Source organism: Eleutherodactylus coqui, chromosome 4 (genome assembly GCF_035609145.1).
Source record: "Eleutherodactylus coqui strain aEleCoq1 chromosome 4, aEleCoq1.hap1, whole genome shotgun sequence".
In the NCBI taxonomy this organism is placed as follows: Eukaryota; Metazoa; Chordata; class Amphibia; order Anura; family Eleutherodactylidae; genus Eleutherodactylus; species Eleutherodactylus coqui.
Window position 1 is genome coordinate 245,746,170 of NC_089840.1, and position 72,089 is coordinate 245,818,258.

The 72,089-nt window shown below is 45.0% G+C and overlaps 1 protein-coding gene across 2 annotated transcripts; it reads right to left on the reverse strand.

The window, feature by feature from the left end:
• Positions 1-11,002: 11,002 nt before the first annotated feature.
• CCNJ (cyclin J) lies at positions 11,003-28,067 on the reverse strand. Of its 2 annotated transcripts, none has more exons than XM_066601007.1 (6): positions 28,052-28,067; positions 25,318-25,428; positions 17,714-17,924; positions 15,053-15,352; positions 14,806-14,965; positions 11,003-13,945 (listed from the first exon to the last, which is right to left on the reverse strand). In XM_066601007.1, exons 2-6 carry the CDS (start codon positions 25,384-25,386, stop codon positions 13,534-13,536), a joined length of 1,152 nt encoding a protein of 383 aa, XP_066457104.1. In that variant the 5' UTR covers positions 25,387-25,428; positions 28,052-28,067; the 3' UTR covers positions 11,003-13,533. The 2 variants fall into 2 exon arrangements, with proteins under 2 accessions (XP_066457104.1, XP_066457103.1); XM_066601006.1 differs by lacking the exon at positions 28,052-28,067 and adding an exon at positions 27,834-28,013.
• Between the last annotated feature and the right edge of the window lie 44,022 nt (positions 28,068-72,089).

Sequence of the window (72,089 nt, forward strand, 5' to 3'; positions counted from 1 at the left end):
AAGGGTATAACCACCAAGAATATTTTGCTGTAGGGGAAATACATCTGCTTCATAGGTATAGACGGAACCTAGGAGAGGATTAGAGACAACACATCTTCCATTATAACGCACCTAGAGCATTATTGGGGTATGAGAGCACCTTTTAAGACTGTGTTTGGACCTAGTTTTTACACTGTGCTTTAAGTATATGTTTTTACGTATGGAAAATTCCAGTTACATGTGGATGGCATTTCCAAAATCCCAACCATATGTACAAGTCCTACTAAAAGTAATTGGACACCTGAGCAAGAATCAAAAGTAGTATTTATTTACATATGTTAATGCTTAGTTGGGCTGCTTTGGCCCCAGTGATATCGGATACTTTCCATGGCATGCTTTTTAGTAACGTCTGATACATTTCAGCTGGTATTTCCCTCCATTCATCCTGCAAACATCTGGCAAATGCTCTCAAAGAAGATCCATCGGCGTATCGACAATGGTACAAGGAGTATCGTCATTGGACAGTTGAGCAATGGAATAATGTTCTATGGAGTGACAAATAGTGCTACTACATCTTCAAATCAGATGGACGTACCAGGGTACGGAGGAGCCTAGGGAATACCTTTTGCCAGTGAACAACAGTTAAGTATGGCAGAGGTTCCATTATGGTCTGGGAATGTCTTACATGTCATGGTCTCGGTCCGCTGGTCATAGTGGCAAGAATTATTAACATGGAGGTGTACCTCAAAATTCTTGACAATAATGTGCTGCCGACAATGTGACAATACTCTGGGAATAGTCAGCCATACTTACAACAAGACAACGCGCCTTGACATAAATCCAACGCTGTTTTACGTTGGTTTGGCAATATGGATGTTACACAAATGGACTGGGCTGCACAATGTCCGGACCTGAACCCTACTGAACATCTTCGGGATGAGCTGGAACATCGATCCAGAAAACATAGGTCTTGTTTCCCCAGTCCTCCTCACAGTGGGTTCGCTGCACCTCCTGCAGTGAGGAGGAGATTGAGTGGAGCAGTGGTTGTTGCACATGTGCTGTGCTAATTCATTCATTTTCAATGGGTGTATTGTCTTACCGGCGCTGGGTAGGAGCCACGTGTAGTAGCCGCGCGGGACCGGAGAGTAGTCAGGAGAAAGCTGGAGTCATCACCAGGTAGCCATGTTTGCAGTACCAATGGATGAGGCAGGAAGCGATGTCAGATGGAAGCTAGGAGTTATTATCAGGTAGTCACATTTGCAGTAGAGGAGTCAGTTTAGAAGGTGCTGCTGGATCAAGGCAAAGAGCACAACAATCACACAATGCAGGAGTGTCAGGCTAGGATTTTTATAGGAAGTCCTAATCAGGACCAGGCAGAGCTACAACTAGGGCTGGATGGTAGGATCTGGAAAACAAGGTCAAAGTTTGCGGAGGGATTTGTCCAAAGGCCTGGATAGCTCAATAAGAAGGGCTACTGCTTGGAGTGCAGGAGGTTCCCAGTTTGAGTCCTGACAATGGGACTGCCAGATGGCTGAGTACAAAGCCCTATTGAAATGAAAGGAGTCTGAGATTCATTCTCAGGATCAGCGCAAGACACAGAAGTTGGATCCCCACCGAACTATCAGTGGATGGGTGAAAGCTTAAAAATATGTCCAGCCTCGGGAATACCACTTTAAAATAGTTGAAGTAGCGATCAGAATGCTAAAACCATAAGATCAGCTTGTAATTAAAAGGGTCTTGACCACTGTGGAGCTGTCAGTAAGCTACTCTATCACCGTGTATCATAGCAAACTTATGACAGTGTATCTGACATGCACAGTTTTTAAAAAATATTTCCTTCACAATGGCGCATATACATGCTGTGAATATGCAGTGTAATTGGGCGGCATTGATTATGGGTCAATAGGGAACAATGGACATTCTTGCACGTGATACCCCGCAAAATAGAACATGATGCCTAAGGGGCTATAAACAAATTTTCACATAGTCCAGGAAATGAGTCATGTTTGGAAAGCTTATGCAAAAGGGTCTAGACCAGGGGTGTCAAACTCATTTTCACGGAGGGCCACATCAGGCTTATGGTGACCTTCAAAGGGCCGATTGTAAGATAGTATAGTAAGGGCTTGTTCACACAAGCATATTTGCGTACATATTATGCAGTGAATAGAAGCCATTGATTTCAATGAGTGCACTCACATGATGTATATTATCACACAGCATGACCTATTTTGTTGCATACTACGCACCCCAATAGGCCATTGAAGTGAATGGGCCGCGCAAATACGTGGTGAATGTGCAGGAAACCCGTGTATTCACTGCATATTTGCACATCATTTCAGTGGGCCCATCTGTGTTTTTTGCATGCCCAAATATGCAGGCATAAGCAATTTTCGATTGCGCAAATGCGCAGAGTATTTGTGCGACCGAAATACGATTACGCCTGTGTGAACGAGCCCTAATAGTGACCCGTATAGCGGTCGCAGTAGTAATAGTGACCCTGATAGTGGTCACAGTAGTAATAGTGACCCCGATAGTGGCTCCAGTAAAAAATAGTGACACTCATGGTGGCCCCAGTAATAATAGTGACCCCCACAGTGGCCCCGGTAATAATATTGACCCCCACAGTGGCCCCAGTAATAATATTGACCCCCACAGTGGTCCCAGTAATAATATTGACCCCCACAGTGGCCCAATTAGTAATAGCAACCCCCCACAGTGGCCCCAGTAGTAACAGGGTACCCCACAGTGGCCCCAGTAGTAATAGCGACCCCCAGAGTAATAATATTACCCCCTCAGTAGTGAAAACCCCTCAGTAACATCAAACCCCCCCAGTAATATTAACCTCCACCCCTCAGTAACATTATGCCCCCCTCAGTAACATTAAGCCCCCCTCATTACCCCCTCCCCCATCAGTAACATTATCCCCCCCACCCTCAGTAACATTAACCCCCTCCCCCAGTAACATTCCCACCGCCCAGTAACAATAACCGCCTCCCCCAGTAACAATACCCCCCTCCGTAACATTAACCCCACCCCCCTCAGTAACATTAACCCCTCCCCAGTAACATTAACCCCCTCCCCCAGTAACATTACCACCCCCCCAGTAACAATAACCACCTCCCCCAGTAACAATACCCCCCCTCCATAACATTAACCCCCCCCTCTCCTCAGTAACATTAACCCCCCCCACCATCAGTAATATTACTCTCCCTCCTCCCTCAGTAACATTACCCCTCTTGGTAACATTAAGCCCCCCCCCCCATTACACCCCTTCCCCCTCAGTAACATTAACACCCCGCCTCAGGAGCATTAACACTCCCCATAACATTAACACCCCCCCCCCTCAGTAACATTAATGCTCCCCCCCTCAGTAACATTAACACCCCCGCCCCTCAGTATTAATAGTTCCCCCCCAAACCCATATACTTACCTCCTCCTTGCTGTCAGCGCCGCTCCCACTCTGCTCGCGCTGAGCCCAAGTGCACACTGATATCAGTGTGTGCGCCCGGAATGCTTCCTCCCCAAATCCTCTCCTGCGGAACTGAGGAGCAGGTGACTCAGGGTAGGAGGACCCTGGCTGCACACTGACGTCAGAGTGTGTGCTGGGATCAGCGCTTACAGCGTGATTACCAGTGGGGAGCTGCGGCACCCCAGCTGGTAATCACTACAGGGGTGAGCAGCCGTCAGCACGCCGCGGGCCACATAAAATGAGGCAGCGGGCAAGATTTGGCCCGCGGGCTTTGTGTTTGACACCTGTGGTCTAGACCATGCATTCGTTTTACAGCTGCACATTTTAGGTATGGGTACGGGGCAGGGTGGGCCTGAGCGGAATTTTTGCACCTGGACAGGGGCGTAACTAAAGGCTCAGGGGCCCTGATGCAAAAGGTGAGCTGGGCCCCCCCCTCTATCTGTATCTGTACCCGTAGCCATACCTAAACCATGCTGCACAGAGGCATAACTTGAAGCTTCTGGGCCCCAATGCAAAACCTGTAACAGGGCCCCCAACTATAATGCTTTATTCATAGTACTGGGTTCCCTATATGGAGAAGAGAGGCATTATGGGCCCCCTAAGGCTCCTGGGCCCGGGTGCAACCGCATCCCCTGCATCCTCTATAGTTACGACCCTGCCCCTGGCCTTGACCCCTTCTTTAGACAGATAACCACCCATTTAGACATGCCTCTGTACCGTATAACTACAATTTCAACTTCGTCACAATACCTATACCACAAAAGGTTGAATTGCTGAATTGTACGGTGTGTACAGTCACCCAAACAGAACTTTTTTCGCATGTAATCCCCATTACAGCCCATCTCCTTCAAAACTAACCCAGACTGTAGTACCAATATGACCTAGTGATACCAATGATCTGAAATTTGTTGCAATTAGTTTGGCTCACGGCAGGCTTTCTCTGTGTATCGCTAATGCGCTCAACAGTCGTCCTGTATATAGGTACCTTTAGACTATTAGATGTGTGTAATTACTCTTGGTTGGTTATTATACAGTGCCATGTAAGATATTTCCAGGCTATTTGTAACCCTGTTACCTACATTCCTTAAGTCAAATGGATAATATACAGTAAAGGAAGAGAAGGCCGGTGACGGACTGTATATCCTATAGGATTTCCTGTGATTGCATGGCTATGACCTCAGCTGCAAACCATTCAGGGACACAACTATGACACCAAAGCTTGGTCATTCTGTTGTCCCAGGTGGCAGGATTTCCTACAGAGTATACAATCAATAACCAGAGGTGTATACATTGCTCTACCCTACTCACCGCGGAGATCCTTGCATTGGATTACCTAGTTATCAATATCTTGGGGCACCTAAAAAGGTGACCATGTGCAGTTTGTGCAAAGTGAATGTTGCTGCTTATATTATGTCCTATATATTCTTGCAAGGATGGAAAACTTGTGGAATTGCAATCACATACATACTCTTCCATCACCATTATAGGAACACCACCAGATGTTGTGTAACCCTGTAGTACCATGTATACCTGGAGCCAGGAAGTAAGGGCCCTTCTCACTATATGCATTTAGAGTTAGAAATTATTGCCCTTGTCGGTGAGGATAGCAGCAAGTCCCATTTTCGTGATCATTTTTATGTATAAACTCAAAGTGACCCTCCGGTTTCAGGACAAAGTTCTGTCCCAGGATCGGATGAGGAGGGAAGTATACGTAGTTGTCATTTTCTTCCATCCCTTCGATCCACCAATTTTGGGATCTTTTTCCAGCCATCCAAGTTCACTGATGGAGTCTTCAGACTACCGAATCCCCACAGTGCATTGGTACTGTTAGACTACCAATGCACTATATCTGCTCTCTGATTGGCCATAGCTGTTTACTTGATCAGCACTGCCCAATCACAAGGCAGTGCACAGAAAATTGCTGTAGCTATTTTGGACAGCCAAAACAGGGCCTGGAAGCGGCGGATTGGAGGGGTTACAGAGAAGAGCATCTGCAGGTATATACCCCACCCCTTCCTGTCCTGGGATAGAATTTTGTCCTGAAACCAGAGAATTGCTTAAAGCCAAAGGTAAGGAGAAATGTTAACGATGCAACCATAAATGACAGTCATTAAATGAGTCATCTATTCAATTAGGGAATATTGACATTTTAGAAGAGAGGAAATTCCCGTTCAGGTCTGCCCTTGGGGAAGGTACAACACGTATCAAGGCTTTTCCTACTTGAACATGCTATAGGCGCTTTTGTAACCAAATTTTATTTTAATACTTTATGGCCGGTTTCAGACAAGCGAATTTTAGTTCTGTATTTGGGCCGTGTTTTGGTGGTTGCAATACGGCGCTAACAAAAATCTATGTATCTATTCACATGGCGGTAATTTTCATGGCTGTTTTTTAAAAACGCAAGAGGACCAATTGTTTGCCTTTCCATATTGCTATTATTTTCTATTGGGCAAATACAGATCAGTATTTGCTCCATAGAAAATAAAAACTAATGTGGAGGTAAATACTGATGACATATGTCTGTAAGATATTATGGGCGTATTTAAATACGCGTCACATGACCGTATGTACAAATACGCTTGTGAAACTTGGTTTGATATCGCACTCGCCAAAATGCAAGGCGTTTTGGTGATCCTGAAAGCCGCTCCGGAGAATGGGGAAGTGTTTCCCATTGTTTTTAATGGTAAACCTTGTGTGCACTTTGCACGCCATGTAATGCGTTTTGAAAGCAATGGTCTGCGATTATATACCGCACTGCGATGCGGGGGAAAAAAAAAAAAAAAAAAAAAAAAATCGCTCATGTATATGACCGCATTCAAAAGAATGGGTCCATATTAGTGTAGAATTTATGCATCTCGGAATGAACAAATCTTGCACGATTTTCTCGGCGCCCTGCGGCACATCTTATGTTCGTATGTCTGGTTCTGTAGTAAGTAAAAGGTGACCGATGAAGGAGTATGACTGCAGAATCAGACTATTCAGGGTTTGTTTCCTGCCTGGTAGGCCTCGTTCACACCAGTAATGGAGGCTCCTTTCTGAGTCCCATGGAATAGCATTGCATGCTAATGTCACAGTTCATAACGGCACCAAACAGAATTCGTTACAGTCAATGGGTTCTGTTCAGCCCCTTTTTAGATCCGTTACTTCCACTTTTTCCATTGTTCGACCCTCAGGACAAAGCCAAACAAAGCAAGGCTGACACGCAAGTGTGAACGATCTCTTACTATGAAGATACAGGAGTCTCCATAGGAGCTGTAGACATAAAACAGTGGGAACGGTTACTATTTTCTAAATAGCTTTACCTTTTTTTGTTAGATGCCTAGACATGTTGGGGCCGCCAGAGTGGTAAATGCCTGTCGTAGCCACTCTCCACTTTAACACACACCGCTTTTTACCGTGATTAGCGCGACATCCCAAGCGCCGCTCTAACCGTGGTACAACGCTCCCATTGATTTTAATGAGGCTTCTCAGACCTTTTGTAACGCCGTGATTTCCAAGCGCTGTCTGTTCTCTTTTTTAGCATTCACATTTTGCAACGCATCCCATCACCCATCACAATGATTGGGTGCGTTAAAAAATGCTTTCAAGCGGATAAATTCAATGGAGAAAACCCACAACAAAGCAGAGTATGTTCACAAAGCGGGATTCACAGTGGAAAAAATTCCATCTCTAAAATCTAGGTCAAAATCCGTGCCTTTTTGACATGGATTTTTGTACTGATCCGCATGCAAAATCCGCACATGGAATTTTGATGTGAAAAATCTTGTTTGTGTTTTTCTGCATCAAGAAGTGATGCATGATGATTTCCTACTTTGATTTTTTTTGCACTGTACGTGAATGGGGTTTGTAAACCCCCATTCACTTACATAATACTGTACATCGCTGTGGAATTTCGGCTCACATTCTGCAGCTGAATGTTACCATGCGGCCGCTGTTGGTCATCCCGGGGCGGCGGCAGTGTGCGTGGTCCCGCGGTCAGGACGTGCCCCCCCCGGATTGTTGTCCGGGGGCACGGGTGCCTGGCCGGCGTGGTGCTGGTGACTCGCGGTGCCGTGCGCCCACACCTGTGAGTGCAGCTGCCGTGCACAAGCTCCCTTTTGTTGTGTTCTGCTGGGAGTGGGCTGTTTCCCTTTCTCTACCCCTGGGCGGAGGCTTTTGTTTAAAGGTCGGGCAGAGACTTGCAATCACTGCCAGTTATTGGTTTCCCTCTGTGCTAGCTAGTCTGCCTCTGTTGGTCTCCTGCTTCTGTCTTCTTGTCTGCTATACTTTGCTATTATCCGCCAGGTTTTTCCATCTGCCTCAGTTCTGCTTAGTATTGTTCGTGTTGGTTATTTACACCTGCCTTATCTGTCAGTATTCTACCCTTTCCTTCCAGGTACGCCAGCGTCCCTTTTTCGGTCCCTAGTGAGAGTAGGGATCGCCGCCCAGTTGCCCGCCTGGGGTCAGCCAGGAGTGGAGGCAAGTAGGCAGGGACAGGGGTTGTGGGTGAGATTAGGGCACCCGGGCTGGCGTACCAAGGGTAGTATACTGTAACACTGAAATTTCGCAGCGTGTGAAGTCACCCTTCTATTTGAAAATGTGTTTTCTAAACCAGACAAGCCCTTTAAATTCTGCATTCAATGCCATCCAAATGTGCCACATTTATTTTGCTCACAAGGAACAATCGCCCTAAATATATAAAACATATATAAGTGGGTTACGCCAGAATAGAGCTGAATTGGGTTTTTTCATGTCCACGACCAACACCCGCTTCCACATGAAACAGGTTTGCAGCAGGGAGTCCCTCTTCTCATGATAATTATATATCTACTGTAACTTCACACATTCATAGTTTTATGGACTGTAATTATAAAACTTTCTCATCTAAATTTGCATTGCCAGCATTACATTACCATGTACTACTTGTAATTATCAACCTTTACACTTGTTATACTTTGCAATGTGAAAATGTTTGTTATTAAAGGACAGTAATATAAATAAAACTATTTTATGTTACAATTCTCTTCTGTGATGCTACATTCATATTCATCAGTAACATCCCGGGATTGTATCTCAAGTTGGATGCAACAAACCAGAACTTTCTATCATTAATGACCTGAAACTGGAGCAAGTTCAGAGAAGAGTTACCAAGATGGTGAGCGGTCTGCAAATCATGTCCTATGAGGAACAGTTAAGGGATTTGGGAATGTTTAGCTTGCAAAAAAGAAGGCTGGAAGCAGACTTAATAGCTGTCTACAAATATCTGAAGGGCTGTCACAGTGCAGAGGGATCAACCCTATTCTCATTTGTACAAGGAAGGACTAGAAGCAATGGGATGAAACTGAAAGGTAGGAGACACAGATTAGATATTAGACAGTGTGGGTGATCAATGAGTGGAACAGGTTGCCATTGGAGGTGGCGAGTTCTCCTTCAATGGAAGTCTTCAAACAAAGGCTGGACAAATATTTGTCTGGCATGATTTAGTGATCCTGTACTGAGCAGGGGGTTGGACCAGATGACCCTGGAGGTCCCTTCCAACACTACCATTCTATGAAATTCAAGTTCCCAGGCCTTCTATCACATGGAGGGTCCATTTAGACAAGCCGATTATCATTTACATCAGTGAGTGAAATAACCGCCAGCTTGTTTGCTTTCGTGCAGCCCGTTTATACAGCAGATACATTGTTGCTTCATTCAAACAAGAATCTTCAGCCTTTCACTTTTGCTGTACAAGCGAATGAGATAGAGCAAACGATATATGAACGAGCCAACGGTGGTTTTTATATTTGCCTAAAATGAATGACCAACAAAAAGTCAAAGATTCTTGTCCCTCATTTAGTCGCTGGTTCGTATTTAGACTGAACAATATCCTTCAATTCCCTTGGACTGGTGTGGGCATTGGCCATCGCACAAGGCTCCCTTGGACTGGTGTGGGCATTGGTCATCGCACAAGGCTCCCTTGGACTGGTGTGGGCTTTGGCCATCGCACAAGGCTCCCTTGGACTGGTGTGGGCTTTGGCCATCGCACAAGGCTCCCTTGGACTGGTGTGGGCATTGGCCATCGCACAAGGCTCCCTTGGACTGGTGTGGGCATTGGCCATCGCACAAGGCTCCCTTGGACTGGTGTGGGCATTGGCCATCGCACAAGGCTCCCTTGGACTGGTGTGGGCATTGGCCATCGCACAAGGCTCCCTTGGACTGGTGTGCGCATTGGCCATCGCACAAGGCTCCCTTGGACTGGTGTGCGCATTGGCCATCGCACAAGGCTCCCTTGGACTGGTGTGCGCATTGGCCATCGCACAAGGCTCCCTTGGACTGGTGTGGGCATTGGCCATCGCACAAGGCTCCCTTGGACTGGTGTGGGCATTGGCCATCGCACAAGGCTCCCTTGGACTGGTGTGGGCATTGGCCATCGCACAAGGCTCCCTTGGACTGGTGTGCGCATTGGCCATCGCACAAGGCTCCCTTGGACTGGTGTGCGCATTGGCCATCGCACAAGGCTCCCTTGGACTGGTGTGCGCATTGGCCATCGCACAAGGCTCCCTTGGACTGGTGTGCGCATTGGCCATCGCACAAGGCTCCCTTGGACTGGTGTGGGCATTGGCCATCGCACAAGGCTCCCTTGGACTGGTGTGGGCATTGGCCATCGCACAAGGCTCCCTTGGACTGGTGTGGGCATTGGCCATCGCACAAGGCTCCCTTGGACTGGTGTGGGCATTGGCCATCGCACAAGGCTCCCTTGGACTGGTGTGGGCATTGGCCATCGCACAAGGCTCCCTTGGACTGGTGTGGGCATTGGCCATCGCACAAGGCTCCCTTGGACTGGTGTGGGCATTGGCCATCGCACAAGGCTCCCTTGAACTGGTGGTGTAGACTCCTGTCATCCAATGGGTGTTCCACACCAGGTGAGCCCCCCTTGTAAGTATCCGCTTATGCACCAACTTATTTAGGGTTCCTTCTGGTTCACAGTTGCAATAAAAACCGCACCAAAAAGTGCATTGGTGAAACCATGTGTGTTTTCACTATGTTTGTAGCAGATTGTAACAAAAAAAACGCCCAGATTTTTCCAAATAAACTTTTTGATGCGTTTTTTTATTGCGACCGAACTGCCCCATTTGTATGAAGCCTAAGGCTTACTGCAGCAAACCAGTGAGAAGTGCAACATCCCTTTGATTGCTCAGGAAGAGTATAGTTTCTCTTTAGGGAGAGCACCTAGAAAGTATGAGAAGGATTATAAGGCCATCATGCTCCGCTGGGATATATGCAAATGTGAAGATGGAACAATAACTCTACAGCACCACCTATTGGAAAGCAGCATTCCTGCAAGCCAGTCCTTTCAAAAGCATATTGAAGGCCATCAGCATGCCATAAGACAAAGAAAAAAAAAGGGGGGGGGGGCAATTCGACAATACCTTCTAGTAATTCAGTGAGGTGACAAATAGAGGACGGGTGTCTTTCAATAGGAATGATTGATGTCAGCACCAGGGAACAGAAAGGGGGAGCAGGGGGCAATCAGGTCTTTCTCTATGCTTGGGCACATTAGCTAAACAGTGTAAGGATGAAACACAAGAAACATTTAGGCAAAGAAAAAGGTTTATTAAAAAATCCAAAGTGCATAGCACTCACCCAGAATTCTTTGTTGTAGTTTAAATATTCCAACATTTTCTACTCATCCCACCGGCCCTCCCCAACCACAACAATTTGGCTTCTGCATTCAAAAACATGTAACATCTGGTCAAGTCCCTTCTCGATGAACAGCTCTTCGTGAACATAGCTTTGGCTGTTTTCTTAAAGATTAATGTCTTTGCACAACAAACTTATGCTACATAATAAATTACAAATAATAATAAAAAAATTGTAGTGATTATGTCAACTCGCTGCCTTCTAAAATAATAAGTCAAAACGCCCTATGTACAGACACCATATAAATTGGATATCAATTCTATTTCTTCTAAATTGTTCCCTTTCTTATCAAAAGAACAGCTCCAGTGTTAGTAATTTCCTAGTGTGTTCTATAGTAAATGGTGAAAAAAAAAAAAAAAAAAAGTTACAAAAATCATACACAAAAACTTCCTAAAAGTTGGGCTCACAAGTTAGCTGTTATTCAAGTTAGGGCAGAGCTCTGTAATAATGAGGTAGTTAAATAAAGACACTTATGAAGTCCTCAAGTTGGAATGCTAGATCCATAAAATGAGGATTCCTTTGTATTTGGGCACTTCTCAATTCAACACAATTTTGGGCCTTGTGCATAAAAATGAGCGAAAAACTGGCCTAGATGCACACAAGTAATGAGATAAACCACACTTAAAAAACAGAGGTTGGAACCCGTTTGGCTTCTATAGACAGGACCTCATTTTTGTCTCCACAACCTTATATACACACAAGACCCAAGGTTTTTAAGCAAACCGTGTAAACACTACTTTAACTATGATTAACGAAGCTGAATGGGATTTCCTAACTAAACTAAGAAAATAATAATCGTAATAAAATAGAAGTATCACACAGCTCTACAATATTTGGACAGGAAAGACGTTGCTTGATGCAGCAAACCCTAAGCCTTATTTGTAACAGATTTCTGCTTAAAAGGGGTTGTCAACTATTGACGGCCTATTCTTAGGAAAGGCCATCAATATTAGATCAGTGGGGGATGACAGCTGATCAGCTATTCACTGAGCTGATCTCTGCAGGAAGAAGACAGCTCCATTCCCACTACAGTGGCCAGGCTTAGTATTACAGGCAACGTTCCCATTGGAGTGAATGGGAACTTTGCCTGCAATACCAAGCCTGGCCACTGCAGTGGGAACAGAGATGTCTGCTTCCTGCTGAAATCAGCTTGAAATCAGCTCCGTGCATGAGCACACTGACCAGGCAAACAGCTAATCCTAGTTGGTGAAACCCTGCCAATCCATTATTGATGGCCTATCCGAATAATTGGCCATCAATAGTTTATAACTAGACCTCCTCTTTAATTTTTTTACGGCACAGTGGAGATTTTTAACATGACGTTAAAGGGGCTCTTCAATCATATGTCAAATGTGTCATTAGAGCCACATTGGTCGGGGCGTACAAACTGGGACCGGTATGGATGTCAAGACTGGATGGATACTGAATCAAGATACAGTGGCTGTTCTTGTGTGGTCACCTCTGTTGGGGGTTATGAAAACCTCTACCGATGTAACTTTTCTAACTGGTCTACTTGACAAATCTTAATTTTTTTGGACAAAACCCCCTTATAAAAAACAAAAACAAACAAAAAAAAAAAACACCTAGTTTTCCTATAATGGAACCAGTTTTGGTCATCTTCATTTGGCTTGTAAGTATATAACTAAGTCTAGATCTATTGTGTCAAACCCTCATCTAAAAGTAACCGTCGGGGGGAATTCGCTACCAAATTTCACATCAGTTTTTGCAAGAGCACACAGTATATATTTGGATATAAGTTACAGTACACTGCTGCCACACGGGGAGTCGGCCGAAGAGCAGCTTAAAAAAAAATGCCTTTTTTTTTTGCTGGACAGACGCAAAACCATATAGATAAAGATCTAACCTTAAAGTTAAATAAAACACCAGCAGCATGAAGAAAAGTTAATATATATTATTTCCCTGAGTTAGTGTGAAAGATTGCCTTAAAAAAATACATTATTGAGGTATAATGGAGTTATTAGAGCAACGTGTCCACATTTACCAGTAGAGTAACCCTTCATACGGTCAACGAGCACCAGTTTGCAGCAGGCAGGATGCGGACGATGAGTGAAGAAGGCAAGAATGCTGCATCTTCACGGATAGGCAATGATTCTACAAATTAATACTGTACATCCCCTTCATAACATATTAGTGACGTCATCAGGAGAAAAACAAAAACAAAAAAAAAGTCCAATTCCCTGAAGATTGTGCCGTGTCCCCTAGACAGTCAGTTCTTTAGCACCGTTGAATGGTTGGGCCAAGGAGTCTCACATTAATCTTAAGACTTTTTTTGCTTTTGTAAGACGCTTCCCCTGGTCTTCCATCACTGAGGGAAGGGGTACAACCCCAAAATAAAAGTATGCACTGTAGACTTCACAGTATGTATCACTTGAGTAGGGCAGGAAGGGTATGAAAGGCCTTCATCACCTTTCAAAGCACTGAGCGATATAAGAGTAGTGTCCATTGACCGGAAAGTTTTTGTTATAAGAAACCCCTAAGCAGGGTTTTACTTCTAGGGGTACAGTGGCTAGAGAGACACTGGCAGCAGTCTGTATGTGTGCCCGGGGCTGGACGCTGGAGGCCAAGCTAGAGGAGCAGGTCTGAAGAGGGAATGCCGACGTATGGCCGGAAGACACAATCTGCTGACAGCTGGGCTGTTGAGGAGCCGGTGGATGATGGAACTGCAACTGGTGTTGAGAATGCAGAAAGTGGGGCACGTGCTGCTGGACATGGGCTTGTGGTGGGGCCGGGGACTGTGGGAATAGACATGGCGTCGCTGCATGGCTCAGCTGAGATTTGTGCTTGTTCGCTTCTTTCACGTCGTTGTCGTGTGCTCTAGATGGAACAGAAATCGAAGGTTAGGAAATTGCAGAAGTGTAGCAGGCAGATATAGCCATTGGGTGGTACTGGAACCCATCATCACCTTTGAGGCCCATAAACTATGCTACAGGGCTCAAAAGGTTGAGGGAACGTGGAGTCTGGGGGTCAGAGTTTCATTCTCACCTGGATTATTACATATTTATATTTTAGTCCATAACTTTTTTTTTAAACTTTTTGGTCTTGGAAAACCCCTTTAAGACCTTTTCACATCAGTGCTAAGGATTTAGTTTTCCTGCTCTGTTATGGGAGCAGAAAAAAAACAGCACCCACCGGCCAAACGGATTTATCTTGCGACAGAACCGAATGGACCCCACTGTTCATGGGGCCTGTTCGGTTTCGAACTGCTCACACAGCATTTCATAGGATGAAGTAACGCTGATGTGAAATGGCCCTAAAAGGTACTTTTACACCGCCCGACTATGGCTCTGATCGCAGTAAGTAGGAGTAGCTCATGAGAAAACTGAGCTCTATCTTTAACAAATCAGTCCACAACTATTAATACACACTGAGTCATCTGGAAACCAGGCAACTTCCTGGCCCCAAAAAACCCATATTGTACAGAAAAAGACATATGCAATAAGAAGGAAGTGGTACATTTACAATAATACATAGTTTTACTAAGTAACGTCTTGCACATTATCCAACATACACAATCGGACATAGTCTCAATATAAAGAGTGGCCCATAGACTTCATTTACTTTAAAGACCGTATTAGAGAATTCTGGGATAGACTATAGCCTGCAGCTTACTGTATAGGAATGGGCTAAAGCAATCTTGCTTTTGTAGAGCTTTTCTTCCCTCCCAAAGTACTTACATCAGTAATCTCTCAATGCAAGGCACAAGGATGTCCCAGGAGTACACAGTGAGCCGGTGAAGCCTCGTAGGCCAGGAGGGTGTAAGCCGCAAGATAATGCGAGAGGCTGCAACACATGCGGCAGCCACAAGTGATGGAATATAGTTTAAAAACATGTGATCTGTAAGGAAGAACAATAATGTTAAAGTCTCATTTCTAAGATCTCATCTTCTCCTTGGCTATGTAGGCATACAATAGAAGGTCTCACCTTGCAGAGATACTTCTAGGAAATAGTCGGCATATTTGGCCATGTAGATTTTGGTCTTCTCAAGGCAGATCATGGGCCAACCATCATGGAGGTCAGTGTCGTGGACAGCAATGGACAAGTAGTAATCTATAAAATGGGCAGGAGTTGGGAGGCACAAGTTCCACTGAAAGGTTTCCAGCAGCAGAAGCTCCATGTGGAGCAGGTTCTGTTTGGTTAGCACCAGGTTCATGTTGGTCATACATCCGAGACTATTCAGTTGGTCCAGCTTCGGCACTCTGTCTTCCTTATCTTCAAATTTACCTGGTTAAAAAGCAAGAAACCATGCATCAAATTATGTATAGTAGTTCTGCAGGATACTTGTCGTCTTGGTGTACGATAAGCTAACAAGTCATTCATTCCCATACAGATCATCCGTGAACAATATGAAGGTGTGCTAACCAACATGCTCATTTGCATGGGCAAATGTAATGTAAAATAGACTCTTAAGACCCCCCCAAAACAGAGTTTGGTCATCTGAACTGGCTAAGCTAGACAACTCTCTAATGTGTATGGAGCAAAGATAGTTTGAACAGAACCCAATACACAATGGTATTGGAGGTCAGTATAAAGGCCCATTTACACGCAACAATTATCGCTCAAAATTTGTTTAAACGATGGAATAGGAGCAATAATCGCTGCGTGTAAATGCTGCCATCGCTCACTCTTCGGCTGAACAAGGATTTTAAGGTGAGCTTAAAATCCATTGTTCAGTTGGAGAGAGATAACAGGGATCGAACGCTGTCACGGCAGTCGGAGATTACATTGTATTCTGCCAACAGCCCATGAGAGAACCAATGAGCTGCCTGCAGAGCTCAGACCACAAGCTGTGCTCTGTAAACAGCTCCCGGTAGGCATGCAAATGAAGCTGATAAAGTGTTAATGGACATTAGTGCCCATTAACACTTTATGCAAAACAATTGCTAAAACTGTCAATCTTTCAATCGTTTGAAAGACTGTCTGTGTGTAAATGGGCCTTTGGATTGCAAGATTTATACCCTACAATTCTGCTTGGCTCTGTTGACATCTGTGCTACAACTCCCAATCATACTGCAAGCAACAGTGGTGTATTAGAGCCATCGCACTGACCTATGATAAAAAGGTCCAGTGTTTGATCAAGGTTTCTGTAGTTTTAATGGCACGAATAGTGCTGCATGCTTTGCGGTTCTTGACATCAAATGTGGCAGGCAACATTCTACATGGAAATCTGAACATACACTGAACCCCATAGATTGCTATACCAAAGCTTGCCGGCTGATGGAGGAGTACGATTGATGAATGCTTGAAATACCAATGTGACAAAAGTGACCTTATATGACAAAATAGTAATGAGAAGCAATGACGCCGAATTCCAGAGCCAAGTGCGGTACACCATCATTTATACAGATCGGCGGGGAATACAATGCATTCACTTTATATACTAAATCACATTAGCCAGCAACAACATGCATCCCATTTACAGGCATTACCCAAAGACCTCCTCTACATGACGCTACTCCATTCACTGCAAACAGTAACTTCACTGTTACCAAAATCATGTAAATGAATGCAGGAAGACTTCCCTTGGGCCGGGCATTTACAGCATGTCAGGCTCCCATAACATAATAAATGAAGGAGATTCATCAAAACTTTCTAAGAAGAAGGAGCAGTCAAATTGTAGCCATCATTTGGCAAATGTTTGGGAAAATGAATCATTTTTCTCTCTTCGTCACAGTCAAGGAAAGTTGGGCAACTAGTAAGTGAAACGTTGGACTACACGGTGTCATCTATGAGAGGTCACTAATAGTTTGGAACGTCCCATGGCCTTAATGGGTTGTACACATTGCCTTCAGGCGAATTATGGGTTTGAAGGACAAAAATGGGTGGGGGTGATTGGTACTAATCACTAGATGCCAAAAACATTACACAAGATCTGCCATTTTGGAGATGCTCTTACCCAGTCATCTAGCCATCACAATATCAGGAAGCAAACAGGGTGGGGCAGTAAGGAGGTGCAGGGGTAGAGGTCGTATGCAATAAGCAGGGTGGAAGGTCTAAGGAGCCATAGGGAGGGGCAGTGGGACTAGAGCAGGAGATTTGGCATGTCTCCCTGAAGAGGCAAGTTTTTAATACGTGCGTTGGGAATTGCCCGGATGCCCTGGGGTAGAGCATTCCAGAGGATGGGTGCTGCTCTGGTGAAGTCCTGTAGACGAGCACGTGAAGTTCATATTAGAGGGGTGCTTAGTTGAAGTGCGTTAGCGGATCAGAGTGTGTGGGCATACATGCATAAAACAGCATGGGGATGGAACCCGGGACAGAACAGAGATTTCAGTCTTACATATTCACTCCCATAGCGTCGTCCAGTTCCCATTCTCATAGTTGTGTGCATAGATGACAGAACCCAGATAGTGGAAAAGGGTAAAGTGAAAGGTGCCTCTCCGAGTTTAACGACCCTTACATGAAACACGGAGATCTTTGTGTTGTGCGCCATAGCCTTAATCTACAGCCAGCCATTGGAATGCATTCACATGGGCTTGTTAACAAAACTTCTCGGGTCACCCAATTTACCGGCAGCACATGCATCGGCAGAGAAGGACACAGACAAAAGTAACATCCGTACGAATATCTATAAATAAGAGGTCTTACTTGCTAATAGCAGACAGGACAGCGCCACGATATGTAGCTGTTGGACGGAGATATCGTATCGGTCCATGAAGAGGTCCAGCAGGTAGACGGCCAGGTGACGGGCGGTAGGACACAGCTTGAATCGATTACTGACAATAGCTATCAAGTCTGCAAAGTAGCGTCTTAAGTTCAGCTGGGGAGACTGGCCTTTGTAGGACGGAAGCTTCAATTCCTAAATAAACAGAGTGGAAATGTAATCCTACAGACGAATGCAGAGGATATTAGATGCCAACACACCAGTGGAAACCGTTATCTGCAAAAGCTACATTTTAATTGTTCTACTTTATGCCTATACATCACTGGTTTATTCCCACATCGCTGTCATCTTGTGGGTTTTGACACAATTTTCCAAAAGCGTGGTGTATAGAAAAAAAAAAAAAAAAAAAAAAAAAGGTTCTCCCACAATTAACATAGGTGATAGGTTTCTGATCACTGGGGGCCCCGCTGATCACGAAATACAGCCTGAATGGAACAGTGGTAAAAGGGGTTTTCCCAGGAAATATCGTTGATGAACCGTCCTCAGGATAGGTCTATAATAGTTGATCAGGTGGGGTCCGCCCCGATTGATCAGCTGATCGGGTGATCATTGTCAGCGTCAACACACATGGGTATAGAGTGGAAGCGGATGCCCTTGACTCCTGTGTAGTGGCCGATGCTCGTGACTGCATCATCGGCAAGGGTCCTGGGAGTCGGGTATTCCAGAAAGGCCATCAATATTTAAGTTCCATTAAAGTTCCTTGAAGCTAGACAACCCCTTTAAATTTTAAACTACTCATGGTCTATCCTCATTGTAGACCATTAGTGGGATTCCACCACCCAGGACCCCCGCTGATCAGCTCCTCGCTGGGCATGGGTGCTTCTGCACAGAGCTGATGTGTCCAAAAAGCAGACAGCTCCATTTCTACTACAGTAGCCCAGCTTGGCGTTATAGGTAAACTTCTTGTTTACTTTCCCTGCAATACAAAGCCTGGCCACTGACATAGGAACAGAGCTGTCAGCTTTGTGCAGAAATCAGCTCAGTGCACAAAGCAAAACAGCCCGGCAAACTGCAAATTAAAAATTGGGGATCCAGGGCAGCGAACCTTCAGCAAACTACTATTGATTGCCTATCCTGATAGCAGTATTGTCTTGCTTCCAACCATTAAAGGGGTTGTCTCGTGGCAGCAAGTGGGGTCATACACTTCTGTATGGCCATATTAATGCACTTTGTAATGTACATCGTGCATTAATTATGAGCCATACAGAAGTTATTCACTTACCTGCTCCGTTGCTAACGTCCCCGTCGCCATGGATCCGTCTAAATTCGCTGTCTTCTGGCGTTTTTAGACGCGCCTGTGCAGTCCGGTCTTCTGCCTGGTGAATGGGGCCGCTCGTGCCAGAGAGCTGGTCCCGCGTCATCATCGTAGCTCTGCCCCGTCACGTGTGCCGATTCCAGCCAATCAGGAGGCTGGAATCGGCAATGGACCGCACAGAGCCCAAGGTGCACCATGGGAGAAGACCCGCGGTGCATCGTGGGTGAAGATCCCAGCGGTCATCTTGGAGAAGGAAGAAAGAAGTCGTCGCCGAGCGGGGATTCGGGTAAGTAATATATTTTTTTTAACCCATCCCTTGGGTTTGTCTCGCGCCGAACGGGGGGGCCTATTGAAAAAAAAAAAAAACCCGTTTCGGCGCGAGACAACCCCTTTAATTGCCTGATTTAGATGGGTATGTCATATTTATGCATCTATACTTCTGTTAGACTTGAGGGGAAGCGGACAGAGAAAAACAAAAATAAAAATGTCAAGGTTAAAATGTATGAACCCCCTGGCAACGCAACAATGGTAGGACTAGCATGCATTCGGATGGACAGTGGCGGAGAGGTAGGAGCCAATGAGTAAGGAAGATACCCTCATCTACAGGAGTCAGAAGCAAGAAAATCCAACCAGGCTTTCCATATAATGACACATCTATCTTGGGTGGAGGGGTTGTGGCTAGAAGATCCTCCACATTATTGAGGGCAGAGATTGCTGTGAACCATTCCTCCAAGGAGAGGAAGGGGGTCTCTGAGCTCTTCCAATGCCGTGGCACATCCGCCGAGCCGAAGCAAGAGAGATCCGGCCGCGAGGAAGAGAAGACCCTCCCGGCCCGCTGCGGGTGAGTATATTCTGATTTTGGTCTCCCGCGGATCCGGACAGCTTCCATAGGCTTTAATAGAAGCCCGCGGGAGACCCGCACGAAAATGGAGCATGGTCCAGATTTTTTCATGCTCCATTTAAAAAAAAAAAAAAAAAAAAAAAAAAAAAAAAAAAATCACTTTTATTGACCATCCGTGGGTATTTATCTACCCGTGGGTGGTCAATGCATCCCTATGGGGTGCAGATCCGCGGGCAGGAGAAGAGTTAAAATACGCTGCAGATTTTAATTCTTCTTTTGCCCGTGGACATGAGACCTTAAAGTTAGGGAGGCCAGTGGGCATCATAGTAGTCTTTTTTTACCATCCTGGTATTAATCCATTATTAAAATATTTAAAAAAATTAATTAAGACCGAACACTTTAAAAAAAACAAAAAAAAAACAAAAAACAAAAAAAAAACCCTCTTTAGTGTTCCGGAGGCCTTACTAATCAACTCTACAAAAAACAGGCGAAAGCCTATGTGGGAGCTGTAACAGCAGATACTGAACATCACCAAGTTGTCACAGAAATTATATACACATTTCTGTGTAAACTGGGTGACATGCTAACATGTTATATACACACACATAGGGTGGGCCACGAAAAATTAGCCTGACACCACCACAGCTGTCTAACAGATAATCTCTCGGTTGTCCATAACAACCAATCACAGTGCAGCTTTCATATTACCTCACCAGTATAAGAAATGATAACTGCTCTGCAATTGGTTGCTACTAGCAACAAAGACAAATTTCCTTTTAGACAGCTTTCCTAACAGTGTGTGTGTAATTTGTGGCCACTATTGAGTGTAAAGACAGAGGAAGACTAAAAAGCCTTTATTTACTGGTGCCGTTGGGCTCCGTTCACGACTACCATCTATGGACCCCACTGACTCGGATAGGGTCCATCAGGTTTCTGGTATTAGCAGCGTGAATAGCGACACAAACTGCTAGTCTGCTCATCAAAAATAAATCTTGATCAAAGTGCACCTGATACAATGCTTTCCAAGCCCACTGAGGACACTCTGATAAGCTAGGACATTACCTACGCACTGGGTGCTCACTTGCTCAATAGTCAAAGAGTATATTCAAAGTACCTGCTAGGGAGTTCTTTTGCCAATTGAAATACTATAGGAGTTACACAATCTATGTGCTACTGTTCTAAAAACGCTGGAACAGATACAACTCTATACAGATGGTACTAACCAATAAGATCTCCTGATGATCCGTTCTACGAGCAGTGAAACGCGTTGAGACCGAGATTATACATAGTACTATTAGTTGAATAACGAATATACCTATATCGAATTTTGGGGAATAAACTGAAAGTGTTATATACTAGATAGGTGATTAAATCAAGTGGAAGCACTATCAGCAAACGAAAAGTGGTCGCCCCAAAATCAATCTCTTTAAAAGAGGGCTACCATCTGTTCCTTTCTCTCCTTGTACTATGAGAGCATAGAGGTTAGCAATATTGAGACAATTGGATGTTGTTTAATACCAATACTACATACCAATCGTCCATATTATGCTATCCCCTATGTAGCTCCACAATCCCAAAATAAAGGGATGATAAACCTATCCCCATACTAGATCTTTCTGGAACAAGAAATAGAAGAGATACTGGGGTAATAATGATGATACTCAATTCATCCCAGTGAAATAACTTCATACTACGTGAATACGTCCAAAAGAAAGATATAAGGACGGGGAAGGCTAACCAAGAAAGGAATCTTCTATCTATATACTAGTTCCTGCGTTTCTTTCTTTTTTCTACCACTCTACCAATGCCCGTACCCAGATTAGGGACCATCTGGTATTGATAAGAAGTGGTGGTAGTCTCCTCTGATAGAGGTTTTTGTGTAGTGCCCTATTTGTGTTATATGGTTTTAAACATATTTAATAAAGGTTACTGATTTTATTTACATTTTGGCTAAACTGTGAAGGGCCAAAATGGTAATAATAACTACAGCTGACTCCACAAAAAAAAAAAAAGACAAAACACGAGCTTTCAATAGCCCAAATGATGGAAAAAAAAAAAAAAAAAGTTACAGGTCCGAGAATATGGCGATGTAGAGACATTAAGAAAAAAGGGGGGGGGGGGGGGAAGTTACATTTACTTTTTAAAATAGAACATTTAAAGGGCTACGTCAGTGATTTTTCTTTTATTCATTCATTCATGGTGTAGCCATCCCTCAGTATACCTCATATAGAAGTGAGCTAGTGTTGTCTAAGGTCAGTTATTGCTTTCTACCTGAATCTCTTAGCCCCTTTTTTCTCAAATTCTCATGCGATCTCAGATCTACTTGGGGTTATGAATTCATTTTCTAGTCAATTTCTCAGTTTGTATGATGCCGTTACATGGACCTACCACAGTAACTGTGTTGAGGGGCACACAGGCACCCCTACTAATGACAAAACACAGCTCCTGTCACACACTTATAGTAGAGGAGAGCACAGCTCATCCTCACTACTGTATAATAATGGTCTGTAGCTTATTTGGCAAGTATAGAAAAGTAATCATAATTAAACTGTTCCCCCTGCAGACAAAAATGGTATAGCCTTAACAGATGTTGGGTTGATGCATCATGGGATTATTTAAAAGTTAAAAGATGGTGCCTGATAGGGGGTTGCATTGCAGGGAAGTGACTGAAATACACAGAGGAGACCTCCAGAGTGTGGCAGGGGCAGGCATGGAAGAGTGCGTTTTTCAATGCAGTGACCCATTAAAAAAAAGAAGAAACTTTGTGTTTTGTGGACTGCAATAAGGAGCTGATGAAGATCTATAGGACTACTCACATGTAAATTTTTTTTCACGGCCATGATTAGTTTTTTTTTTTTTGCCTAGTAGAAAATAAAACCAATGGAAGCAAATCCTGATGCACTCTATCCATATTCTGGTCATATACAAATGCTCTAGTCCACAAGAGGCTTGAGGGTGGCCATACAAGGGGCAGATGTTTCAATGACACCAGTAGATAAACATTATTAATGGCCGACCAATGCATCCTCTGCCTTAACTCCAGTGGCCTGTCCTGACAATCACACTACTTCTCCATTGTTAGGCCGGGTTCATACCCGGAGTGAAGTCAAGATAACGCATTTATAATTAGCTTAGTGAAATTCCTTTCCAGAAGGGTCTAAGGAGGCAGAAGATAAAACACATTGAGGACTGCAGGCAGAAACCTCGTGCACAGCAAACTATTGTTTTAGGGGTTTTAAATACCTAATGACTAATTGAGTTGTGCAGATTTTAGACATGTAGGGGAGCAATTCATCAAATTAATTAATGTGGGTATCCATAGCAACCTAATCCACTCAACTGAGAAAGCAGAAGAAAACGAGGGTAGAGGCCCAAAAATAAGGGGAAAAAAAGTTTTAGTCAATATTCTAAGTAGATTATTGTAAAAAAAAAAAAAAAAAATTGGAACAAGAATCTGCATATCCTAGACTCTGGACAGAAGAACAAAAGACCCGGGGGAGGATAAAGCTTCTACCACCTTGAAGGAGGACACTTGCAGCAACAAAAGAAGGCTTTGCAATAGCCGGCCAGTTTGTGGTTTGGAGGGACGACACCCGGCATGCTGGTGAATAACAAAAGACTCAAACCATGAAAATCTACTTGTGGCTGAAGCCCAGAGCCGTTCACTAACTCCAAGACACATGCCCTAAAGGAAACTGAAGGCACCCTGCTACTTAACACCGGAGTGCGAACCAAGACGTCGGGAAGTAACCAGCTGGCCTCAACTCAGACACAGCAAGGAGACTCACAAGACAATGGAACACCAAGGATCTTCCCATCAGAAACATTATTTACTGAAGACAGAGGTCGGGGCCGGGCTCCTACCACTGACCTGCTGTACGACTGGGGAAAAGCTGTATATACACTCACTAACATATATACAGACACACAAAAAAAAATATTTGTATTTATCCTTTTTTTTTTAATAAATAAAAGCCAGTTTAAGGGCGCCTACCCACTTGCGTTGCCGATTTTTGCACGTGAAAAACGCGGCGTTTTTTGCAGCCCTCCAATGACAATCATGGGTGCATTAAGAGAAAAATAAGGAGACATATGCAACTGACAGTTCCTATGTGAAAAAACCCCACGAAACTGAAAAAAACCCCAAATGGACAAGAATACATTCTATACTAATTGCTCTTGAGAAAAAACGCAAAACATCACAGAAAAAACAAAAAACAAAAAACAAAAAAAAAAAAAAAAACAATCGCAAGTGGGTAGGCACCATAAGAATGTAATAAAATCGACAAACATATAAGGGTTAATTCACGCTGAGAATTTTCTTATGAGAGTTCCGTCTGGCTGATACGGATGGAACTTGCACGGGAAGATATACCGTTGGTTAATTTATAAGTAATGCTTCGCTTGCACCAATATTGCAAGATTGTAAATCATTAAGGCCTCCTGTCCACGGGTGATTTTTCACTGTGTTTCCCACAGTGATAATCCAGCCGCGGGAAATGCAGTAAGCGCTTTCTATAGACTTACAATGGAAAGTGCAGCCCCGCTATCCACGAGCGGAGACTCCTAACGATTCACTGCCCGCGGGATTTAAATCGCAGCATGCTGCAATGCTCCTCGGTGAGCCCATCTGTCAGATAGGCTCAGCGCCGAGAGAGACGAAAATGCTCCCTGGCGGGGGCAATCTGTCGAGGGATGTCGCTATGCTTGTGGACAGGAGGCCTGAATGTCTTATTTTTGGGCATTTCTATCCAAACCGCCCTATATTTCCTGTGGCATTAGTTAAAAAAATAAACAAATAAATACAAATATCACATCATAATTATATATATATATATTCTCAGTTTTGGGTTTTAAGGCTATTTTCAAAATTTCCAGGTCTTTTTTTTTTTATGAACAGGTTAATCATTAGCAGAATGAGTTGAATATAAAGATACAGGTGTTTTAGTGCGTGCGGTGCATTTATATTGGGTTATGCAAATTGCATTTTTATGGTGGAAGTAGTGTTTATTTGGAAGCCTCACATCCACAGAAATGACCGATAACGATATGCAATACAGGAACTGAAGAGTTACACGACCCTCAATACAACCAATAATAAACGTCACTTTAAGAGAATTTAAGTATTAAGTAGTGAAATAGTGTTACATGTGAACAAAACAACGCAAACTAGCAAGAGCCTAGAAAGGCAAGAGAAGAATATATATATATATATATCATAAAGATCAAAGAGAGAGAAGAGGTGCAAAACCTCTGCTGGTGTCCCGCCCGCTGCCATTGTGTAGCCCATGGTGGAAGGGAACAGAAGGTTGTGGAACTTATTAAAAGTTTGTAAAGCAAATGGAAACGTTCTACAAGTTTCATGATCCATCTCCCCCCAACAACAAGATAACAACAAACAAGCAGCCCAGCACACAGGACATGGCACTTACTTTACAGCGGAGAGCCTGATGGATGTCTGCGGCGAGCTGACCCTTCCACCACAGCCCTTCAAGCTCCATTTCATAGGAAGTCAACAGAGCAAAAAGGCAGAATAACCCGAACTGCAAGGGAAGGCAGAAAGAAGAGCAGGTTATTTACCCATCAACTACTTGGCTATTGCTGAACTCTACAGCCAATCAGCCCCAATTTACATACAAAGAGCTCCCTGAATTGGGAGCTGCTAAAAGTAGAGAAAAAACCTCCCCACTTAATTAAAATCCCACCAAGAGAGGTTTAACCCTTCACACTCTTAAAAACTATTCCCAGCTACTCACACCTGCAAATCTACTTAGCTTAGAAAGAAAAAAAAAAAAGTTCTCTAGTCTTTGCTTTACTTAGCAGTGAAGTTTTGGGGCGCTCATGCTTCGCATTTTTTTTGTACTGCATTAGAAAAGTTGCATCAAAAACTGCATGCACCAAAAACGAGTGCGAGAGCAGCCTAAGGGGGCCTAAACACTGGCGATCACAATATCGCGTTTTTTTAAAACACGAATGTCCATAGGACTTGCTAATGTTAAAAACGCATCGCAAAAACAAACAAAAAACCGCAAAGCACGAACTTGTGATTTTTGAGCAGTGCGTTTTGAACCTTAGAAAGTCCTACTGACAATTGTGTTAAAAAAAAAAAAAAGCAGCGATATCTTGCTCAGGTGAGCGGATTTCAGCTCCGTATTTGGTCCACGTTTTGCAGGTTGTAATACAGAGCCAAAGTAAATTTGGGAAAAATTTACCACGTTTGGCATTTCCAACACTGGCGCACAGCACACCTGAGCAATGAGGTGGCGCAGGTGTATATTAGGCGCATCCCTGACGACTTCGTCGAAACATATGCCATGTCGGACCTCTGGGGTACATTTCTGGGATGCTTTACACCACTTTATGCCTAGAGCAGTTGGTCTGATGGCCACACCCCTTCCCAGTAAGCCCCACCCACTCTTTGGAAAAGGGGTGGTGCAGCACAAGAAGAAAAGTTGCAATTTTTTTTCCCATTAGTACCAGCTTGCGCAAATTGTATTGTGCAAATACAGATGAGCAGAAAACAGGACAGCAAATATGGAGGCAAATAGTGATGCCGTGAGGTTGTAGCGGCATCTCTTAATACATCCGGATTACGGACAGGTTACAATTCGCTCACTTGAAGACGGCCTGAGGGTCTGTGCCGACTTCCTGGTATTTCCCACAAATAAACCAACCAATGACCTTGTTATCATTTCCGTGCGGATTCCACTCAGTCTATGCAATGGATGAGATACAGAATGCGCTAAAAAATGTGTCACTTTTTTGCAACACTGTATGCTGCGGATTTCAGAATCTGCAACATCAACATAAGATTCCGCTGCGGATTCCTCCCACTGGTTCCATCTGCATTCACTAACACTCTACCCGATTTTGTCGTACATTCCACAGCCGGAACTGCGCAACAAATCTCGGAACAGAGAAAGTAGTGACAAAAGCTACGGAAAAGTTGGGGCTCATTCACACAAGCGGATTAGTCTGTTAGCATTATGCACATGTTTTTCATGCAAGTACTACGGATCGCACAAACCCCCTTGATTTGCATTGGGGGGGGGGGGGAGGCAGTCAGAAGTGCGTTGCATAGATAATAAAAAAAAAAAACAAACACAAAAAAACACCGTCGGGCCCCATCATAAATGGAAATTGCGCATTTTAAATCTTATGGAATTGCATAAAAATGCACGTATCATCTGGGCCTTCTTGCATATTTTTTTTTTGGGGGGGGGGGGGGGGGGGGGAGGAGTGCATGAGGGTTAAAAAGCAACTAATACAGATGTAAAAAAAACGCATGCACAAAAAAAAATATTTTTTTTAAAGCAGCATGTTGCGCATTTCCTGTACTGGAATTGCATGCGCCTGTGTGAGTGAACCCTTAATACGCAAGCGTAAAGAGTGCGAAGGACGTTGCGGTGGGATACAACTGAGAGTTTAGGGTGCATATAAAACTGTATGAGAAGTAACAAGTAATTGTATCGTTAGAAGTAAAAGCTGCAAAAAGAAATAAAAAGGGGACAATTTTTTTTAAAGTCAACTAAATAAAAAGCAGCTGAACTTATTAAATAGGTAAATTTGAATTGAGTATTCTGACATCCAGGAAGAGCGCGGGGTTTAAATTATAAAAAATTAAACCCCAATAATAATAATAAAAAAAAAAAAAAAAAAAAAGGACAAAAAAATAAAATCTTTCTCTCTCCCTTTAAGTAAGTGAACCCCAGGCTGCGGCTCACCCGGCTGTTTCTAGAACTAAAACTTATCAATATCTCTAACCTGCATGAAGAGATCTTCAGAGAGTAATCCTCTAACCCATTATACAGATCGGGCGATGTATAATACACTGCAGTCACCCGGCTGCAGCGCTCCATGGACATTCCGGCCAACAAAGCCCCCGCACCCCCCAGCAGACTCCCTACAAGTTGCCCCCAAACTCCCTGCACGCCCCCCGTGCACCCACCTCACTCAGCGCTCAGCTCCCGGACTCCTCTCACACTCCAAGCGCATCTCCCGTATAACCGAGGCTCCCCGTTCTGCTGCCGCCCGGCCCCGTCCATTAACAGTCGGCCCGGATCTCCCCATCCATTGTTAAAGGGCCGAGTGCTATGGAGTGTATACAAAGCCCTAGCCCGGACACATGCCGCTGGGGGGAGCTCCACCAATCACAGATAGTCTTACAGAAGGAGCTCCTGCTTCCGCCCAATCACGGCTCGGCTCTGATTCCAGAATTTGGAAGCTGAGAAGCTCGTTGTCGCGCTGCGAAACAGTTTTGAGTCTCCCGGCTTTCCGTACGCTCATTGAGTTAAAAGATTTGGCTACGTCGGGATGGGCGTGTTTCTACGTTGGTGGGCGGGGTGAAGTGGATTAGCTGACTCCTTCACACTGCGAATGTGTTGGTGGGCGGAGTTAAACCGAGTTTCGGTAACGCCCCGGGGGCGGTGTATTAACTTTTTCCACCCCACTTCTACCCTAATCAGCAATTCCAGCAACCTGTGTATATGAGTGTGTGGACATGTGTGTATGCTGGTAAGTGTGTTAGGCTACTGCGTGGTGGTGTGCTAGCATGTGCTCATGCGTGTATGTGTGTGGTACATATTAGCGTGTGTATGCGGTACACTAGCATGTGCTTGTGTGTATTCAGTACGTTGAAGCATGTATAGGCTGTGTATGTGTTGTGCAAGTGCGTGGTCCTGTTTATGCAGTATGTGTGGTGTAAATATGGCACGTGTGTGCGCACGCGGTGCAAATTAGCGCATGTTTTTTGAGCATGTGCACTGCATATTAGCACGTGTGGTACATATCAGCTCATGTGCATGCAATGCACTTTAGTGTGTACATTAGCATGCACGTTTGTCCGCATGGCACATATTAATGCATGGGATGCATATTAGGGTGTGGTTGTGTGTGCGCGCTTGTTAGGGTATGGTCGTGTGTTGGGGGTAATAGACACACCACACAACTACACGCTAACAGGTACGACACACACAATCACACACCAGTTTGCACTCCACGTGCGCACACACCCTAATATGCACCGTGCGCACGCAAACACACACGCTAATATGCATCGCACACACGCGCTAATATGTACCAAACGTGCTAATATGCAGTGCGTCTGCTCAAACACACACGCTAATATGCATCGCACACACGCGCTAATATGTACCAAATATGTGCCATATTCACACACCACACGTACTGCATAAACAGGGCCACACACTTGCAAACCACATACACAGCCTACAGATGCGTCAACATACTGAATACACACAAGCACATGCTAGTAGACCACACATACCGCATACCACCACACATACACAGAGAACCACACACTTACATGCTCTGGCTACACCACACAGCCTACACACGCTAATATGTACCACATACACACGACCACAGCACACTAACAAAACACATACACGCAAACTACATCCACCATGACCACATGCTAGCACACCACCACGCAGTAGCCTAACACACATACATGCATACACATCCACACACTAATATGTACTGCATATACATGAGCCCCGAGCTTCCATCACTGACGGCTTGGCACATGCTTCACGGGCACATCTCTAACTCTATCCTCCTGCACATCCAGCCGACTCAAACAACCAATCAGGTTGCTGGAATTGCTGATTAGGGCAGAAGTGGGGTGGAAAAAGTTAATATGCCCCCGGGCAAGAATAAATGGGCGGAGCATTTGTAGTCGCCATGCAGGTCACCCTGGGACAATATAACCAGTGTGTCATGTCTGCCTTACTGGAAATGTGCTGACCATGTGACTGGCCCATCACTGCCCTCCAGAATAATAAAAGCATTATTACATGACCTACTCACTGGCGATGGAGGATATTAGTGACATACTACTGGGATCTGACCGCAACGGGGACGGTGCAGTGAGTCACGTGTCGCTTCTGGGCAGATTTTTTAATTAGGTTTTTAAAAGCGTGACCAGCTGCGGGGTTGGGTGGGACGCAGTAGTACCACATTGGTGGCGCCCGCTGGTAATATGTCACCAGCCACTTCGATGAAGGCTGGTCTCACATGACTGCATTTGAATTCTAGATCCCGCGATCTCCGTCCTCACAGATGCAAAATGCGGGCATTGAAAGGCATGGAGTTTGGAATCTTCTTTCACACCCGCCGGTACAGATTGTGTATTCCGCACGCAAAAGAAAAAAAAACGCAGCATGCTGCTCTATTTCACCGCGGATTATGCGCAGACGGCCTCCATTGATGTCAACGGACCAATTAACACTGCGTATGGGCTGCAGGTATCCGGGTCATTGCTAAGCGACGGAGCGGGAAATACACCCCCCCCCTAAAAAGTAAAGACAACCCGTACTGCACATGAGCGCCTGCGAGCCTCCGCGGTCATACGCAATACAGTTACTTGCCGTACGCAGGGCCACCAGACAGAATCTGCTGCAGGCCTGCCGCATGCGGAATCCGACATGGTCATGCGAGCCTGACCTTAGACGGTTGCCAGGCGCAGGACTCATGGCGCATGGGATGGATCTATCATGATGCGGAATGTCCCCACGGCAATTTCACCAGCGGCTCCTAGTCCCTGGATTAGCCAGCAAAGTGGACGAGATGTTGCAAAAATCTCGTCTATGCGCTGCGGCCAGGTCGCGTGGAAACGGACATGCGGCGCAGAAAACAAAAGGTGCAGCATATCAATTCTTTTTTCGTTTCCACAGCGGCCTCTCTCCTCTCTATGGGGAGAGACTGACACAGCGAAAAGTGCAGGCGGCGAAGCTGCGCTTATCTGGCGGAAATCTTATGGTTTTCAGTGCGGTCATTCCGTGAGATATTGCCCCGTGTGACCCCAGCCTTATAGTCAGACTCCACATGGATGAAAGGAAGCCGCCAGTGTGCCGGGCGACCCACAGAACTCCGATATTATCAGTGAATGCAGATTCATCGCGTTTCTCCAGCAAAAAAGCTTCAAAATCCGCAACTAAAGTGTATTTGCGTCTTTTAGTGCGGTTTTTAAGTTCTTCATTGATCTCTATGGTGAAAGTCCACTGCATTTCCACGCAGTTTCCGTAACATAAATGCGCTGTGGATTCGTAATTTGTAGCTTTTTTTCCCCATATTTCTGGCGTAAGATTCAGCTGCGTGTGAAATTCAGCTGGGCGGGAGGGGGGGGGGGGGGGTTTGACGGGAAGAGACCTTAGTGCTGCTAAAGTCTCTCCCTCTCCCCCTGCCGACTGATAGCGGCAGTAGAAGCCGTGTAAAAGGGCCATTATTCGCTTAAATAGGGACTGAACGGTTCTTATATGAACGAGCCAGTGATGCATCTGCCTGTCTAAACAGACTACAGGAGTGCGAAGGAGCCGGCGGGGACGTCACTTACTTGTTCAACAGGAGCGTTACAAATTTTCATGTTTTCAAACAAAAACAATGTTTACTATTTTCCACTTGAAACAGATAACAAAAAACAAAGTCAGCATGTCTGGACACAGGCCGGCACCAGTCTGTGAGATGTACACAGGCTGGATCAGCTAGGTTGGGGCAATGTCTAATTTGCATATTTTTAACCTAGATGTGGATGGCAGAAAAATAGACTTAAACTCATTGAGGCATTTCAGTCCTGCAATATACCTTCAGAACATTACGTACTCAATAGGCCATATTTTCTATCAGCCACGATGAGGTTGATAAGAAGTTAAAGATGCTTCATGTTCAACTTTACAGAGAAGACGAATCATTGGGTAAATCGAAAGAAAGGGGTTTGAATACAAACTATTATGGCAGTTCTTGAATTCTATAAACAGATTTGGCAAACATTGGTTCTCTCAGGGCTCATGCCCATGGCTTGGTCGGATTCCGCCTGGGAAATAGTGCAGCAGAATCAGACCCGGCGCCCCCCACAGACCCTATACTCTCCTCTCCGGATCCGGCGTGTCTCGCCCAGGGAGCCGGTGCGCATGCGCAGTGCAGCGCATGACGCATTGGCGGTGACGCTGATTCTTGCAATACTTCCACCATCCTCACAGCTGAAGTATTGCGGGACGGATGGCTTCCATTGACTGCGATTTTCCACACAGAAGAGAACATGCTGCGATTTCCATTCGTGGGAATGGGAGAATTGTTTAACATAGCAGGTCTATGAACAGACATTGCTGCGGAATTCGCGGCGGGCGGCTGACCGCGAATTCCACAGCAATAATCCGTCTGTGGGCATTAGCCCTCAAATGTGTTTCTGGTGTTTGGAAACAGATTGAAAGTGATTTATTTTGTTTGGAAACAGTTTGCAAAAAGTTTCCAGAAACTTTAGGCTTTACAAATACACTTGGAAAAAAGTTACACAAAACACAGATCATGGGCAATTGTTGCACAATTTCTAGCAGAAAGGAGATAAGTTTCTAATCTTGTGCAACCCCTTTAGGAACTCCTTCACACAGGCAGAATTTAATCTGCCAGGACGCAGTATGTGCATATACTCTAAAGGCATGTTCACACAGAGCAGTAATGCTGCGGAATGTCCACTGCAGAAAATCCCACAGCATTTCCACCTTGTGTGAACATATCCTAAGGGGCCTTTCACACGGCATGGAATACTCCATCCCTGAATTCTGCACAGCTATCTGTGGATCTTGATCCGGAGTTGCCAGCAGGGTTCTGCCATTTTCAATTCCACACCAAAATCTGAACTTTAGCGGTACGGATTACGGGGCTGAATATTCCATAGGAGGGCATATCCTACAGCACGGTTATGGGATATTCCGTCCAGTGTGAAAGGTCCCCAATACTAGAAAAAAATGCTACAAGGCATCACTGCCTAAGGCCTCCTTCCCACGAGCGTGACGGGCTCCGCAGCGTAATATTACGCAGTGAAGCCCGTCACGGCGCCCCCCAGAGCCCCTATACTTACCTGCGGGACATAGCGTGAAATCGCTTCCCCGCCCACCGCCGCCGCGTCACCGCTCGTCACCGCCCACCGCCGCGCGTCACCAGCCGTGTCACGTGCACGGCCGGCCGTGTCACGTGACGCGGCCGGACCGCGTCATTTGGCGTCATATGACGCTCGGCGGTGGGCGGGAAAGCGTTTTTTCACGCTATCTCCCGCTGGTTACAGCGGGAGATAGCGTGAATGGACGGCTTCCATTGACTGCAATGGAAGCCGTCAGTGCGTACAGCCCGTCCTCACCCGCAGAAAATAGAGCATGCTGCGGGTGAGGACGGGAGAAATCGCGGTGCGTAATTCCGCGGTGGAATTACGCATCGTGAGCATTGAGCTATTAGGTTCAATAGAACCTAATAGCTGCGTGCAACGCAGCGGATTTTCGCCGCGAATTACGCGGCGGAAATCCGTTCGTGGGAAGGAGGCCTTAAGCTACTTTCACACATAGCAGAGCATTCCTATAGCAAAATCTGCTATTTAGGCCTTGTTCACAAACGCAACAAAGTCGCACGATTTTAGCGTTGCTACAAAATCACATGTATGTGAAGCCCATGCTTTCCTATGGGTTCCTTCACACTTGCGATGTTTTGTAGCATGTGACATCCCAACACAAAAACCTCACGGGTCCGGTGATATGCTCTCGTGAGATTTAGTAGCCCATGTTTTCCTATGGAGCCTTTCTCTCTGTTGCATCGCATCACATGAAAACACGATTTTCGTGCAGTGTGATGGAACTTTGACAGTAGGAAATCCTACTGCCAAAGCCATGACCTAAGCTCTAACTGCAGGAAAAAAAAAAAAAAAGGATACATCACCTTAGAAGCACTGTCATCTCCGGCGCGTCTTCTCCCCGACACGATTCTCCTTCATCTCTTCTGGCCAGGGATTGAAAAATCCCCGCCTCCTGGAAGTGCTGCCTCTGATTGGCTGACGCTTAGCCAGTCACAGCCAGTGCTCAATGAACCAATCACAGCCATTCATCCAGCGCTGGCTATGATTGGCTAAGCGACAGCCAGTCACAGCCAGTGCTTCCAGGAGGCAAGGATTTTTCACTCCCCAGCCAAAAGATATGAAAAACAGTGTCGGTGACCAGGGAGAAGATGCAGCAGAGCCCTGGACAGAGTTTCTAAGGTGATGTATACTTTTTTTCTTCTGCAGCTGGGGCTTATTTTCTGGACAGAGCTTATATTTCAAGTCTCCCCTCCGAAAATCATCGCATGTGGTATCACAGCGAGGAGCTGCTGCAATATCACACGGACCAGCTATGCAATATCGCGGCGATGCTGTGTCGCCCATCTGAGCATGATTTTGTTGCAGATTTAGCCATGGGATGTCACTCATTATACTAAAATGAATGAAGTCTATGGTGACATTTCCACAACAAGTAGATCATGCTGTGAATTTGAAGTTACGTGACCCAAATCCACAGCAGAATTTTTCCGCTGTGAGAATGAATTGGGTTGCTCATTTTACTATACACAGCAATACTTCAATATTGTCAGGTATTTTACAAGTCTATTGGACCATGCCTCTAGCAAGTCATTGGAACCCACAATTACATTGTGAGGGTACGATGGGTGACAGAAAGATCCCCCTCTCTCCGCTTCTTTAGATGCTGAGGTCGCACTGAGCATGGCATCTAAATGGTTAAATTGCTAGGCTCAAAGCTAGATCTGATCCCATTAGTTAGCGAAGGAGCCCAGCTGATTTTTAACAACCGAGCTCTTGATGTGTCAGTGTCAGACTTTTGATGCAGTGCCATAAAAAGGCGGATGTATTGGAAGAAAGCCCATCATTTGTCACTGTAAAAGCACCGCCATAATAATAATAAAAAAAACCAAACACATCAGTGTACTCCAACTGTATAATAGCCATCATCAAACTGGTTGCACTCTGTTTGCGGGAAAAAAAAACAAAACAAAACAAAAAAAAAACAAAAAACACATTTTCTATACAAGGTAAATTCTTCACACTTTTCTTAGTAGTGAACTCTACTCCTGTAACTTTTACTTAAGCGATCACCAACTTTTCAAATAGCTTGTGCCAATGTGGTAACTAGCAGAAGTGCAGTTCACTTTAGTGCGATTTCTTAGCACAAAATAAGTAATATGAGGTAAAGAACATGCTGGCCATAAGTGGTCTCTGTTCTAATTTGCTGTCCACTGCCTGTTGTCAAGTGGTGTCAGTCTCAACAGAGATAAGATGGAGAACAGAAAGTGGTGGAGGGTGATGACTCCTCCTGCTTACAGAAGTCTACAGAGAGGAGAGGAGGAGAGAAGCAGATACACAGATATGCTGCTGAAGCTAATGGGGAGTTATGCATCTCTACTGCGTGCTGATAGATACTGGATACGAGTCATGTAATAAAAAAAATAATCTATCTTGTTATTTGTATTCTCTTCAGCCAATTTATTTATTACTCCCCACCAACTCAGCCTTCCATCCTCGGAAGGATGGAGGGCTGAGTTGACCTTGAGCCGGCTACCTGAACCAAGTAGGGATTCAACTTGAAACCTTCAGGTTGTGAGCGAGAGCTTAGGGCTGCATTTCTGCTCTACGGGTCAGATATAGATTTATTCCTCATGTGCACACATGGCAGCTTATTCTGAAAAGCACCTGAAAAGTCAGGAACAGTTATACATTTTTTTATCCAATAGTTAATGTGCGATAACGTAAGAAAAATGGCCATTCTATGAGATGGGCCAGGGGATTTGGGACCATCAGGCTGGGCTCTGTACACAGGCCCTGATCCCCATTATCCTCTTTTGTGGGCAGGGGAGTAAATAAGCGCTTGTTTCTGGCTAGACCGGTTCTGATGAGGGTCATATAGGGAAGTGGGCCCAGGATCCATGGGTGGGAGACAAAACCTGAAGGCACAGCCATCTCACAGTAGATGTTCTATTGGAACAGCAACAACCAACCTGCGTTTGAGTCTTTCTGCCCGTTTAGGAGAGGAACTGGTTCAATTAGCTGAGCTTTCTGCTAGAGTCTGATTACACGGGAGGATTAGCAATACCATTCACAGTCTGAATGCACAAACTCAGCCCCAGGAAGGTCACAGTCTATTGGACTATTGTAGATCACAGGCACCACACTTCCCGGAGACACTCCTGCTATCATACCTGCCAGCTGCTCTCCTTGTACTCTCACTTCTGCTCCCTTTCCCACTGCCACTTGTTCCTCTGGGCTACCACAGTAAGGCTGGAGTCACATGGGACAGAATTCTCGGAATGGCCATACCTAAAAACCGCACAATTTCTGCGAGAAAAGCTCATCTTCAAAACCTGCGGCCTTTTTTGGAGCAGTTTCGCCATCGATATTCCACTGCGGCTTTCCCTCCCCATAGAGAGGAGAAAGGCCACTGTGGTGACGAGAAAAAAAATAAATAAAAAATTGACATGCTGCGGAATTGAATTCTGCACCGCATGTCAGTTTTCGTGCAGCTTGGCCGCAGTGTGTGGACCAGATTTTTGCAAAATCCTATCCCCTTTGCTGGCTGATACCGGGATTAGGTGCCAGCAAAATTTGTGGCAATTCCACCCCGTGTGAACCCAGCCTAAAAGAACAGTAAAATATTTTAAAAGCAATAGCCTTCACCCTCCTTACATATGCGTGGGTAGATGAATTGCCCAGAATGAGTGCCAATAAAAGATATAGTAAATAGATTAATGCTAGAAGAGAAGCGTCAAGGCTATTCAATAATCAGGACGTTTTCGTACAAGCGTTCGTTCCGCCCATTTATATGATTGTTGGCATCACATTCCCTTTTACATGAGGGAATATGCTGGGGGGGAGCAAAGGGGTGGTTATGAAGAACAGAGCGGTCTATACCCTGCTTGGAGCGCTCGGCTGTATAGCAGTTGGGCGCTCGGAGTGGGGAACATCTGGATGCAGAAGACAAGCGGGGCTGCACCGCTTGTCTTCTGTATCCCCAGCTCGGAGGGCTTGGCTGTATAAAAGCCGGGCGCTCCGAGTGGGGAACAGCTGGATGCAAAAGACAAGCATCCCCGCTTGTCTTCTGCATCCCCCACTCGGAGCGCAAGGCGATTGCTCAATGTTTGAGCGATCACCTTGCACTGTAAAGAACACAACGATTATCGCTCAACAATAGCTCAAAAGATTTTTTGAGCAATGATCGTTGTGTCTAAACCCGGCTTTAGGGTCTGTTCACACTTCTGTTCAGAGTTTCTGTCATATATGTCTTCTGGTAAACGGATGGAAACGAAAACCTGATGGAACCCATTATAGTCAATGGGGTTCCATCAACGCCATTGGTGTCCATCATATCACAGCTTTATGACTCTGTTCTTTTAGTTTTTCGGTTCCTGTGATGTAACAGAGATGGAAATTTTAACAAAGATGCAAATAGAGCATTAGGCTTTAAATTGTAGGATGTGTTGTATGCTCTACTGGGCCGGCTTGTGTCCTTGTTTCATGTAGTAGATAGTAGATGATGCATATAATTGTGCAACTAAAGTCATCAAGTTCTACAACAAATACTTCAGCTTTACTTCATATACAAGAAGATGGTCACCGGGGTGTAGACTATTACAGTAACTTTCAAACTGTGATACACAACGTCTCCCCCCACCCTCATGTCTTCCTAAGAGCCCCAGGGCTGGAGAGATTGATAATTATCTGCAGAGATGGGTCGACTCTGTAGCGAATTTTTAAGCTTCAGCGGTCAAACAACATGACAGACTACTGTTTGCTGTTGGCTATTTTATGTATGGAATGTGTATACTGCGTTCTGCCCATAGAAGTAGTTATAGGGTCAGACTGTACATTGACTTGTTAGGTGATAGAGGAATAAACGCCGTGAGGGAGATTTAGGAGAGCTCATGTGCCTAGATTTGGTCTATTATGCAACTTTTTTAACTTTTTTTGGTGTAAGTGACATGTGCCAGATTTAGGAAAGCTGTGCAAATATATATATTATTTATATATATATTTTTTTAAATTTACACCTGGTCACATCATTTTACTTTTAGTAAAGAAGGTATTTGCACCTAATTTAGCATACAGTGTGCAGCTTTTTGATGAATTTGTCTCATAATAGATCGGTCCTTAGAACAAAAAAGTTGCACTGTCCCCTATTATCATATTTTTGTAGTGCGTCTAATGGATAAGCTCAGTAATAAGGCTTGATTATGGCCACGGGTTTTAATACTATGGTTTGAAACTATGAGACAGACCCTCACATGTTCAGAGACACACAGGGGCACAGCCCATAGCTAGTGATGAATGAACTTTTGAAAAGTTTGGTACTGCTGGTTCAACAAACTTATGCAAAAAGTTTGGTTCGAAAAGTTTGAACCAAACCAAAAGTTCACCAAAACCCTTAAGACTGGTGTTAAAGATGAGCGAACGTGCTCGTTTAGAGCAATTACTCGATCAAGCATTGCTTTTTTCGAGTAACTGCCTAATCAGGTGAAAAGATTCAGGGGGCGCCGGGGTGGAGCAGGGGGGGGGGGGGGGGGAAGAGAGCGCTCCACCCTGCTGCCTCCCACCCCTCCGAATCTTTTTGCCCAAGTAGGCAGTTACTCGAAAAAAAGTGATGCTCGTTCGAATAATTGCCCTAAACGAGCACGGTCGCTCATCTCCAAGTGGTGTAGAACACTGTTTAAGAGCCATGGGAGAGTTACCCAGGGTTTTTATTGCTCTTAGGACTGGTGTATAATACTGTCTAAGGGCTTATTCAGACGTCCGTATATCAGCCAGGTTTTCACGCCTGGCCGATATACGCTGTCCCTCTCTGCAGGGGGAGGAGGCGGGATGGGAGCAGTGCATGGAGCTCCCACTCCTATTTGCAATGGGAGGAGCAGAACTTAGCTCCACCCCTGTCCCACTCCTCCCATTGCAAACAGAGCACTGCTCCCGTCCCATCCCGCTTCCTCCCCTTGCAGAGAGGGACAGCGTATATCGTCCGGACGTGAAAACCTGGCCAATATACGCACGTCTGAATAAGCCCTAAGGACTAGTATGCAGCAAACTAAAACCAGTAGAACGCTCTTTTGGGTAAAACTTTGCTAAAAAGGTTCGAATTCATGCCAAACCAAACTTTAAGCAAAGCTCAAGATGAAAAAAGGATTTTACTATGCTCAACTATGGAGACCATATTACAGATCTATACCATCAGTGTGTATGGGTCCTAAAGACAAATGTGCTTATGGGCAGTTTCCTACAAATGTGTTTTTTGAGTTAAAGTCAGAAGTGGATTCAGCAGGAAGAGATAGAAGTCCTTCCTTTATATTTCCTATATCTTTCGATTCCATTTCTGGCTTGGGCTCAAAAAGCACATAAAAACCGGCTATGTGAAACCACCTTGCATACAGAAACATTAGAAGTCACTGGTCTAAAGGTGTTGCTATATTAGAAGAGCATTGTGCCATTTCAGGCCATTACCTGAGGTCAGCCCTGCTTGGCTTCAGTCAATGGCCTGGGCATTTCTATGGAACTTCTGGACAGGGTCTAAAGGAGGGTTCACGCATTAAGATCTTGTTGTAGGGTGACTACTTTCTATTGCACCAGACAATGGCCATATATAAATGAAGGATACTGGAAGGGTATTTTTACATATGAAGACAGTCTGCCCGTGTAAGAATGGGAACTGATGCGCAAAAAAATAACATAACATTTTGAATGCCTCTGTGAGGCTGCTTACACAGGGGCAAGAAAATTGTGGGAGGGTAGTGTGCACAAATATGCACCCCATTCTTTTGAATGGGGTCAAGCACATGAGCGATGTGAAACCGGTCTAACTTGTCCTAAGTGTCTTGAGTATTACTGGCATTGAGACTGTCCCCAAAGGGTCTTGGACTCCTCCCTGTGTTGGCTGATGTATGTTGTCTTTTGAGTTCCATCTGTAAAGAAAGCTGTTCCCCTGTGAGACTTTACAGGCAGTCCCTCTCCAAATGGGTGGGATTTTGTGTTGTGTTATGTATAGGGATATTCTTATCTTGGTTTCAAAAGTTTTTATTTGATTTTTACACAACTTTACACAATAAAGAGCTGAAGAATCCCCTCGTAGGGGCGACTTTAGTAAAAACAGTCTTAACTAACATATTCCAGACCATGGTTGCTACGTCTTAAGGAAGCCCTCCATAGAATCATCCCTCCTAGCAGGCAGTTTTTTACAGATCATCATTTTGGAGATTCTAGCTATGATGGGGTTCAGATTAAGGAATGGTTTCGGCCACTGGGATGCTATGTAGATCCTTGCCGCCATACATATAAAAGGGATATTCTTATCTTAAGGGTCTGTTCATATTTTGTTTTACATTCGGCATATGTGCAGGGAAAGCTCCCGCTGGGCACTCAATGTATCCACAGACCCCCCCCCCCCACCATGCCCCTGATATGTGCCTAGAGATTGTTCTTTTGTCATACGTTGGCTATTAGAGATGAGCGAGTGTACTCGCTAAGGCAAACTACTCGAGCGAGCAGTGCCATATGCGAGTACCTGCTCGCCTCAAAAGATTCGGGTGCTGGTGGGGGAGAGCAGTGAATTGCGGGAGTGAGCAGGGGGAAGGGGGGGGGCGGAGTGAGAGAGATCCACCCCTTCGTTCCTCCCCGCTCTCCCCCACCGCTCCCCGCCAGCACCCGAATCTTTTGAAACGAGCGGGCTTGTACTCGCATAAGGCACTACTCGCTCGAGTAGTTTGCCTTAGCGAGCACGCTCGCTCATCTCTACTGGCTATGTATCCCTTTTTTGCACGTTCCAGAGAGTGATATCAGGCCCAATATTGTGCTCGCTCCTTTACAAGTACAATTACTACAATATCCAGTTTATAGGTTTTTTTTGCTTTACGACTTTTAAAATATAAAATATCTTTGGAAAAAAATTACACTTCTCTGCCGCCACCTTCCGACAGCCATAACTTTATTTTTTTTTTGTGGGACGTCCTGTAGTTTCTGTTTGTACAGTTTTGGAGTATGGCTTTTTATTACATTTTTTTCTTGGAGACCAGGTGACCAAAAAACTACCAAATCTAGTGTTTTGTTTTTTTTTGAGGATTTTCACTGCGCACATAAATATATCACCTATATTCATTACTAATAACCAGATGATAAAAATCAAATATTTTTTACTAACTGTTTTTATTTTCTCGTATTATATTATTTTCTTGTGTGGGGGAGGGGAAAGGGTGGCGGGCAATGGCGGCCATCTCACCTTTTCTGCAGGGATATATTTTATAGCAGCCTCATGGTATCATTTTGTCTCCCAAAAGTCCAACCTCCCGTCCTCATCGTGGGAGCGGGCAACAGTCAAGTAGGTGACTGCTTGACAGGGCGAAGTACAGTGGCCTCTGCGGTAGCCGTGAAGGCCTGTCAGGAACCTTGAATACGGCTGGCTAACGAGGCTCTGGTGAAGGCTGTGCAGCAGCGGTTCTTTCTTTGCTGAAGGCAGATACACCTCCTAGTCGAGGCAAATGGCAACAGCATGCAAAAGTGAAGGGCCTAGTACCAATACACTTGTGAAATGGGCCTCATTACTGCGCTTCCCGTTGCCCCCTGTCCCAAGGCAATGAAGTATCCAGGGACTCCCGATCTTAAAAACAATAGCTAGCACTTCAAGCACCATGGTTAGAGCCCCTGACAACCCAGGTTGACATCAACACTGAATGAAACAACGCTCTCAGTCGTGGTCCTTCTAGATCGGCGCTACGGACCCTCGTTACTCAAGCCAGATAACTAGCCTCATGGGCCATTCACACAGTGAACAGGAGCTGATCCATTGACTTCTGCAACAGAGGTTGTGAGCATGTTGTGTGACCTGCGCAGAGTTTATCGTGCAGGGAGTGGGAGGAGGTGGGCTGTGATATCACCTACTGTGAATGGGGGGATCCTGTGTTATCTATATATAGGTTTAGGGCTCATCCACACTGGCGTTAGGCACAGTTCAGCATTTCCATTTCTCAGTTTCGTTTGAGGAGCAGAAAAAGAGAAATAAAAGCTAAAATTATAGGTTTCCGTTTTGTTTCTCGTTGATTTCAATGACTTTTCATTAAAAACAGTAGTGTTTCCGCTCAATTTCATACCGAAACGTATGTTTAATTCCATTTTTTCTCTCCATTTCTCTGCTCCTCAAACGGAACCAAGAGATAGAAATGCTTAACGCCTCTCTCACACAGGCGCTTTTTACCGCAATTAACGCGCGGTTTAGAACGTCACGTTATAAGGCTCCCATTGAAATCAATGGGGCCTCACAGACCTGCGCTTGATCGCGGCGCCGGACTGAGCTTTCCAGTAGCGCCATTTTCGAGAGGAGTCTGTTCTATTTTTTGCATTTAGTGTACCTCATCAATGAGGGAGTGTGCCAAGCCCCGCTGTTAGCCGCAGGGAGTTACGGACGAAAACGGAAGTAAAATCATGGCAAAGCGGCTGTGTGAGTGGTCTAGCTGTGCCTAACGCTAGTGTGGTCGCGCCCTTATCTAGGTTTTAATTCTGCTCCCAATGATAATGTGGTGACTGCTAAGGGGCTGGCCGATTGGATCCTCCGGAGGTTCAGTCACAGATGCGGCTAAACATACCGCAAGGAAAAGCGCTGCATGCAGTACACTTTCTTCCATTCAAAAGCCGGGGGACCCTATTATAGTCAGTGGAGAGTGTACGGCGCTGTTCATTTTCGTCCAGAGACGGAACCGTACGGCCACGGGCATTCCTCTTTCCTGCTCCCTGAATGAACCAGGAAAGTGGAATCCCCAGCATAGATGTCAATACAGCCTTTGTTTTTTGTTTTTTTTTTAATTTTCAATGTCATGATCTATATTAAAAAAAAAAAAAAAAAAGGGTCACATGACTTGATTTATGCAATAGGTCATTTTCCAATGAGACTTTCCTTATGATATGAAGGCTGGTTTGCTCCATAACAACCAATCAAAACTCAGGCTTTGATTTCTTTAACTTTTCAAAAAAGCTGCACTGCGATTGGTTGAAAATCACGCCAAAGTTACCAGCGCAAAACAAAATCACGGCTGAGAGAAAAATAGCGTGAATGGACGACTTACCACTATCAGGTCCCGAGCTTAATTTGCGGTGAGATTGCCCAGTCACACGATCGGGAGTTGTGTGTTGCAGAAAAAAAAATTATGCCCTGCTGTAGAAATCCTCCTAATGTGTAAATTACAGACACCTGTCTTTTTTTCCGAGCGTTGGACGCAGCTAAACTCCCTGCCCCCTCCTTTTTCCAGCTCCCATAGGAGTCTAAGGCCTAATTCCCACGGCCGGGTCGGTCATGCCCGGTGCTCCCCAAAGACCCCATACTCACCTCTCTGGATCTGCAGAGAGAGTCTCTGCCAGCGATTATGTGCAGTGCAACGCATGACGCGCCGGCGCGATTTTCTGCGATACTTCCGCTGTGCTCACAACGGAAGCATCGCAGGACGGATAACTTCCATTGCGTGCAATTGAAGCTGTGTGTGCGTTTTTACGCACAAATTAGAACATGCTGCGACTCTCCCCCTGCGAGCAGAAAATTGCAACTGATTTCCGCTCGTGGGCATGGGAGAATTGCTTTACATGGCATTTCTATGGAGGGTTATTGCTGTGGGATTCGTTGGCGGTTGTCTGGCCGCGATTTCCACAGCGATAATCCCTCCGTGGGCATTATTAGCCTTATGGAAACTCCTGCGCATCGCGCACCCAAGATAAGTCGGGTCCTATCTTTTCATGCAGGAGGATATTTCGCCTAAAGTTATTTTGCCTGAATGTTTCCATAGGAATCCATTGGTTCTAATATTCGCGATTTTTTTTTTATGCTAACGCGCTCGTGTGAATGAGCCCTTAGGTTGCAATTCTAATCCTTCCTTACGTTTAGACTTTTGTTATGTCTAAAATATTTAAAAAATGGAATATTCTTCAAATGGATTATAAATAATAGCTATTTCTTTATTGCATCGCATGCCTCAAAACCTATTTAATGTCCGTAAAACAATGGGATCCGAATGTTGTGCCGAGGGTTTCCGGCATTCACCTTGTTCCTATTTGCCTACAGTCTGTGTGATTTCCTATCATTCCCACCAGCTTTGTGTCTCCTTTGTTTCCTCTCTCTCAGCCAAGCCCATTTGCTTTTTCGTTCCCATTGCACCCGCCGCGGCTATTTTTAGCTTTTCTATACCTCTCCGCATTCCATTGGCCATTTTTTCCTTGACACACAGTTGCTTCTTCCTGCAGATATGATTACACCTCCCACCACTCTTAAAGATGCCAGCTTTACATGGCGAGGGCCTAGTAATAGCCGCCCTCCACTATAGTCACCATTTAGCATATGCTCTAAAATAGGGGGGACGTAAAGAATCCCTTTATAGAGGCGCAGAGCACAAGATAATGACTGACAATTATTAACCCCTCTCTTCCCAAAGGCCCACAACTCTCCCAGCCTCCAGAGCAAGAACACAATTTGCATATCATTTAAAGCACCAGCTAGTTGGTAAAGTAACCAGAGACTTTAGTCTCCACTTGTTCTAATGAGATTTGCATTAGATAAGACAAGCACTGCAAGGAGACACATTATTTGCAGACCCTTGCTACTAAATAGGCCAAGGGAGACAGATTTGCAAAAACTAAACAAAATACACACACAAAAAAAGAGAAAAACAAACAATTCATCACCACAAAGAGAAAAACACAAGAAATCTAGTTGGAATATTTTTGCTAACTTTGCAACACAATTGGCCCCATAATGAGCCATACAGAGATTAAGGCCTTATTCACACGACTATATATATATATATATATATATATATATATATAAATATAAACCCTTTTGGGAATGTCAAAAAATAAATAAAAATCACCCCAAAATCGTGACCATCTGAAGCATTGGATTCCGATGTATTCATTCATATGAATGATTTTTGGGCATTTAAAAAAAAATTGCGCCAGGAATAATAGCACATACGTGACAGTTTGCTGTCACCGATTTTATACGGCGCGTGAAAAAGATAGGTCTTGTCCTATTTTTTGCTGAGATACACAGGAAGCTTCCATAGACTTCTATGGGAGCAGAAAAAAGGAGGGAATTTACCTGCGTCCAATGCAGGGAAAAGAAGACAGCTGGCCCGATTTAAGCATTAGTAGTCATTACCAGCATTTTACAGCGGACGATGGTTTTCAACACTTCTACATATTTTTTTTGTCAATACGCAGCAGCCGCCCGTGTGAATGGCTGAAAATACGTGGCTAAGGGTCGGGACTTGATCGTGGCAATTCTACATTAATGTGATGTTACGGCGCGTACGGTGAACGTATAAACGCATACAATCGCAATGTGAATGAGGCCTAAAGTTGATGAAAATCTACAATTTTTACCAAAATAATCATTCAACGTCATTGGATCATTGACAGAACGAGACTCTCTTGACGTCCTAACCAGTTCATTCGCGGTCGGGCAGCTTGTTTTGATCAGTCATTAAGTGTTTCACCGTGCTTAAACTGCCTGAGAAAGGAACGAGTCGCCACTGATCTTTGTGCCGGCTGAAACTCGACGACAAACTGGAACTGCGCGATTATCATTCACTTTCTTTTGAATGAATCATTCAGTTTAAGTGCACCTTTAGGCTGGGTTCACACCGGGCGGATTTTCTGCAGTTTTGCCGCGTTTTTTCCGTTGCGGTTTTGCTGCAGAAGAACTGCTTCTGCGGCAAAACCACTTCAAAGGCTAATTTTGGCTTGCGGATTTTCCTGCGGAAAAATCCACAAGTGTTTTTTTCCGCAGCGCTTTTTTACATTTTGCAGCGTATTTTGGTGCGGATTTGGCTGCGTCCATAGGGGTCTTTGGACAAAAAGCGCTACGGAAAAGACAGGAGAATGGACACGCTGCTTCTTTTAAAACCGTGCCACAGTTGCATTTTCGCACTGCGGCTGTGTGGAAAAAAAAACATCCTGTGAGAACAGCATTTTTCCAAAACTCATTTGTGCTGCATTGCACTGCAAAAGCAGCGGTTTTGCTGCTGTGCGGATATGAAACGCCAATCCGCGGCAAATCCGCCCTGTGTGAACTCAGCCTTATGCTACTGACAAGAGATCCTCATTGTTCGAAGAGAAGTCTGCTGGGTTTAACTTTTTTTCCTTTTTGTCAAACAAAAGGAAAAAAAAAAGTGTGTGTGTATAATATATACCGTGTTTCCCCGAAAATAAGACAGTGTCTTATATAAATTTTTGTTCAAAAAGGTTTAACTTTTTTACATGTATAGCTGCCTGGACACTATTTAAATTGACTTTTTTAATTAACTGTTAGCAGGGCTTAATTTTGGAGTAGGGCTTATATTTCAAGCATCCTGAAAAAGCCTGAAAAAAACATTTTGCATCCTCAAAATTTCTGGAAAATCATGCTATGTCTTATTTTCAGGGTATGTCTTATTTTCAGGGCAACAGGAGATCACATACATACATATACACACACACACACACACACACACCTTTCTTTGAAAGAACTTTCCCAAAAGGTCCTTTGTCCATCACCTGGAGTCATTGAACATTATATGTCCAGTTTGAATAACTGTAACGGCCAATATGGACTAAAATGTGTGGCACGATAAAACTTTGAGAATGGAATACCCCTTTAACTACTAAGCATTTTCATTGGGCATGGTGCTAGTGATAAAAGCATGCATGGAGACCATTAGCTGTTATTACTAGTAAAAAAACAACAAACAATCCAGGTTATTTTGTGACTACATACATTGTTGCAGTTCAACCTATAATTATGGAAACAGCGCCACCTGTTGGTGCAGGGAATGAGAAGTGCATAAGTTGTACACTGAATTTGCAAGGGATAACAAAAAAGCTGAATATACAATTCGTATTGAAACAGAAATAAGAGGACTTATTAATAAGTTACCCTGTAATATCATAGATTCTCGTCACGTAGTATTCTGCATCTATAGTAACACTACACAAGCCCAAATATTCCCCCCCGTAACTGATATTCATATGTTGAGGAAGTCCATTGTTAACTCATATATCCTGCCATAGCGGGTGCAGACGTAGCATATTTGAGACTCAATCCCTGCAGGGTACGATTGGGCAAATTAAGGTCATATTAATTACAATTAATGACATATTTTAAAGTACCTACTGACATTTTTTCCCGGCATCACCGGTCGCTGCTGAATATTCCACCATGTGAAAAATATCTGCATGTCTAACGAGCGGAGTCTGATGTGCGATTAAAAATGACTGAATTCTGCTGGCAATTCCGCATTTCGACAACAGAATATGCCACAGCATCCTGCAGAATATTCCGCCCCGCGTGAAATAAGTCTTCAGGACTCTCTCACCGGGAGAGGATTGTTGATGTGTAGTTGCAGAATGAGGGCGGCTTCACATACGTGTAAACGCTGTGAAATTTCCATGGCGGATTTTGCTGAGGCTAATCCACAGCATTTACAGTACAAGTCTTGTGGAGGAGATCTGTAAAGCCTGCTTCACAAACAGCGCAAAATTTCCCTAACGAATCCGCAAATTCTAAATCTGCGGATTTCAAACACTTGAAATGCAAGGGTTAAAATCCTCCAAGAGTTAAAAGCTGCAGCTCTGCTGTAGTAAATCCGCAGCCAAATACACACCATATAGTGCTCACTCGCAGGGCGTATGTCGCCTGCGTACTACACACGGAAAAACGTAGCATGTCCTGTTTTGGCACGTTGTCAGCACCTATCTAGGCTATGGGGGTTTAGAATACGCAGCAATATGCTGTATACTGCATATATTTCATGCACGTAATACGCAGGACACATGTATCCCTGTGAGTGAGCCCTAGGGTGCAGATTTGGCCACTGAGGATTTGATGTGGGTTTTCCGCTGCCGCAAGGTCTGAAGGTTCCCCTTAGCCATTTTCCATTCTGTATCACTTTAGACATGCAGATTTTGGAGTTTTCAGGACAATGCCAAATTCCATTCAGTGTAAAAAAAAAAAGCCCTCATATGGAATTGCTATTTATGCAGTTGCCTAATCCCCCCAAGGATTACTTATAGAATATTAAGATCCAGCAATTCATTGTGGCTAAGTAAATAGTTTTACATGCAAGATGTTACCAGAGCAAGTAAAAATGAAGAGATCTGTCAGCAGTCACCCACCTGGCCTGTCACAGGCAATCCGGCAAGACACTTCCCGACCTGCTGAATTTTCTATCTGCTAATTCCTTTTTTTTAAAGAACATGGGCTTTGGGGCTGGGCTGCATGCAGGTGGAGGGTGAGGGGTTAGGAAATCCACCCAATGGCAGCTCAGCCCCTATCTATATGTTCTTCTACCAAATAGTTAAACAAAAAGTCAGTGGAAGGCAAAAGTTCTACAAAGTAGTCCAAAGTTCCTGGCTGTAGTGTGATTGGTCATTCCTGTTTCTCTGCAAGGGATCTCTGATCTAAGGAGGGGTGCACTGAGACCCCATATGCATGTAGTTTTTAAATTCATACCATAATCGCCCCGCAGGGAAGGTCATGTTGCTCAAGGCGCATGATGTCACTTTCATATGATTCACACCACGTCTTGTATGCTTCAATTAAAGACTGTCATGTGGAGAGATTTCCATAGAGGTCTATTAAAAGTGCATCATACAAAGTGCACCAAAAATTGCTGTCAAATACAATTTTGGCATCTACTATCTCAGAGCCAAATATTGCACACATAGTGTGTTTAGCAGCCGGGGTGTAACTAAAGGCTCAGGGGCCCGAGTGCATAAGTTTAGCTTCCTACCCCCCCCCCCCTCCATCTGTAACCATCCCCAGAAGCGTAACTTGAAGATTTGGGGTCCCAAAGCAAAATCTGCAACAGGGCCCTCCAACTATAATGCTTTATTCATAGTACTGGGCTCCCTATATGGAGAAGAGAGGCCTTATGGGCCCCCTAAGACTCCTGGGCCCGGGTGCAACCGCATCCCCTGCATCCCCTATAGTTACACCCCATCAGACGCAGCAACACTTAAAGAGATATCCTGGTTTTAGCAAATAAGGTGTCCTGCACACAAGCATATTGAACCGTCACGAAACCTTTAAGTTGTAACACGATACCCATAAACTTAAGGCCTTACTGTAAGCCTGTGATTCCTTAAAGGGATTGTACAAGACTTTTACTACTGAGGACCTATCCTAAGGCTAGGTCATCAACAGTTGATAACCTGCCACCTGAGATCCCCGCTAATCAAATGTTTGTTGGGCCCACTGGAGGCAGAGATAGCGCTGTCAACAGTTCAGCGTCCCAAGTTGGTACTGCAGGTACATTGAATTCAATGGAAGCTGTGTCTGCAATACTAAAGTGGGCTACTGCACTATGGACAGACCTATCTGCTTCTGGTCTAATATCAGCTGATCCCAAGTGGCGGAGTGTCACCGATAATTATCGATGACCTGTCCTGAGAATGGATCATCAGTAGTAAAGTCTTGAAAAACCCCTTTAAGGTTGTCTGTATGAACCCAAAAGGCAACCTCCCCCCTTCCCCTCGCTCCGTCAGACTCCTTATTAGGCCCCATTTACGTGGTAGTATTTGGTCAGTATTGTGCATCATGGAGGCCATGTGGCTCCCTAGTATGGATCTGTATGACCTCTGTGTGCAGCTGTAGAGCCAGCTGCACACAAACGGGCCGGATTCCGCATAAAGGGAGCCCACTGCAGAGTCCAGCGTTGTCCCCGGCCGGGACCTCTGATTCTCTGTATCGTGGATGACTGCGGCAGCTCACATCAGTCATGTGCAGCACAGATTAAAAAAAAACAACAACTTTGCTTTTCCTTCGCCATCACTAGGTGATGACGCAGGTACTCACGACCTATCCGCAAGTCGGAAGGCTTCCATTGACTTCAAAATAGAACATGATGTGATTTTTTTCCTTCGCTCGCAGAAATCGTCATTCGATTCTGCGAGTGTGTCAGAAAAAGCATTTTTGCATAGCATGTTCTGAACAGTATTTGCTGCGGATCCTCAGTGCGGACGCCCACCACAGATTCCAGGTGTCAGGTGGCATGCCCCTAAGGCCGGCTGCACACGCCCGTCACGGCGCCCCCTAAGAGACCCTATACTTACCTGCAGATCCGGCGTCCCAGGTCCCGCATGACGCTTCGGCGTGACGCGCCCGCCGCGTCATATGGTGCGGCGGCGATAGGCGGAGAGGCGATTTCACGCTATCTTCCGCTGTGCTACAGCGGAAGATAGCGTGAACGGACGGCTTCCATTGACTGCAATGGAAGCCGTCCACGCGTACACCCGCGGCAAATAGAGCATGCTGCGGGTGAGGACGGGAGATTTCACGGTGCGGAATTCTGCGGTGGAATTCCGCACCATGTGCCCTGAGCTATTAGGTTCAATAGAACCTAATAGCTGCGGGCAACGCAGCGGATTTCCGCCGCGAATTACGCGGCGGAAATACGTCCGTGGGAAGGAGCCCTAATTGTCCTAATCAGTGTTTTTTTGCCTGTGTTTTTTAATGTGAGTTGTTTGGGGGACGTAAAAGGCTGCAGCTTGGTCCTAGCTGTGGGTCTATAGGGACATATGAAACACACTTCAAACTGTGTTTTTTGCAGCCAGTCTGTCACTTTTTGCACTTTATGTGAATTTTTTGGATCCATGGTAAAAAAAAATTTTCAAAATGCAGTATGATTTTGCTGTATGTCTTTTTTCCCATAGATTTCTATATAGGGTAAGCCCGCCTGCACATGGGCGGAAATTCCATGGCGGGATTTCTTGCAGAATTTCTGCCCATGCTCGCTACCATAGGATTGCATTAGATAATGCAATCCTATGCAGACAGCCGTGACTTGACCGTGTGACAACTCACGCGGTAAACAAATCACGCGGCACGTCCTATCTCCGTGCGGGCCTCGCAGAGAAACGTCACTGGTGACGCGCCGGCTCTGCACTGCGCGGCTGTGCTCCAGCCGGCACATCGCAGTGCAGAGAGAGAAGACGGCTGAGTATAAGGTCAATACCATGGCACGGGTTTCATCGTACTGTGAGAGTTCTCGTAGTGGGATCCGACCCGGCCGTGTGCAGGCGGCCTTCAACACATCTGAGAAAAAAGAATGTGTATAAAAAACATACCCAAAAAAGTTTAAAACACCACAAAAAGTGATGTGTGAAGGAAGTCTAATGCACGGCACTAAGGGCCCTTTACACGGGACGATTATCGTTCACAGTCATTCAGGTTCCCGTGGGAATGTGGAAGTTATCACTCTGTGTAAGTGCATACAGTGACTGAACGAGAGTTGTTCAGTCGTTCAGATTCTGCATGCAGAAAACCGAACGACGCGCTGTTCGATGTAAAACGCACTTGTTCACTTATGAACGACTGTAGGCTTACTATGAATGGAGTCGGGAGAGCGCTCCCCAGCCGCTGCACCTCCATGCTAGTGGCGCTGTGAGCGATGCCAGCAATACTGGCTCCTGTGTAATAGCATCACTGGGATGAGTGTCGACTAGGAAAAGCACTACTCGCTCGAGTAATGTGCTTTATCCGAGTATCGCTGTGCTCGGGTCTGAAGATTCGGGTGCCGCTGCGGCTGACAGGTGAGTCGCAGCGGGGAGCAGGGGAGAGCGGGCGGGAGAGAAGGAGAGAAAGATCTCCCCTCCGTTCCTCCCCGCTCTCCCCTGCAGCTCCCCGCTCCGTGCCGGCACCCGAATCTTCAGGGACGAGCACAGCGATACTCGGATAAAGCAAATTACTCGAGCGAGTAGTGCTTTTCCGAGTACGCTCGCTCATTTCTAGTGTCGACATTGTTTGAATAGAATTACAGGGCAAGGGAATGAGATTTTACAACTCCGTCACACGTCACCAAAGTTTTCGCTGACAAATCCACATCAAATTTGAAAAACACAGCGGTTTACATTTCCGCAGCGCGTCTCTTTATGTTTGCGGAAACTGTGCGTGTCGCAGTGGATTTTCACTGTAGAGATCAATGGGTAACATAAAACCGCACCATAATCCACAAAGTAGTGGGGCATTTTTTGCAGCCTTTCCGCCGCTGAAACGCTCTAGCTACGCTTGAGAATCTACATTTGTGGATGTTTGTTTATAAAGTTTACAAGTGTGATCTCAGAAGCGGGAACCATGACAACACAATAGAAAAATCACAAAAATCACTAAAACACAACAGATTCCGCAGCAGAAAATCCACACATAAAAGTGCAGTTAAATATACCGATTCTGAGAGAATAAAATGCAACCATTTCTACAAGGGTTGTCACTAGAGATGAGCGAGCATACTCGTTAAGGCAAATTACTCGAGTATCACCATTTTCAAGTATATGCCCGCTCGTCTGAAAAGTTTCGGGGGCCGGCAGGGGTGAGCGGTGAGTTGCGGGAGTGAGCAGGGGGGAGAGAGAGATTTCCACCCCGCTTTCCCCCGCCGGCCCCCGAATCTTTTCGGGCAAGCAGCCATGTACTTGAAAATGGCGATACTCGCTCAAGTAATTTGCCTTAGCGATTACGCTCGCTCATCTCTAGTTGTCAACTCTGCCCATCTGCAGAAATACAACAGAAGGGATCCTGCACACAAGCGTATGCGTTTTGGTGTTTGCACGCATGCGCCATTAAATAGCAAGAAGTAAGAAATGACGCGACCAAGCCCTGAGCTTAATTGGCGTTTTCTCATCCATTCACACGGCCAGGTGCGATGTATTAGTGAAAAAATACGCCGCCGCACGGAAATCCCTCGCTGGGCATAAATCCTCGGAATGATTCAATGCCAAAATAGAGGCACCTGAAAGCTTTTCCCTGCGTTGGATGCTGCTAAACTGCCTCCCCCTCCCTTTTTTTTTCTAGTTCCCATAGGAGTCTGAGGAACAACAGCGTTGCAGAATATGCCCTGCTGCGGAATATTCAGCCTCAGAATCCACACGGCTACAGTGCGGATTTTGATGAGGATTTGAAAATGGCCGAATTCTGCTGACAATTCCGCATCAAAATCCACAGTTAGACATGCTGATTTTGATGCCGAATTCCAGGACAGCATATTTTGCAACAATGTTGCAGAAAGGTGTTTCAAAATGGGATGGAATAGTCTAGAACAATGTTGCAGAATATGTTGTCCCAGAATTCTGCAGCACAATCTGCACAGCTAAGGCCCCCTGTCCACGGACGTGAATCACGCTGGCCGGCGCTTGGCTCCTGACCACGAGCGTAGAATCATTGCGATTCTCCGCTCGCGGCGGGCAATTTGCAGCATGCTGCGAATTGCCCCGATTCTCCGTGGCCAGCCTATCTATCAGATAAGGCTGACCAGCGGAGATTCGATGGCGGCTCCTGTGACGGAGATCTGCCGCGGGACTTCGTAACGCCCGTGGACAGCCGGCCTAAATGTGAATTTTGATGTGGAATGGCCAGCAAGATTCTTCCATCACAACCTGCAGGTCAGCAGTGTGGATTTTGTTGCGGAATATTCCGTTGCGTGTAAAAGCACCCGTATCCTTTTCATTTTGGCTAATAGAGGGGCTCCCCGGCAGGGGTCTCCCACTCTGACACCTAGACAATCCTTTAAATTAGGCGTAGTGTTAATTTCGGAAATATACATTTACCTAGACGTTACTTTTAGAAATAGATCACAGACCCCAAACTAGCAATTCCCTCATATGATTACTGAAATCACTTACTTTGGCCTCTTTCAGATGAGCAATAATTAATTTCCATATTTAATCGTGTGTTTTGTGATTGTAATCTGGAGCTAATGAACATGTGGGACGTATAAAGTATGCATCAGTTAGTAAAGCACAGCATTCGCTAGTCTCGTGCATTATACGGATGTAATACACCCATTGAAGTCTATGAAGGGTGGTTAACATTCAGCTGCATCCCTACTGCATCCCTCCTACATCCGTGCGGTATCACTATTTGCAGTCATTGGTATCATTTTCTATCGGGCAAAAATCGAATTGGTATTTGTCCAATGGAAGACAAGGCAGCTGATGACGTGCGGATGTGATAGCATCTACATTGTTCTGATAATAAGGGCTTCTTTACACGTTCATGTTTGCACGGGTATTTGCGTGCGCAAAATCTGTGAGCGCAAATTTAATTTCAATGGACTCAACTGCATTTAGCACATGCGGTAAAAAGTAGGACCGGCTCTATCTTTCTGCATTTTGCACAGCCAAGACCCCATAGAAGTCTATGTGGGGATGTGTGAAACACTGCAAAGCTGCGAAAAAAAAGAACAGACCTGGACCTCATTAAGCTAAATAGCCCTTTAAGGTACGGAAAGGGTGTGTCGTGCACACGTTCAAACTGGCCCTACGTGTGCAAAAAGTAGAGTACTACGTGCAGACACGCGCAAATCAGCCTCATCAACCTCGTTCATGCGCAAATACACTGCGCAGTGGCATTTGTTTTTGAACATGCGTTCCTCTGAATTAGCCCTAACCTGCAGGTCTGAATATATCCTAAATCACTCACAAGATTTATTGAACATTCCTATTTATTTAAGGCCTCTGTCACACAGGCGGATATTTGCTGCGGACTCCACGGTTGGTGTCTGCACTGCAAATCCGCATGCTGTGATTTGCCGGCTGCGAGCGGAGAATCGCAATGATTCTCCACTCGTGGACAGGGGGAAGCGCTCTCCACAGCAACGCTATGGAGAGCTTTCACTGCGTTCCCCGTGGCCAGATTATTGCCATGGGGAACGCAATGAAAACTCGCCCGTGGACAGGCAGCCTTAATCACATCTCCACCCCTCCAACACAGTTAATAATCTTAACCTGCAAAAACCATCTGATTTGATTGGACACTACTAAACTGGTAGCTTTCTGACCTTCAGTGGGAGGTAAGCACTACAGCTTGGTGTACATCGAGGTCAGGCTCTTTCATGTTATGAATGAAACTTTCTGCCAACTTCTCTAACTCCCTTGATTTGTTCAGCAGGTTGCTGCAGAGCGTGTGTCATCAGAACATAACCTATTACAAAACGCATATTTTTTTTATGCTAAACACATTTTAAGAATTTTTGGCGATTGTTTCTAATTTTTGGTCACAAGCCATGATTTTTTTAAACAACTAATCTCCTGACAATAGAGCCTAATAAGGGACCTTTCACACAGATTGGAATATTCCACAGCAGCATTGTAGAATACTCCCGCCTGCAGAATATTCAGCCCCAAAATCCACACTGCTAACATGTGGATTTTGGGTCAGAATTGAAAATAGCAGAATCCTGGCAGCAATTTTGCATCAAAATCCGGAGTTAGCAGTGCAGAGTTTGATGCGGAGTTCCGGGACGGCATATTCCATAACGCGGTTGAAGAATATTCCGTCCCATGTGAAAGGTCCATACTAGGATGATACTTTCTATTCTGTAGAGAAAGCCTTGCAGTCGTCCTTTCACTAAGGGCTTAAACACATGAGAATACAAACGGATTCGATAAATTGAAAAGGTTTCTCTATGTGGTGTCAATAACTGGTGATATAGTCCCATTCATGGGCTCTATGGGCACTCCGCTCCATCTACTAAGCTCACCCTAGCCATAAGACATAATGCACACCAGGGGCGTAACTATAGAGGGTGCAGGGGATGCGGTTGCATCGGGCCCAGGAGTCTTAGGGGGCCCATAAGGCCTCTCTTCTCCATATAGGGAGCCCAGTACTATGAATAAAGCATTATAGTTGGGGGCCCTGTTACAGGTTTTGCATTGGGGCCCAGAAGCTTCAAGTTATGTCTCTGTGCAGCATGGTTTAGGTATGAGGTACGGGTACGGGTACAGATACAGATAAAGGGGGGCCCCAGCTCCCCTTTTGCATCAGGGCCCCTGAGCCTTTAGTTATGCCCCTGATGCACACCTTCTACAGCAGAACTCAAGTCCCTATGGTTCCATATTATGGCACTGTAGGTACTCTGTGTGCTGCAGTTTGGTGCTTCCATTCTTCTGCTTGCATATTTTTTCATATGGAATTAGTTGGGAAAAAAACTCTGTATGCCTCTGTATGAAATCAGAGGTCCACAAAAGACCTGAGATAGTCTCAACATCTTTCTTCTTTGACCCCACACATTAACATGCCGAATGTGCTTTGCATAAAAGGCAAGTTACTTCAATGAAGGGAGAAAGGTGGCTGCTGGATAACTCTGGTGTGTCTTATTTCAAAGAAAGTAGCAGTTTTTGGCTGGTTCAAATCCAACCTGTCCAGTCCTTGTTTTCCATGTTCCCATAGGCATAAGAATGCCCACATGCACGGGTGTAACTATAGGGTATGCAGAGGATGCGGTTTCTCCCAGGCCCAGGACCCTTATGGGCCCCATAAAGCCTTTCCTCTCCATAGAAGGAGCCCAGTAGTATGAATTCAGCATTATAGTTGGGGGCCCTGTTACAGATTTTCCATTGGGGCCCAGAAGCTTCAAGTTACGCCTCTGCTCGCATGTAAAGAGTGGAGAAGTCCCGAATTGAGACTGTGTCAAAGAGTGAGTCTGCTAAACATGAGAGGTCAAATACAGCAGGCTGTGACTGGGGCCACCGACAACATGTCTGAGACAGTGGGGACAGCAGAAGGCTACCAAGTAAATGGGTGTAGCTGAAGAGAAAGGATTGTATTGAAACCATCATCCTGAGGACCACCGCACTCAATAACCTATGTAAGGCCTCACGCACACAGGCAGATTTTTGCTGCAGAATTTGGGGCTGGTGTCCGCCTCCGGATTCCACAGCAATAACCCTCCATAGAATGCTATGGAAAAATGATTATGCATACACATAATAATAATAAACTTTATTTGTATAGCGCCAACATATTCCACAGCGCTTACATAGACAGGGGGAATACAGAAAGACAAAAGTACAAACATTACAGAACCACGGTTACATAGTAATCAGTTGATGGAAACAATAGTGGTGAGGGTCCTGCTCCAACGAGCTTACATACTACGAATAGTGGGGTGATACAGAAGGTAAAGGGCTGGAGATGTATGCGGTATGGCGAAGTGGAGAGTGAGGGATGCTATACACAGACAATGGTCAGACAATTAGCTGTGTAATGGCAGTATCGGTATGACTGCAGGGGCAGTTTATGATGGGATTGCAGTCAGTAGGTCAGGGAGCATGTTATCAGGCGGAGTACAGAGGGGTTTGTTTAGGAAATGCGGTATGCCTTCCTGAAGAGGTGCTTTTTTAGAGCACGCCTGAAGTTCTGCGAGTCCTGGATTGCCCGGGTATCCTTTGGTAGTGCGTTCCAGAGGACCGGTGCTGCTCTGGAGAAGTCTTGGAGGCGGGAATGAGAAGTTCAAATTAGAGGGGTGCTCAGTCTAGTTTCGTTAGCAGAGCGGAGAGCCCGGGCTGGTTGATGGATTGAGATGAGGGAGGCGATATAGGGGGGGCGGTGCGCTGTGGAGGACTTTGTGGATGAAGGTAGCGAGTTTAAAATGAATTCTGTATTTAACGGGCAGCCAGTGCAGTGACTGGCACAGGGCAGAGGTGTCCGAGTAGCGGCTGGACAGGAAGATGAGCCTGTACAGAGAGTCCAGAAAAAGACAGGTCCACGCGGATGCCAGCGAAAAAGATATCAGGTACGCATGGTGACCTGCCGCAGTCAGGGACGGATTCTATGCGGGTTTCCTAAGCCAGATTCCGGACCTGCCATGTGCATGGGCCTAACAAACACTGTTGCTTTCCTGCTGAAGAAGAACAACATTTGATTGCATTGAAGTTGTGTGCACTAAATCAAGGTAGTTTCACATCTACTCTTGGGGCTCTGTTCGAGGAGCAAGAAAGGGGAATCCCCACAGCCAAACGTGGATGGAACCAAACAGCACCAGATGAACCCTATTGACTGTAATAGGGTCCATCCGCTTTCCGCCCATTTGCCCAGGTCTTGAATGGTAGAAAAAGTTCTGCATGCAGCGCTTTTTCTTCTGGTATTTTCAGCCGGATCTGCGGCGCAGATGTGAAACCGTCCTAACTTGTCCTAAGTGTCTGAGTATTACTGGCATCGAGACTGTCCCCAAAGGGTTTTGGACCCCTCCCAGTGTTGGCTGATAAATGTTGCTTGTTCTTTTCAGTTCCATCTGTAAAGTTTAAAGAAAGTTCCTCTGTGTTTTGCACTTGATGTTTCTCTGTAATGTCTTCAAATGGGTGGGCTGTTTTGTTGTGTTATATATAGGGTTATACTAAGCTAAGGGTCTGTTCACATGTTGTTTTACATAACATTTGGCATATGTGCAGGGAAAAGCCTCTCATCCGCAGGTAAATCGCATGTTATCGAAGTCTAAGGCCAGTTTTAGAGGAGCATATTGTAACACATACGTAATACGGATCCATATTATGGACAAGCTACAGTTGACATTGCAACAGTATGTCATCAGTATTTTAGCAGTATTTTCCCCCGGATTGTTTTTTTTCTACCGCGTAAATAATATTTTGTATTTGCCTAGTAGAAAATAATAGCAATATGGAGGTAAAAACACAAAATGGGTGGAGACATGGGTTGGCCTAGTTGAGTTATAGGGGAGGGACAGGTGACTCTCACAACAGTGGATTGGCTGATACCAGGCATTCTGGCATGTGTGCTCCCTGGCTGGGCTGCCATCTCCACTCCCAACCCTGATGTTGCTTGGCACGCCTGTGGCATACATTTATGCCACCGCTGCATGCTTAGCCTGAGGATTGCCGTAGTTCTTTGCCTTACATAACGACATGTAAATGCTGCGATCTTACAGCGGTAACATGGCAGCATTAACAGGTAATGTAATCCCAAGAACTATAGTAACCGTCTGGCTACAGCTGCAGCGTCGGCACAAATCTATGCACACTGTGCTGCTAGGACCTTTGTACCTTCATCTTATCGGCAGCTAGGGGTGTGAGATTGGTGTTCCTCCTGTCAAAACCCTAGCTTCCGGTGGCGTCAAGGTACACCAATACCAATGGTCTTGAGGTTCTCCAAAAAATTCCCACTGTAGATCTGAAAAATATACTTTTGACAACATTAGAGTCACATTTGATTAATAAGAAAGAAATTGATTTTTTGATACTTAGTCGCCAGCGAATGCCCACTTTCTATGCATTACCTATGGTGCATAAAGGTCTCCATAAGTTGAAGGGGACACCGATTGTGTCAGGGGTGCATTTTATCACTCAGAACATCAGCATTTATGTTGATACGATTCTCTGTGAGTTTGTCCATGCTTTATCTTCTTATTTCCATGATACCCTTGATTTATTAATCAAGCTTGATAGTGTCTCGGTGGTTGACAACATATTATTGGCATCCACTGATGTAGAGGAATTATACATGCCCGGGGGTCGGGGAAATTAAATATTTCCTGCAGACTAGGGCCACTCAATACTCCCTGCACAATGAGTTCATTGTTGAATTGTTGCAGTTTACAATTGTTTGCAATGATGTGTTCTTGTTATGTGCTGCCCTCTTCCACCAGCTCTGGGGCACTGCCATGGTAGTGGGAGGACACTTTGGTCTTTGGGGGATAATGCACAGTGGACACGACACATCATTTATTGGGGACACTTTATTGATGACGTATTTCTCCTGTGGGATAGCTCTATAGAATCCTTTTGAGGCGTTCATGCAATGTCTTAATAACGATAATATAGGCATGCATTTCACTAGTGAGATCCATCTTGACAAATTGATGTTTTTAGACCGATGTGTTGAAAAAGATGGCTCAGGGGGTTTAATTACTAAAACATTTTGCAAAACCACTTCTTCTAATACACTTCTCAGGTGGAATAGCCATCAACCGTGATTAGAGATGAGGTAGCGGGGGGGGGGGGGAGAGATATCTCTCACTCTCCCCCTGCTCTTCCCCGCTCTCCCTCGCCGCCCCCCGATGCCCCCCGAGCACGCTCGGAGGAGAAGACAGTTACTCGAGATGAGCGAGACTCGCTCGAGTAACTGCCCTTACCGAGTGTGCTCGCTCATCGCTAACCGTGATCTTTCAGAAAGGGAATATCAAAGAGACTGTATTTATGTATTCAGCATAATTGCTCCACTACTAATACCTTTAAGGAGCAGGCCCATGACTTGAAAAAACAGCTTAAATATAGAAGATCCCTAATGAGATTCTCCATTCTGCCTTTGACAATGCATTAAGGTCAGATTGGTCCACTCTATTGACCCCAAAGAGAAAATATTACAGTAAGACCAATAAACTAATTGTAATTTATGATGATATGGTCCCCGCATAGTTCAGGTAGCCGGCTCAAGGTTGACTCAGCCTTCCATCCTTCCGAGGTTGGTAAAATGAGTACTGTTACGTGTGCTGCTGAGACATGTTGTACTACTGTGCTTCCAGCAGCACAGCCCTCACTGGGTTAACTGATTGAGTAGGCTGGGTGTGGTACTTCCTGCTAGCCAATCTCCTGGGTCTGTTCTCACATATAAACCCAGCTCCTGGTCAGACTGTGTCTAGTGTTCAGGGTACGCAGTCATGAATCCTTGTCTGTTGAAGTTTGCGGTGTGACCTGCTATCTGTGTTCTGTTGCAGCTTGCTGTGTGATCTGTGCCTTGCAGTTCATGTCCGTTTGTATGTTTATTTTGTGTCAGTTTGGTCTGCTGAGTTTGTTTGCTATGTCTGCGCTAGGTTGCCCCTAGGGCCCTCTAGTAAATGTGTCTTGCTAGTGTAGGGACTGCAAGATACGAGGGGCCTTGCCGGGGCTTGCAGCTTAAGTTCATTGGACAATGAACAAACTAACACCTCGCATATATATTCAGCTTATCATCTGCTATTAGTGTTTGCATTGTGGCTGCTGTATGCTGTGTATTCTGGCTCTCTGTGTCCTGTTGTTCAGTCCCTGTCATGTGGCATGTGAATGTATCCTGTTCTGGTGCGTGGCTCCTAGGATCAGCTAGGGCCCAGATCCGAAAACCGCTGGGCTGCCCTTATTGGGGCAATGTCCCCGCTTAGGTAGGGCCTCTGTCATCCCTCCCGGTAGCACAGGGTCAGTTGCAGACAACCGTGTGACCCTGGTGAAACTCGTCTATCCATCCCCTCTTTGGTCACGATCGTGTGGGCCCCGTGCTTAGTTTGCCCACACAACCGTAACAAATACCCAGCTTGCTGGGGGGTAAAGATGACTCGGGAAGGCAATGGCAAACCACCCCGCAAAACAGTCTGCCAAGAAAATGTAACGATGTGACCTCACCTGTAGGAGTCGGTCACGTCTCGGTGCTTGAACCAGGGAACTTTACCTTTATCTATGATGATATAACTAAACAGGCCCTGGATATCATTAACAGGTATTAGGGAATTTTGACTGTGGACAAGGATCTCAAGGGAATTATTTCCAATAGACCACAATGTACCTTTCAGAAGGGAAGGATGCTTAAAATTTGATTGGTTCATAGCCTCCTGATTGGTGAAAAGTTGGGATGAATCAAAAAACCCTGGGCATGTTTAAAGGGGTTGTCCCGCGGCAGCAAGTGGGTCTATACACTTCTGTATGGCCATATTAATGCACTTTGTAATGTACATTGTGCATTAATTATGAGCCATACAGAAGTAATAAGAAGTTTTTCACTTACCTGTTCCGTTGCTGGCGTCCTCGTTTCCATGGAGCCGACTAATTTTCACCGTCTAATGGCCAAATTAGCCGCGCTTGCGCAGTCCGGGTCTTCTTCTTTCCTCAATGGGGCTCCGTGTAGCTCCGTGTAGCTCCGCCCCATCACGTGCCGATTCCAGCCAATCAGGAGGCTGGAATCGGCAATGGACCGCACAGAAGCCCTGCGGTCCACCGAGGGTGAAGATCCCGGCGGCCATCTTCAGCAGGTAAGTAAGAAGTCACCGGAGCGCGGGGATTCAGGTAAGCACTCTCCGGTGTTCTTTTTTAACCCCTGCATCGGGGTTGTCTCGCGCCGAACAGGGTGGGGGGGGGGGGGGTTGGAAAAAAAAAAAAAAAACGTTTCGGCGCGGGACAACCCCTTTAAGTAATGTAGGTAAACTGTGTTCCCTTTTATCTCACAAACTATATCTGCCATTAATAATATTACTAATCAAGTTTACTACATAGGAGATTTTTGTAGTTGTGAGACAGAGGGTGTTGTTTATCTCTGCAGATGCCCCTGCCCCCTAGACTATGTGGGTAAAGCCCAGAGACAGTTTAAGAGGAGGATTGGTGATCATCTAGGGAATATTTGCCATGGGAGAGATACTCCCATTGCCAGGCAAGTGCTGGCTAAACATGAGGTTTCCCCAGGCATCTAAAGGCCATTTGCACGCAACGATTATCGCTCAAAAGACTGCAAATGAGCGATAATAATGCACTTTTCGTCTGAATCGATAATTTTTAGGTGAGTTTAAAATCCATCGTTCAGACCACATGCTGTTATTTCCACGGGAGCTGGAAATTACATTGTATTCTTTCAACAGCCCATGCGAAAACAATGGAGCTCTTTGCAGAGCTCAGACCACCTGCTGAGCACCGCAAACAGCTCTTGGAGGCTCATTTACACGCAAATGAAGCTAATAAAGTGTTAATAGACATTACTGTCCATTAACACTTTATGCAAAACAATTGCTAAAACTGTCAACCTTTCAATCGTTTGAAAGAGCGTCTTTGCGTGTAAATGGGGCTTTAAAGTTTACCATTTTGGAAGTAATTAGAAAATCTCCACGAGTAGAAGACTGGATAGGCATATACTTTGCAAAGAGGCTGAATGGATTTTCAGGATGACATCGACAGCGCCATTTGGTTTAAATGAAACCCTTTCCTTCACCAGCTTGCTGTAATCCCTATTTAGATATGGGCTTATTAGAGGGAAACTTGCTGGATATTGGGCAGAAATATGCCCATTCTATCTGGTCATTTGGGGCCTTTATGGGACATTAGCTAACCTAACTGAATGTCTGTTGTAATCAGACATTGTAGAAGGATGCTGTAAGTTGTAGATGAATCTGTGAGGAAGTGGATATTTCCTTATATATGCACATTATAAATGTATTGATGTCATTAGAGGATGATGCTTGAGCATGTGTGTTGAATAACTGTCCTGGATATCTGGCATCCATGATTGACTTATTGGTGTGGTAGGTGAACTTTTATACTATATAATCTCTGATAGTTTTCTTGATACGTTAGCATCCATCATCATGATGTTCACATCAGTAGAGGATAGGGGATATTCCTGCTCTCCATGTTCTTTCTTATTATGAATATCCTCTGATGACCTCATCAACCACCTCTATGGGAGAAATGTGTTGGAATTGGATGCAGTGCTGCTCTTAGAGTTTTGTAGGGTTACAGCAGGGTTATCCTCTGTTGAGTGGGGGTGCTTTTGTCAGGGCGATCATCCCAGTTCGGCAAGGTGATCATAAGTCCTCTACAGGGTCAGAGTGTTATAAAAACATTGCCTTCACTATATGCTGGCTGTTTCTGGAAAATTATACAAAAGGTAGCAAAAGCACTGAATGTTCCTAGAAATACAGTTGGAAACATAGTTTGCGAGTTAAATGTTAAAGGAACTTTGGCCGCACTACCTGGAAGTGACAGAAAGAGGAAGCTATCACTGCCTGCCACCAGATTTCTGAGGAGACAGGTGGTCAAAAACCCTTATCGCGGGACACTGAACGGGCCGCCTGAACGCCAGGTGCCGGCTGTTTCTTACAGCTGGCACCCGGCAGCAACAGGTCTGACGAGCCCCGCGCCGTCTGCTGTAAGAACAGACAGCACCCGACATTGTAGGGAGCGGGATCCACCTGCGATCCCGCTTCATACAAACATTTGTTCGGACTTACGAACAAATGTACTTGCGAACAGGTTCCTGGAACGGAACCTGTTCACGAGTAGGGGACCCTCTGTACTTATCTGAAGCATCATCTTTCAATATTTCAACCTGTTTGACCTTCTTAGTCTAGTTTTTGAGCATTGTCCCTTCTAGTCCCCTGTTGAACTCACAGATTGCTTAGGGGTATGTGTTGAACCCTTTTCTGACCCATATTGTTTGAGCAGTATTTTTATCCTGCTTTGTATGATTTGTGTATTTAAAGGGTTATGCAACTATATTATTTATATTAGGATTTAATAATGCCCTTTTTTCCTCTTTTTTGAGTATTTACTTTTGATTTTTTTAGTGTTTTCTGCTTACATGCTTCTTTCATTTTGAATTTATTATGACTGCCTTATTTAATGAGGCTCGTACACTGGCAGTCAAAAATGTTAGAACACCTCACTTTTTCCAGTTTGTATTGCTATTTACACAGTTTAATGTCTCAGATGTACTTTGCAATGAAAGTATAGAATAGAACAAATAAACAAGTTAAGATGAATGAAAATAATGAATTAACATCAAATTAAATCTAGATTTTTGACTGCTCAAAGTAGCCACCTCTAGCCGATAAAGCAGCTTTACACAATCGAGGCATTCTTTCTACAATTGCATTCAGATATTGTCGAGAAATTTCTTTTGATTCTCAAAAACTTGTCATCTGATTTTGTAGCAACCTTTGGTCTGCAAGACCTCTCTCTGTCAATTTCAAAATGCCTTTTGATGGTATGGGAATCTGTACTGACTGCCAGCTTGGCTTTCTGGCAATTTCTCTGTAGGGCAGACCTACACTACTAAGGGTTATAATTCTCTGTCTGTCTTCTCTGGTTAATTCTCCTTTACTTGCCATTATGCTAGTAATGTGCTCTGTCCTAAAGGGCAAAACTGACCAAATCCTGCCCTAGAGGATGTTGTAATACTGTCTGTTCCAACAGTGGTTATATAGAATCAGAGGGTTTTAAAGTCATCTACAAAAATTGAGACACCTGTAGAATAGTTTGCATCCAATTGCAAACCATAATTTGCTTTATATTCTGCACAGCAGCTGTCCCAGTTTTCTGAGAAAAAGCCATTTGGTTAAAATCATAAATTCAGACAATTGTTGCCTTACAGGTTAAAATTTCATAGGATTTTACGTTTTTATTTTTAATTTACTTTTGAACCTTTGAACATTTTTTTGTTATTTGCTGGACTTGAACTGTGCTAATGTTAAAAATAACTGGAAAATTGAGGTGTTCTAAAAATTTTTACTGGTAGTATAGCAAATATACCAATAGATGTGTCCCTTTCTTCCTTTATTATCCTATCTTCTTATTGTTCAGAATAGAGGCTTCTAGGGAGAGGTTCGAGATAGGGGTTGCCCTTTTCGGGGTGTGTATCCTGTTTAGATAGGTGTTCGCTAGGAACATATTAGTTCCACAATCTTTAAACTAGTAAATTAAAGGTTATGTTTTGTCAATGACACAAGTGTTATTTGTCTTTAAGTTTCAAAACCATATGAGATAAGTCACAGAAGTTTGGGAATTCAGTTCTATGGAAAAATGAAACAAAACTGGAACTTTTTGACATTACGAATCAGAGGTATGTCTGGAGAAGGAAGAATGCAGCATATACTGGAAATAACACGCTGCCTAGAATGAAGCATGGCAGTGGCTCAGTGATCCTCTGCGTCTGCTTTGCTTCCTTTGACACTGGAAACCTGCAGATGGATTGAATTGATGGATTCAATCAAGTATCCGGAAATCTTAGAAGAAAATGTCATACCTTCTGTGAGGAAGCTGAAGCTTAGCATCATTGCACCTTCCAACAGGACAATGATTCCAAGTGTACCAAAGCTTGGTTTCAAAAGAAGTGGATTGGCTGTCAGTGGCCTGACTTTACCCCATAAAACATCTTTACAGGGATTTGAAGAAAGAGGTTCCAGTACATAAACCCAAGAATATCAGTGAACCAAAGGTCATTGCATATGATGAATGGACTGTGATCATTCAGGAACACTGTCAGAAGCTGGTGTCTGTCTATTCATCACACTTGCAGTAGGTGATAACAGCTAAAGGTGCTCTACAAAGTACTAAAGATGCTGGTCATGAAGGGGTTAAATAATATTGCATTTTGAGAAACCATTTGTTATTTAGTTGTGTTGAGCTATTTAAATTGCTCATTTTTTTTTTTATTATTTGTAACGTGCTAAAATTTTGTACATTTGACAAATTAACCTAATTTGTAGGGGAGGTTGAATAAGTTTGATTGCAACTACCACTGGAGAGACGTATCTCTTAAGAAGTCACTTGTGAAAAACCCTATGGACCTTCCACGAGTCCGGCAGGGCCAACTCATATGCCATGGGGTTAATGACTCTGGTGACTGAAAATGGCCCCACGAACCGAGGAGCTAGCTTTAATGAGGGTACCTTTAATTTCAAATTCTTATAAGACAGATACACCAACTGACCCACGGCAAATGGTTCTGAAACAGTACGTCGGCTCATGCTCCTGTCCTGCATCACCACCCGCGAATGCTCCAGGTTACTATGCACCTTACCCCACTCCTCTTGCAGGTTCTGCACAAGTGTGTCTGCCAATGGGTTGTTGGAAGGAGGAGGAAAACAAGACAGAAAAACAGGGGTGGTGCCCATAATTACAGAAGAAAGAAGAAACACCCGAAGCAGAACTAATGCGATTGTTTATGGCAAACTCTGCCAGCGCCAAATAGTCAACCCACTGATTTTGCTGGTCACTTACATACATTCTGAGATATTGCACAAGGTCCTAGTTCATATGTTCAGCCTGTCCATTGGTTTCGGGGTGAAAGGCAGAGAAGTAGGACAGCCTGATACCCAAGTACCTGCAGAAAGCCTGCCAGAACCGGGCAACAAACTGTACTCCTCGGTCAGAAACTCTGTCAATTGGAACATCATGAAGACGCACAATCTCCTCGATAAATATGGCGGCTAACTCTGGTGCAGAGGGAAGCTTCTTCAACGGTATAAAATGACATATTTTAGAAACCTGTCAACCACCACCAGAATAACAGAACAAAAATCCACAATAAAATCCATCGATAGATAGGACCACGGTCTATCTAGAACAGGAAGAGGGAGGAGCGGCCCCTCAGGCTGTCTACGTACAGTCTTCCCCAGGGCGCAGGTGGAGCATGACGTAACAAACTTCTTTACATCCCCGGACATCTGCGGCCACCAATACAACTGGGCACACAGTTCCAATATCCCTTGGGCACCTGGATGACCCGCCAGGACAGAAGAATGGACCTTCTCCAGCACAAGGAGACGCAGTGCGCTAGGAACAAACAAGCTCCCTCCCAGGAGATCCTCTGGAACCGCCTGTTGGGCAGCCCAGAGTTGAGTGGAGAGGTCAGATGTCAGAGCTGCCACTACGACACCCGAGGACAAAATATTTTCTGGCTGGGAATTGTCCACCTCAGGGACCCCAAAACTGTGCGCCAAGGCATCTGCCTTCACATTCTTAGATCCAGGCACATAAGTAGCAATAAAATTGAAACATGTGAAAAACAGAGCCAAGCGTGCCTGCTGGGCATTAAGGCGCTTAGCAGACTTCAAATAAACCAAGTTCTTATGATCTGTAAGGACCATAATAGGGTGTCAGGCCCCCTCCAGGTGGTATCTCCATTCTTCGAAGGCCCATTTTATGGCTAACAATTCCCTATTACCAATATCGTAATTGCTTTCTGCTGAGTTAAATTTCTTAGAGAAAAAGGCACAGGGTTGGAGACCAGCCCGACCTGAGGATTCCTGGGAAAAAAACGCCCCAACTTCGTGTTCCGAGGCATCGACCTCAATGATGAATGGGCGGTTCAAACCTGGCTGAACTAGAATCGGCGCTGTAGAGAAGGCCCTCTTGAGAAGTACGAAGGCCTCAACAGCCTCCGGAGACCAGGAATCAACCTCTTTTCTCTTCTTAGTAAGGTTGGTCAAGGGTTTGGCCACAATCGAAAAATTCTTTATTTTCGATAAAAATTAGCAAAGCCCAAAAAACATTGCAAAGCCTTTAAATTGGTGGGCTGCACCCATTCGGTAATGGCCGTAACCTTGTCCAACACCATACGTATGGCCGAAGGAGACATGACATAACCTAAAAACAAGACCTCCTGTACCCTAAACAGACATTTCTCCAGCTTAGCAAACAAGTAATGTTCCTGGAGATGCGACAGGACTATACACAAATGCTCGACATGGGACTCCCAATCAGGAGAAAAGACCAAAATGTTGACTATAAACCTGCCCAATAAATCATGAAAAATGGTATTCATAAAGCCCTGAAAAACTGCCGAAGCATTACATAATCCGAACGGCATGACTAAACATTCGAAATGTCCTAGCAGCGTATTAAAAGCAGTTTTCCACTCGTCTCCCTCTCCTACGCGAATCAGATTGTAGGCTCCCCTAAGATCGAGTTTGGAGAACCACTTGGTCCCCACAATCTGATTTAGGAGATCCGGGATGAAGGGTAGAGAGTACTGATTCTTGATAGCAATCTTATTCAGGGCCCTATAATTAACACATGGCCGTAGACCACCATCCTTCTTTTCCATGAAAAACAAACCTGCCCCCGCAGGAGACTCTGAAGGACGAATATGGCCCTAGGCCAGGCTCTCAGTGATGTATTCCTTCATAGCCTCACGTCCAGGAACAGTAACATTATATATTTCCCCCTTGGGAATCTTACTCTCGGGAATCAGGTCTATCTTGCAGTCCCACTGCCGATGGGGATGGGGTAACTCTTCAGACAGTTGTTTAGAAAACACGTCCTCAAAACCCTCAATATATTTAGGTAATACGACCTCCTCAATAACTGAATGAATTGGAATCGAAACCAGATGATCTTTGCAAGTAGAGCCCCACTGGACCAACTCTGAGTGGGCCCAGTCAATCTACGGGTTATGGAGTCGTAACCACGGCAAACCCAGAACCACATCTACAGAAAGATTCTCCAGCACCAAAAAGGAACAGATCTCGTTGTGTAACACCCCCACCGAGAACTGAAGCTCTGGAGTTCTTCTTCTGACAATACCAGCAGACAGGGGAGTGGAGTCAATTCCAGAGACACGTATAGGGTGGCGCAGGAGTTGCAGACACTAAAACATGGGCTTAATAAACTCAAAATTCACAAAATGTACATCCGCACCAGAATCAATAAATACTCAGCGACAAAATGGTAACTACTGTAAATAATAGTACAAGGAAGAAACAATCTTGAATATTCCGGAGGTATCTGAGCTCCTAGGTGATCCCTCCGGGCATCATCTAGGAGCGGAAGTTTTTCCTGTGGCTGTTTTTTGCGGCAGGTGGCAACTCAGTGTCCTGGATCTCCACAGTAGAGGCATAACCGGTGCTTGAGCTGATGTTCCTTACGCTCCTGTGGGGACATGGAGCCTAGTTCCATAGGTTCTGTGTCCTTGGTAGGTGAGGCCTGGTCCTGGTTCCCAGGGGGAGCAGGAGGTACTCTGTGCTGAGGGTTACATCTGGCTCTAAGTCGTCTGTCCGCCGTAACAGACAAGGTCATGGCTTGATCTAACATCTCTGGTTCTGGATGTGACAACAACAAATCCTTTACTTCCCCAGACAACCCAATCAGAAACTAATCCTTTAACGCACGGTCATTCCACCGAAACTCAACACAAAATTGACGAAACTGTGAACAATATTCCTCCACTGAGCGTCTATCCTGGTGGAGTTTTAACAGCCTACTGACAGCATACCCCGCCCTATCGGGTTCATCATATATTTGACCAAGGGCTGAAAGAAAATGCTTTAACAGACTGATGGGGTGGTGAGTCGGGAGGCAACGAAAATTCCCAATTCTGAGGGTTACCCCTCAATCGTGAGATAATCAAGCCCACTCTCTGGAGTTCAGAACCAGAAGAGTGGGGTCGCAAACTAAAGTATAACTTGCAACCCTCCCGGAAAGAAAAGAAGGTTCTGTGGTCTCCTGAAAAGAAGTCTGGCATGGTGGCCTTAGACTCACCACATGCTCCTGGAACCGCAGGGGCAGTCGGTGGGGCTCTGGCAGCAGTTTCTTCCTGCTGCTGAAATCGAACCGACAGGTCTTGCACCAAACCAGTTAGGGCTTGCCCCTTATTTGCCAGAGTGGATACAGCCTCCATATCTGGACTCAACAGGGCAGGTCGAAGAGAAAAACCCCAGAACGTTTAGGCCAGTGTTTCTGTTATGGCTGGTGGGGAACTAATGACCAGAGGGGGGTCCCTACAATCAGCCCACTCCCGTATCCCTACCTACTTGCCCCCCTGGGCTAAGCCCTAGGGTGACAACTGGGCAGCAGTCCCCAAGGGAGAGGGACAGAAGATGGATGGTCAAACAAACCGGGTCAACCTACTGAGAGCGAAACAACAGAGGGTAACACAGAGAGTAGTCAGGGGAAACCAAGTAAAACCGTGGAGACACGTGCACAGTACAAAGGGCGCAAGAGAGAAGCAGAGTCAAGAAAAAATTGGTCAAAAAAACAGAGCTGACAAGAACAGAAAATGCAGGTGCTAGCAGAGCTAAGACTAACCAAACACTTGCAACCTCTGCCAGCACTCAGCAGCCTTATATGTGAAAGTCCCCACCCAGCCAGGGCGTGGGAAGGTGCCATGCCTATAGGGGAGATGATAAGACCGGCTGCCCCCCAGTGCCATGCACCACACAGAGAGCCACGCAGCCGGCCAGACGCAGCACGCCCCTGAACACAGCGGGACACCACCAACACGGGGGAACCCGGACCAGAGCCGCTTGCACTGACCCCCGCGACACCAGGAGGAGCAGAGCGCGACTGCCAGCCGCCAGCACCCCCAGCGGTAACCCTATACCTAACACCGACATTTTTGTGCCCTTTTGAGCAAGAGCAATGGAATGCAGTAAACATGAGGGTGAGGTGTAGGGGAAATATTGAATAAAACTAGTGAACAAAAAAAAAGAATTACCCACCAGGGTGCAACATGTAACTATGGGGCCCCATGGTAATACTTGGAAGGGGCCACATTCAACAATGTTCACTATCACCTGCAAATATAGGATAGGTTAAGATTCTTACAGTCATTCCTCCATTGTTTCTTCTCCATTTCTTGAGAAAGGTATTGTAAAGCATTACAGTGTATAATGATATTATAAATGATTAGTAATAGCTACCTAGTAGGTCAAAGTGTAAAACATAGAGTAAAAAATCCACACAAGTAAATATAACAATTACCCCCATTTCTTATAAAAACTGTTTTTATTAAATAAGTCCTTATTCACATGGAGGTATTACGGTTGTGTTTGTGTATGAAGCAGTAAAAGGGCTTTAATAGAGGTTCATAAGCCCTTCACTGTACATCCATATCAATGGTGGACCAACCATATGTACAACCTGTGCAGCTGTGCGGTAGGTAGGAGGGCCCACTACCAACTAAAAAGTAGTCATCAATAATAATAACAATCTTTATTTGTATAGCGCCCACTTATTCCGCAGCGCTTAACAGCTTTCTACTGTCTATCAGGGCGGCGTCACATGAGTGTTTGTGCAAATACGCTCACACAGCGCATTAGTGCGTGAGCGAGGTTTGAAGAGGACCATAACCAGTGTTTTGCACGTATGCCTGTGCATATCACTGTAATGTTTGCATACACGCGAGGCCAGTTCACGTGTTCGTGACACACCCCTTCCATTGGATTTAATGGCTAGTTAAGCCTAATAAGGTCCAACTATCTTCCTTTTCCTGCGTTTTATGCAGTTTCACACCCTTCCCCTTGCCTCACTCTGCATCATGTGGGGAAAAGTCGTGACAGCCCACCTTCATGACTCGGAGCTCCCTTCCCGAGTCAAACTTCAAAGTGTGTTTATTCTGATACACCGCCCACACATGGGCGCACCGTGAAAATAATCCCGTTAAAATGAAATAAACATAATGTTGTAGAAGTAAAATAAATAAGAAATTAAGCCAATAAAAAAATCTATAATTTTTTGTATAAAAATTTGTTTAAAATAATTATTTTAAACAATTTTAGGCTTAGTTCACAATTTTTAGATATCATGGTGTTTTATGTCAGGATCATTCCCCAATATATCAGTCTAACACTGTGTGCTTATACAGTGGCATACGTTAAAGGCACTGGCGTAACTATAGAGGATGCAGGGGATGCGGTTGCACCCGGGTCCAGGAGCCTTAGGGGGCCCATAAGGCCTCTCTTCTCCACAGCCCAGTACTATGAATAAAGCATTATAGTTGGGGGCTCTGTTAGCGGTTTTGCATTGGGGCCCAGGAGCTTCAAGTTACGTCTCTGTGTTAAGGGGTTAAGAGAAGTTGGGGGGCCCAAGATAAATTTTGGCACCCAGGTCCCTGAGCCTCTAGCTACGTCCCTGGTTAGAGGCATAAGTGGGGGAAACTCCTAGTGTATACCTATGATGTGCCTTTATAAGTAAGATACAAACAGAGCCTTGTTAGGGTGTGTTCACATGAGGGATGTTTGGTGTGGTATTTGAAATGGAATCCACACCAGTTCAGCGGCAAATCTGCATCCCACTACTTTTAACCCTTTCCAATCCACTGTCTGACGTCTAAAGACATTCTGATTGAAGCCTGTACAGCTCCAATGGCAGAAA

What these genes read in the sequence shown, in the direction of transcription:
- CCNJ (XM_066601007.1), bottom strand. Translation starts at nt 25,386, where the DNA reads ATGGAGCTTGAAGGGCTGTGGTGGAAGGGTCAGCTCGCCGCAGACATC. An exon ending in ATCAGGCTCTCCGCTGTAAA is followed by an intron (nt 17,925 to 25,317) that starts GTAAGTGCCATG and finishes CTGTTTATTTAG; the next exon opens with GAATTGAAGCTTCCGTCCTA. An exon ending in GTCCTGTCTGCTATTAGCAA is followed by an intron (nt 15,353 to 17,713) that starts GTAAGACCTCTT and finishes CTTTTTAACCAG; the next exon opens with GTAAATTTGAAGATAAGGAA.